This window comes from Calonectris borealis, chromosome 10 (genome assembly GCF_964195595.1).
Source record: "Calonectris borealis chromosome 10, bCalBor7.hap1.2, whole genome shotgun sequence".
NCBI classification, from domain to species: Eukaryota; Metazoa; Chordata; class Aves; order Procellariiformes; family Procellariidae; genus Calonectris; species Calonectris borealis.
Genome location: NC_134321.1, coordinates 24,615,497 through 24,686,208, shown reverse-complemented (window position 1 = coordinate 24,686,208; position 70,712 = coordinate 24,615,497). Strand labels below are relative to the sequence as shown.

At 46.5% G+C, this 70,712-nt stretch overlaps 2 protein-coding genes across 9 annotated transcripts in view; both read left to right on the top strand.

The window, feature by feature from the left end:
• Positions 1 to 23,534: 23,534 nt before the first annotated feature.
• Positions 23,535 to 58,337, top strand: SUSD3 (sushi domain containing 3). 5 transcript variants are annotated; one of them, XM_075159484.1, is made up of 5 exons: positions 23,535 to 23,670; positions 41,573 to 41,761; positions 43,260 to 43,407; positions 46,373 to 46,540; positions 47,045 to 47,416. In XM_075159484.1, the coding sequence occupies exons 1-5, from the start codon at positions 23,586 to 23,588 to the stop codon at positions 47,286 to 47,288; spliced, it is 834 nt and encodes a 277-aa protein (XP_075015585.1). In that variant the 5' UTR covers positions 23,535 to 23,585; the 3' UTR covers positions 47,289 to 47,416. The 5 variants fall into 5 exon arrangements, with proteins under 5 accessions (XP_075015585.1, XP_075015589.1, XP_075015590.1 ...); XM_075159488.1 differs by lacking the exon at positions 47,045 to 47,416 and adding an exon at positions 49,402 to 49,664 and having other exon boundaries at positions 23,538 to 23,670; XM_075159489.1 differs by lacking the exon at positions 47,045 to 47,416 and adding an exon at positions 48,618 to 49,367 and having other exon boundaries at positions 23,539 to 23,670.
• A 6,745-nt stretch (positions 58,338 to 65,082) lies between these two features.
• The window catches only part of CARD19 (caspase recruitment domain family member 19), a 64,938-nt gene continuing 59,308 nt past the window's right edge, over positions 65,083 to 70,712 (top strand). Inside the window, exon 1 of one of the 4 annotated variants that reach the window (XM_075159482.1) lies at positions 65,083 to 65,221. In XM_075159482.1, the coding sequence (XP_075015583.1) occupies positions 65,203 to 65,221 (19 nt within the window). In that variant the 5' untranslated portion in view covers positions 65,083 to 65,202. Of the gene's footprint in view, positions 65,222 to 68,557; positions 68,659 to 70,712 lie in introns of those variants that run through there. The other 3 variants (XM_075159483.1, XM_075159479.1, XM_075159481.1) reach the window with 3 other exon arrangements.

Sequence of the window (70,712 nt, the reverse complement as noted above, 5' to 3'; positions counted from 1 at the left end):
CTCTCCTACAGCAAAGCTTACGAGGCTTTATAATTTCAGATATTTTTTGCCCCTGAAAGCAAATGTAAACTTTCTGCCGGGGGAGGCTGAGGGTGAGCTGGTACGAGCAGCTCAGAGCAGGGACCCTGGCTGGGGACCGTCATTGCTGGAGTCAATATGCACGCGTGGTTTGAAGCCGCAGTTTCTCCCCTCCTGTGCAAGCTCTGAGTTAGACAGCCGCGTTTCCACGCACCGCTGCAGTCGTGCTGTGGGCTGTGGCTCAGTACCCCCAAACCCTGTGCGCTGGTCTTTGGTTTGCCGTGGCTTCCAGCAGCACAGAGAGCCGGCGAACTGGCTCCGTGGTGGGCAGGGCAGGCAGTGGCTTACTGCTGAGATCAGCCTTGGCATGGGCTAAGGAGAACGGGGGGTGGGACGCACTGTCTGGGTTCATCTTCTCAGCCCCCAGGATAAGCTCCTAGTCTTTGAAGAAAAAAAAATACACGTCTATGTTGCCAAATGCCGTTCCCAACATTGAAGACTTCCAAGCTGTGGAAGTCAAAAATTTGTCCTTGTTTTTTTATTCATAAGTAGCTGTGAAGTGATTGCCTGTGCTGGCAGCTGCACTGCCTGCAGGATCAGAGCGAGCCGCGCTCGGGGGTGCTGGGGGTCTGCTGCTCCCGCAGCCCCTCTGTCGGCCACGGCAGGATGGGAGGCTGAGCCTGCCCACAGCTGGTGTGGAAAATCAGAGAAGGGAATCTTCAGAAAGAAAAAAACCCCTATGTAATCTAATAGAAATTGCTAGCTGATGTGATAGATAATTTTGCATAATTTAATCTATATGGATGTTGGTTTTATCTTGCTCAAACTCATGTCAGTTGGTCTGCCAAATTATCGTAAGGCAAGGCAATATTGCATTACATACCCTATACAGTGAAATCGTGGCTGTTCGCTCTTCCCTTCTTGTGTTGAGTGTAATGGCGTGCTAAGTAAAGCTGTGGGTAGAAGTGATAGTACCTCGATATGAATAAAAATATATTTGAAAAAGTTGTTACTTCATTAAACGTTTTTTTCCCAAAGGTTAGTGATTGATTTGTGGTATGTGTGGCATTCATATCAGAAAGATGTAGTTAAAAAAGAAATGATGCTCTGGTTGTCAGGTCATTAGATACTGGTAAAGGCTCGAGAGAGCTGCCTTGCTGTGGCTGGGTGTGAACGTGAATTAAACTATTCGCTGCATGTGCAGCCCAGGAAGGTGGCAAAAAATGTTGCCCGGAAAAAAGGTATTTTAGTTCAAGTTGGCACTTGGGACAGGAAAAGTCATTATTTCTTTTCAGTTAAGTTTGAGGACTCCCAGAATGAGAAACTGAGGCAGGGTCAGGGTCAGTCACCAATTTCAGATAAAAGTGCGTTAGGGACGTGGCTACCCACAGGAGGAGGAATTCAGCCAGCTGACCGAGACCTTGGAAGTGCAGCTTTTGGGACTAAACTGAGCTGAAGTCAAGCGGAGCTTAAACAGTGCCGCAATGTGCTTGTAGGGGCTGAGTGAATTTCACAGCTGCAGCAACAAAAAAAGCCAGCCTTGTGATGGAATTGTTCTTCGTCTTCTCAAAGAGAGCTCTAGTTTTTAAATTGGGAATAATAACTGAAAACAAAACGTACTTGTGGGTTCGACCAAGCCCATGGGGTTTTCATCGGGTGGAGGCAAGGGGTCACTTCAGGTGCGTCTCACTCTCCCAACGGGAGAAGGCGGGCGGGAGCTGGACATGGAGGTGCCCCCCTGGGCAGGAGCCGCGTCCCCCCTCTTCCCGTCCTCCTCGGCACGGGGGTGGCTTCCAGCAGCCGCAGCTGCCCCTCAGGAAGGGGGATGCCCGCTCCCCACGGAGTCATTTGGAGACCAGGTCTCATCGGATTTCCATTGGTCTTTGCCTGCCGATAGCTCTTGAGTTAATTTTCTCCCTCTTTAGCGAATTAGCACAGAGACAACCAGACACTACAGTATTATTGCAATAGCCGCTGGTTTTTTTGCCTGAGAGATCATTTTTTGTGTCAAATCTGTGGCATATTAGCACTTCTCCCCTGATTTCCAAAGTAAGCGCCAGGCTTAGGATAATAATGCATTACTATAGGTCTGTAATGGAGTCATCACTTAAAACCAGTACACTAATGCTTGACTATATTTCTTAGAGATTACTTCCTGTTGCTGTTTTGAAGGGATAAAGCAAATCCAGTGCGCATCTCGTGAAAGTTTCTAAAGCAGGCGCTGGTATCACATGGGTTCAATCCTCTTCCGAGTTACGCAGATCGAAATCCCCAGGACTCATTTGACCTAGGGACTTGGCAGCTGCATGTGTGCCAGCTTCGTTACACAAACGTTACCCCGGCGCCGGGGTTTGGGACAGGCTTCTCCAGAGGTGAAGCAGGTTCCACTAAGTGAATGGCATTTCTTTGAAATCAGGGCGACTGACTTGATAATTGGAGCAAGTTGCTCATGTGTCACCTTTGGCTCCCCTAAAACCCTCCCCAAAACAGAGCAACATCTGTAAAAAATTAATGATTCTTACATAAAAGAAAAGAGGTAAAAAAATCTGGTTTCTCTATCCTAACATTGGAACACTTTGGTTAGGAATTTCTGAGAAAATTAAGATTTGTTTTCACCTGGGGGAGAAACTTGAGCCAGACACTAGAGCTGGACAAGTTTTAGGTAGATAAAACCCCAACCTGATAAAAGCAAGTGTCAGGGCCAGTAGCCTTTGCCTGTGAGAACCAGAACATTGACTCAGGTGGTAAATGCCACGGCTCTGGTGGCTCTTCCAAAGTAAGATGCTCTAAAGTTTTTTCCAGAAGTATGAACAAGCTATGGTGACCCTTGGAGTCTTTCACTGACCCAGGCCAAGCATGAGCTTAGGGGGAGCGAAGTGGAAATGTCAGCATGTGGAGGCAATATGGCCCTGTCATAAATTTAGCTTTTTTTTTCTTACGGACAATCCATCAAGTTCTTATTTGTAGAAACTCAGGCTGGACGCAAAATTTTAAGTGTTTTGGTCCAAGAGACCAGATAGCTGATCTATTCTAAAAATATAAATATAATAACAAAAAAAATTGACTTTTCTTCTCAGCCAGTGTCAGAATGGTTTATAAAGCGATGGACCACGGCTCTTGAGATGACAAGATGACAGCTTTCCTATATATTACCATTATAAAAGCGCTCTGCAACTGAATTTCAGCGGAAGACTGAGGTTGCTTGAGGTTATCTGCATTTGCTTTAGAAATATAGTATCATTTTAAAGGGTGCCTGCATTAATATGAAGAACTGCACTTATGGAGGAGAATATCGTCACCTCGCTGTTAAGGGTTCCTCATTCCTTTTTCAAAGCAACATGAAAAGCTATTTTTTATTTGAGTAGCAAACATGTATGAAAACTGACATTAATGCTTTTAAAGTGCTACTCAAAACCCATAGAAATTGGAATCTAGGAAAGCAAACAATGAATAATACGGTTTAGCAAGGAACAAGCGACTTATGTCATGGCACTGCAGGACCATAGCGGCAGGCAACCGTAAATATCTCAGTCGGGGTATGAGCACCCCAGCCCAGTTATCGCAGGGCAGGATCGATATTCCCAATAAAGTGCTGTGCAAGAGAGAGAGCGATTATTTTAGCGGTAAAACTGTAACACATGGGTAACAATTTGTGTAAGGATTCTCCGGGACTACATTTAAAACCGCCGCCAGAATGTCATTTACATGGAGTGTTTGAAATAAGGAAATGCAGAAGCATGGTCTCGCAGTTTTGTAATGCTGGAAGGGAGTATTCCCGTCATCCGCCTAGGCAGAGACTAGCATCACTGGGCTTAGTTAATTTATTTTAGGGAAACATCCGCTCCTGATGCAAAGATTGCCAGGGGTTGCAAATTCACAGCCACGTTTGGCAGATTCTCACTCGGTGGTGCCCACCACCGAGGACACGTGTGCAGGCTTTCTAACGTCCCTCCGTGGGAGCTCAGCTTGGGCCATGCTGTGATGTAGTGCGTTAGGCCAATAACCCAAATCAATGTTTTGTCCCTGACCTTAGTGTTTATAACTGTCCATGAAGTAATTCCCTTACTCTTCCCTCCAGCAAATCTATGAGATCTTATTTTTTTCTGGTATTTCTGCCGCACTTCCCCGAGTCCTTTCCAAACTAGCCATCTGCCTCTCACGTCGACGCCAGCACTAGGCACGGTACTTCAGAAGCTGACAAACTTGTGCCAGCTACAGAAATAATAGGCTTTCCCAGCTGTTTCTCAGTATTTCTGTCTCTCCAGTCACCGGCGGTGTTCATCCTTCTGGCCCCACGAGTGCTGGGAATGCAAGGTCAGCGTTCTTCTGCTTGGACGCCCCAGCTGCCTTCAGCCACGGCTTCCTGAAGTCCCCATCCTGCGATGGAGCTGACACTCCATGTTTTGCCGTTTTAAAATGCATGTTGTTGGCCTACATCTGATTTACCGGATGAACTGGATTTCTCTGCGCCAGTTACCTGTTTTCTTCTATCTTTGTGCCATTAGCAAACTTCATCCATGATGACTTTATATTTTGCCATCAGTAAGAATATTAAATGGTTCTGAGCCTGGCACGGTGGGAATGCACTGGGAATAGTGACGTGACGCCGACGATCCCCCAGTTGCAGTTGCGTTTTGAAGGCTGTCAGTCTGCCAGTCGTTAATCCGTGTTAATCCTCCTGAGAGGAGGATTGCGAGTCAGGAGTACGGCTCGCTGTAAGGGAGGGGGCACGTGGGAATTCAGTGTGCTTTAACTTCCGCACGCTAACTTCGTGCCTTTAATGGGTTTGTCTTCATTTTCCGAGTGTCCCTACAGAAGTAGACTCCTCCGTGAGTGTCGTGGTTTAACCCTGCAGGCAGCCAAACCCCATGCAGCCGCTCGCTCACCCCCTCCTCAGTGGACAGGGAGAGAATCAGAAGGGTAGGAGTGAGAAAAACTCGTGGGTTGAGACAAAGACAGTTTAATAGAACAGAAAAGGGGAAAAAAAAAAAATTATAGAATACACAAAGTGAGTGATGCACAATGCAATTGCTCACCACCTGCGCTGACCGATAACCAAGTAGTGATCGCTACTTCCTGGAACACACCTACCATTCATATACTGAGCATGACGTCACATGGTATGGAATACCCCATTGGCCAGCTGGGCCAGCTGTCCCGGCTATGCTCCCTCCCAGCCTCTTCCAGAGCATGGAAGCTGAATGTCCTTGACTAGCCCTGCTAGCCAGGGTACTTAGCAACAACTGAAAACATCAGTGTGTTATCAACGTTCTTCTCACACTGAATCCAAAACACAGCACTAGGAAGAAATTTAACCCTATCCCAGCTGAAACCAGGACCAAGACAGTGAGATATCCTCTTTCTGGGTGGGCTGTGATAGACTGTGTCTAAGAGGAGCTAAGCCTCGGGGGGGGAGGAATGAAGCTGAACAGGAGAAGGGTGTTTGGAAAAACTTTTGCTTTTGTCTTTGTTTCTGTTTAACTAGTGAAGCACTGGATTAACTCTAAAGGATTAATTTTCCAGAAAAATTAAGCTTTAAAAAAAGTAACCATACTTTCCAGAAGTACGCTTACTCCTCACAGATGGAGGGGTGTAAAGCTCAAATATTCAATCCCAGATTTGTGGAGGTGTTTACATATGTAGCTCCTGTGTAATAAGTATTAGATACTTAAATAGGAATAAGGCATCCAAATACCTTTGTAGAGCTAAGCTAAAATTCTCACCCTTGACTAGAGAAGGAAGACTTTAGAATGATAAAAAGTGAAACCTGTCTGTTCCCATATCCCGAGCTGTTATCCCGATCATTTGATCTATGCTATGGACGCTTCAGGATCAAACTATTCATTACTATATACATACATACTATTACATACATACTATACATACATGCTATTACATTACTATATATGCATACTATTACAGGTATGAGACACTGTCACATTGACTTACAACAAGAGCCCAAAGAGTTTAAAACTAAAAACTAAAAAAAAAGAAGAAAATCTATAATCAACAAATCTTTCTTTGCTTAAAAATGAACCCTAGAACTGCATCCCGTAGCAAATTAGAAAAGAGCAAGGAGTGGATGTCTCTTTTTTTTTTTGACTTAATATTGGTTTTTACATAATCTCGAACTCCAGGAAGCATGACGTGTTTGTGTTGACTTCAGTGGAGTTCAGGAGCTGCTCAGTTCTTTGTCATGGGGTACCAGCTGTAGCACGGCACACTTCTTTGACTTCTAACTTCTTCACTTGACCAGAAATCTAAGTTTTGAGGTGAAACTTTAATATTTAGACCATATACCCACCCTTGAGTGCTTCTGTGGGACTCACCAGATGCATCTCAAACATTGTCCTGAAAGGCCTCTGACTCGGTGAAATGTTTGGTACGTGTTATTGATGTTGTCCACTGCCCACTCATTTGCCCCCATTAACTGAAATAATTGTTTCAGCCTGCACCAAAAGTATTGCCTTCTCACAAGGGGAAAAAAAATAGTGCATTTGTATGTCTGTACATATATATAAAAAAAATATATATAGACATAAATATCTTTATAAATAAAAATATATATACATATATATGTATGTATCTGGTGCTCTGTGTGTGCATGTATATAATATATATTACATATAATGTGTATGTATTATATGTATGTATAATATATATAAAATATATATGCACAAACACACAGAGCACCAGATAGAGCTGATGTGCTGAAGTGTTTTTGAAAGATCAGCAAGCTCCTGAGCACGGTGCTGTAATGTCCAATATAAATCAACCCTGTGCCGAGCAGATGCAGCCATCTAGAAAAAAAAGGGAGTTAAATTGTTCAGTGTCTGTTGGGAGGGAAGGGAACCTGAAAGGTTCCGGTTCTTATCTGAATCCCTTATGTTCTTCACGTGCAAGGAGGATGGGGATTTGTAAAATGGAAAATGGTTTTAAAATGCATCACGAGGTGGTTCTGCTCTTTTATGAGCCCTTTTCTGAATTCCTGTGTTAAAACACAAACGCAAAAGTCAGCAGCCCCCAGGGTGACCTGTTGTATAATACACACGTATCAGGGAAACATCTACAGGCGTGAGTTAGGGTCCCATTGTGTTACGCACTGTGTGGGAGTGAAGACCCTATGCCTGGAAGGTTTGTATTCTCCACAGACAAGACAGATAGCAAATGAGAAGGCAAGTGGGGACAAAAGGAGGCACCTTAGTCGTCGTCTCTGCCTTTTCCAATATTATCATGTTATTTAGGACTAGAAGCCCGAGAAGCAATTGGAGCATCTGTAGCTCCGTGTGACTGTACTTTACCAAGCGATGCTGCTGCTTGCAGCTCTGAGGGTCACGCGCTTCTCCGGGTTAGAGAGGGGCCTCTGGCTCAGTCGGAGGCGTCTCGAGAACATTCTTCTTCTACCCCAGGTAAAAACCTGGAGTTCGAGGCAAGTGAAAATGCAAATCACAACAGCACATTCATACATACTACGACTATATAAACACTGAAATTTTTCTCTTTTTTTAAGAAAAAAAAATTTTTGTAAAGAAAAAATGAATTTTTTTATTTTTTAAAAGAAAACTCCCCACATGAAGCTTTGTTTGAGATGCGTTCAGGCTGGTCCTTAGCTGAATGATCTCTTTGCTCCGGCGTTGCCTTATCACTTGTGTTTGGTGCAGACTGCGCCCGTATCTGAAAGCGTTGCACATTATGTGCTCTATCAGAGACGATAAGATAAGCTGCACCCGAGCACTTCTTCTCTAATATTCAATCTATTAATGGAAGAGTGGACTTGGTAACTCCTGCTATTAAAAGCCAACCATCTGGGGCCCAGGGAAGGTGCCCAGTTTCCAAGCTCCATCACAAGGACCCTGAAGCACGTCTGGGGTGGGAGGGGGATCCAGAGCGGCGTCCCTGCGGGAGCCCCTGTGAGGTTCCCCCGGGTTCCTGCTCTGCCATGGGGGGCACAGGAAAGCCAGAGCCATCCCTGAGGAGAACAGAGGGGGTGGATCAGAGGAGATGGTGACGGGACACCTTTATTTATAGTTTAACCAAAGCAGTGAGAAGGAGCTGTTTGGTGTGTGAAAGGGGAGTGAAATCGCACGCCCCCGCCTCAGCCCCTTCGTGCAGAGCAGCTGTAGCTCAGGGCTGGCTCTGCAGAGGCTACCCGTCGCCCTCACTGCTCCTGGTCGCCTTAGGAGACCGTTCCTACAATTCTTCCAAGGAAAGCACACAGCCAAGCCCCGTGCCTGGCTTCGAAAGTGCAATTTGCTCCTTCAGCCTGCTACTTGTACGATTTATTTTTTTTTATTCTCATCCTCACCCTGCCTGCCAATTGTGTTTTATTGCAGCGATTTGGAAATGGACTCCTTAATCTTTCACATTGTTAAGAGAATGACGGTAACTTCACTTCCCACTTCACAGAGAGCGAGGGGAAAATTATTACTGCACTATAATGTGATACTTGCCAAAAAGGGACCAGATCAAACCCCTGTCAGCTAGAATTTCTCCTCTTGAGCTGAGCGGGTTAGGGAGACGGAGGCTTCCTTAGCTGCTTTGTTACTTTCTGGTAAGATTGCTAATATCTAAAACTATCACTGGTAAAACGCTCAGAGTAAAATCCATAGATCACAATTGATATTCATAAGGTGACACGGTATTCAGAACAACCAGTGCTTCGCTAGGCATAAAGAAAACCTGTATATGCCGGTGGACTATGCAGAGCTCCTGAAGAAAAGTGGCGTGAAATTTAAATAATTGGATCCACTGTAATTCAGATATATCAGCTGCTGGAGTGATGACATATCCAGTTGTACGGAAAGGTAGTGATTTTATAAGATACAAGAAAAATGCCCTCATTTACTTCTTTTCTCCACCTCCAACTTAATCTACTGCCAATTGAGATTCCTGACCTGGAATTATAGATAGGTTCCCAGATGTCATTAGTGTCTTCATCCCATGTAGCTGGAAGTAGCTGAGTGCATCTTGATGCTCTCGGGGATATTATTCTCTTTGGGAGGCGGTCAAATGCTTGCCTTCATCATCAGTGATTTCCTTTGTTGTTTTCGCAGGGATCTGCTGGAGCACATAAGCACTTCCATAGCGTGTTTTCAGATTCATTAGCAGAATTAAAACAAGGCTGCCTTTTAAGGCAGAGATGAGGTGCATGACTGTGTGAGACCAGGAAAAGAGCAGGACTGTTTACACCAGTTGTGAGCGCTCTGGCTGTGGGATATATTGGTTAAATGATATTGGGTTTTAGTAGCTGTAGTACCTGATATTTAAGGTTTGGATTGGTTACATTTCTCCTGCCTTCTGTATGTGCTTGCACTTTTCTTAGTGCTCTGTAGCACTTCATCCAAGTTTGGATGGAGGGGTATAAGGGAGATGCTGACGCACTGGAGCAAGGCCGTTGGAGGACAACAAGATGGTAAGGAAATTGGAAGAGGCAGCCAAGGGATCTGGACTTGCTTAGAGGGGACCTGGTATCCACTTTCTGGCACCGAAGAGGAAGAGCCAGGCTCTTTACTGAGGTGCCCAGCATAAGAATAACAGACAGTGAACATAAATTGAAGCAAAGGACCAGAGATAAGGAAAAATATTTTTCATTTAGAGGATAATTAATCACAGGAACAGAAGCCCACAGCACTCCAAAGTCATCACTGACCTTGGAAGTCTTCAGCTCCCGTCTGGGTAAAGCGCTGAGGAACACGCTCTGAAATCAATGTTCACCCTGCTCTGAAAGCAGGAGGACTGGAGGTCTCGCAAGGCTCCTTGCAAGCTGAAAGAGTTGCTGGTTCTGCGATGGTTTATATTTAAGCTTGGCTCTGTTCAGCATCCCTCAGGTTTAATTAGGACTGGGGTCAGAGTTAGAGCAGAAGGGAAGGCAGAATAATGAATGCTGCTTCTTGCTGGGTCTCCTAGGGCTTGGACTGTTAGGTATAGGCTGGTTTTTGATGCTAATATTATGTGTCTGCCAAAATAAGACAACTTAGGCCACTTTGCTTTGAAAACCTTCTGTGGGAGAGTGCCTAGCTGAGGTTCCCACATCAGAATCGTTGTCTTTGTTTTGCTAATGGGCAACTGAAATGGCAGGATGGAAATGTCGTTACCGACTGTGCAAGCAAAGTTGTCTTGTTTTTAGAATAATAATGCAAATGAAAACCTATATATAAAATTCAAAATCAAGGTAACACACTGTGGGAGGAGCAGGGTCAGTCCAGCGAGTTGCCTTGGTAGAATTTATCTGAATCTCTCAATGGGAGTAAAGAAGCTGGCAAAGTTTCCCTGCAGCAGTTTGGACAGAAGACCTACTCCTGACCTTGCAACCGTTTTGCTAAGAGGCTTGGGTTATCCCCGCAGAGCCACACTGAAAGCATCAGGACCTGCAACGTGCAGAAACCAGCTGTAGTCTGGGACTTCATCTTTTATTTCCTATCATCTTCTCCAAGGGTCAGAGTCTCTCTCCCATGAACTCAGGGGAACAGACATACAAGAGTCATCTTCAAGGAAGAAACCTACCGGGAAGTAAGTTTCCCTTCTCATTGATTTAAATAAGGAATAAGAAGCAGAAGGTCCTGTACGTAGCTAGAGCTCAGGTCTCTTCTGTTGCACACTGTATAACAAACCTCATTAATATTACTATGTGAAAGTTTGATGCTAAAAGATCAGACCTAGAAGAGATTTTATGACCATGAAAGCTGGAGGTGACTGTAGTCAACAGAGAAACTTGTGTTTATGGTACCTAAATACTGCTGGAAAATTCTCAAACTTTGGGACATGGCAGGGAATGTTTCCTGCAGGACTGAATCCGTATCTGTGTAGAACACAGTGCTACAAGTCCCAAGCGAATTCTCTGCAAAAAGCACTCTAGAGCAACATCATATGGAGTCTCCTTTAAATCCCATTTCTTTTAATTGTTCAAGTAAATACAGTAAACAAGCGCTGCGGAGCTGCGTTGGTGTGTGCAGAGGGCCTGCAGTGCTCTTCCCTCCCGTGAGCAAGAAAAATGATTCTAAATATCCTGTTTTGTTCTTGCATCTTCCAGATGTGCTATCCTGCCATTCCCGGGATCCGGAGAAACTCTGCCAGATACAAAAACCTCCCACAGAACTCACTTTAACGTACTTCTCCTTTGTTTTACTGTAGTGGATTAGTTAAAATCAAGAGAGGTCTTCTGGGGGAAATACTCATTTTATGTTCAACTTGGTTTTAAAATAAAATGTGAAATCATCTCTTAGTTCTCTCCAGTTTATTGTTTCTTACAGGTATAGAACAGCATCTGACAGAACATTCATGCCAAAGTGAGAGGGAGTTTGCTTTTATGCTATTTAAAAACCTATCAAGCACAAACTGCCACCACACTTACGCACTTAATCTAGATGTGAGGTTTGTATATGATGATCGGTGAATATATATTCATATCCATGTGTGTGCATCTATCTTTATAGAAAATTAATACTTATCCATTTAAAATTGTAGTATTTCAAGCATATAGGAGTGAAACTGATATAAAAGCTCAAACTAAAAACGAAACTGTCTGCTTAGATTTGGGATATAGATTGAACCTCCTGGTCTAGAGAGACTTTGCTGACCCGGGCTCCGATTTTGCTGTTATGGAAGCAACACGCTTTCTAGCCCAGGCTGACGGTCTGGTACAGCCAGCAAAGACTCTCTGTTTCTGTCTATAAGGAGAACACTAAGGTTTGTAATTTGGACATTTTTGCTGCACTAAATTTTATGCCCAATATTGAACACAGAGGTTAAAACTACTGCAGAAACTCCTAGGGACAGCATTATTGTCAGACACAAGAAGACAGACCAGCTGCAGGCTGGTTCTGTCGAAATGTTTGCGAAGTCAAGCTCCTGCTTGCCCTCAGTACTCAAGCGTTCGCAGATGGTGGTGAAGCTGTATCATCTTGAAGGTTAAATGCTTCATCAGTCAATAAAACATCAATATTTCCAGAGTTCATTTACATTCATTGATCGTTTGTATAATCGTCTCAGACATTAAGATCCTTGGGTGGCAGCAATGGGTGACAAATGCACCTGTACAGTATAAGAAACTGGATCTACCCTTGTGTCTTCTTGGGAATACCGTCACTCCCTTGTTTTAGCTATGATTAGCTACAAAGGCAGAGCACTCTGACTTCTGATTTGCACCAGTCAGGGTCCATTTTTTCTCAGCTGTCTGTGGGTGTTGTGCTCCCCAGCGCTGCCAGCTCTGACCCCCGGCGGTGAGGAGCTGAGGGCTTTGGCGACGGCTCTGCTCAAACCACGGCTGTTAAGGGCTGCGTACATTGAGGTGGCCGAAGTTTACTTCTGTTACAGCTGAAAGGGGTCTTTCAGAGAAAGCAATGACAACAAAAAAGAAGTATTTGCCCAAGGGATAAATGAATAAAGGTTTCCTCCATCAGTTTTTCAATACAAGAAGGAAAGATGCTCTGGAAATCCTCTGTGGACTTTCTCATTCGGTGAAACGTTCCTTTCCTTGAATTTTTTATTTGATCATATGTGCCCTTTCTATTTTTAGTTATGTTTTGCTTTCATTACTCTACAGATTCCTGTCTTGTCTTTTCCTAAGTTGGAAGGATAATTTAAAAGCATAAGACATCATTAAACTCCATTAGGTCTAGAATTCTGGTCAAGTAATTTTGGATTTGTAGGAAATTATGTTTTTAGCTTTAACTTTCTAAGTTCAATGGCAGCAAGAAGTCAAATACTTCTCACAACTCTTTTCAGATTATGTTTATTCCCTTTTATGCAGTTATTTTAAAGATAAGCTAATTTAGGAGGTAAGGATCTCAGCCTGTGATCATAATCCATCCCAAGATGAAGCCACTGTGCCAGTCAGTAGTTCTTTCCCTTCCAATTTCTGTTGGCCAACACCTGAGGAGACAACACATGGGAGCATTAGGTACCGTCTATTTGTTGGCTAAAGAATACAGGGTATTTTTTCTATGTCCAGCAGCTAGAACAGAGTTTTCCTTCCAGCTGCATTGATCATGTAATAGTCCATTGTGGTACTCGTGGTGATGGTGTTATGATGGGACACCACGGTGAACTAACTCCTACACAGATCACTGCGCATGGGGGTAATTTTTAGCAGAACACAACCCACAGTACAACGCAACTTAGTAAACAGATGCAGAAATAAGAAAGTGGGCTTTGGATTCTCAAAGTTTTGTGATCTTGGCATCAGCAATTTTAGACAGTATTTTTTGGATTTGTGTTCTCATTCTCTGCTAATTTGGAGTCAGGTTTCTGAATTCTGGCAAGCTTGATTATTTATATTTTTTTTTCCACCTTATTGCTTGCTAGATTCCTGATTTAGGAGAATCATGATTTATGGTCCACTGTGTGAACCCAAATGATTAATTTGTAGGAAAGTATGAACACGTACGGTCTTTCCACATACTGCACTGCTGTAATGGCTCAGTCTATAGACAACAAGTACTCGGTGAGAAGAAACTCTGGCTACGATGGGAATTGTGCCATTGCCTTTACTGAGTGCAGGATCTCAGTACATAAAACTTCAGCTTTGTCATTCATGTGTCTGCAGAACGAAGGAAAGATGAATGTGCTGCTTCAACTGTACATGGCTTTTAAATGGAAAGTTTATCATTTTGACTGGGTAGCCTGAAATGTGTCCAGTCTGTGGTATTTTTAGGACATATTCACTTACCGCTCGGCTGTGAACACGGTCTCCAAAGATGTGACACAGTTGTATTGCTTTTTCGCTTAATGCTGGATATTAATACTAAAGCAAAACAGACAACCAAGAAATGATGTGGTCTAGTAACCAGCTAGCTGACTGTGCTTAGAAAGCTCTCTTGCAATTTTAATATATCATAGAGTAAAAGCAATCTGCAATTAATTTAAACTGATGTAACCAATTTCCATTAAAGATCACAAATTGGGCGTGTTTCTCTTCCTTTCTCATCATTTTCTCCCTCATTTCAATAGTTACTAGAGCCAGTCTCGTTATTAGTTGCTAATAAGATACCTTTTTTGCCAGGGAAGCTGCAATGACTGTTAATGGCATACTCTGGATTACAATTTTCACTGGAAAAGCTTTTGTACAACTTCAGGAACACTGCACATATTTAGGGGTACCTTCACAAAGCTCTGCTGTCTGGGGAAGCCCTCGCCAGCAGGGGTAGGAGCATTCTGCACGTTTCGATCACCTGAACTCTCTGCTCTTCACATTCAGCAAAATATTTTTATATTTGTTTGTGTACTTTGCTACTCAGCCAGCTCCGGCTGGCATTGACCTCTATAGTAGAGTGTGGTTGGCCTGAACACCAGCGTAGGAAACGAAACGGCAAACCATGCATAATTTCACATCTTCATTCCTCCTTTTCTCTCTCTTTGTGGCCAAGCGACTGGGATCCTCCAGTCTACGGGGCTGGAGCAGTTTTACGCATCTGTGTACTCGATAGCTGTGTTGTCTGTTGTCCTTAATTAGTGTGGAGCACTGTGCTGAGCAACTTGCACATTGACACTCGTTTTCTTCATTACTGGTGTTGTCTGAAATTTAACTTTTCCTCTTTCCTGCCAATTCTGTCATTTTGACAACAGCAGCGTTATTTCTTAACCATTTCGGGCCTTGAGAGACGCCCAGCAGGAATTAGTTGTTTATTCTGGCTAACCAGTTTAACAGGGTGGCCTGGCTGCCTTTTGTGGAAAAAAAAGTTCAGCAAATGAGTTCAGTTTTCATCTATTATTTGATTTTCTTAACTTACTTTTTATGTATTATCTAATTCTGTTCACTCTTTTCTCTCTCATGCGCTGCTGTCCTTTCAGTGTTTAGGTTGGAAGCATCTGAGATCCTGTGGGTGGCTGGCAGGGGACTGCAGTCAAGAAGACCACAGCGGATAAAGGTGAGTCTTCTAACACTGCTTCCCTTGAAACTCGAGAACAATCTCCTGGAGGCTATGGCAAGTTTTTCCAGAGACCTTTTTTGCCTCTTTCAGCTTTTAATATTTCATTCATGCCTGTGATATCACTTGCAGATCCACTCTTTGTATTGCTCTGGTATTAGCACATTCCTGTTTGACTTTTGGGGTAGCAGGGATCGGCTTCGTCAGCCGTGATCGGAGGGCAAGAGAAACTGGCTGACCACGCACAAGGGGTCTTCTAGTGCTGCTAACGAGTGAATAACTTGGGTTTTCTCCTGACAAACAGGTTAGATCCCCTGGCAGTGCCTCCGCACATTTATTTGAGAATGTTGGAGGGCTGTAGCCAAAGCCCAGCAATTCTCAATAAGCTCAAGTAAGCTAAGATATCACTTGTAGAATGAAATATTTTCTGTAAACTGCACACCTGGCAGACCTGGGCCAGAAAGTCTGCTGTTCTTCTTGTCTTTTTTGTTAGAGGTAAGTTATTTCTTGCTTGAATCAGATGGACTTGAGACCATTGCACTTAACAGCCCTTGTTAATATAATTCAATATACAGGTAATTCTAACAACAATGCACACCAGTAATAGCACAGGTTTTTGCTTCAGGCCAAATATTTAAGCTGTAGTTATTCTGTTCATGCTATTACAGGGCAGGCTCTAACAAATGGTTATTACAGAAAACTGCCTGCATAAAGCTGCCTGCATAAAGCGTAACTGTATTTTATACAAAGTAATAAACAGAGAGCAAACAGATCCACTTGACTTACTCCAGCCACCAGCAATGTATAGCTTGCACTTTCAGAAGTTGCTGATGTCTGTCTTCATAACTCTTGTCAGGAATATATTTTCTTCATTGCTGTACTCATTAAAAATAAGCACCTGAGGTTTCGCGGAGACTCAAGGTACAAAGGCGGAGTGGATACAATGAAGTAAAAGGTACTAATTATGGGAGGGAAGTCAGCGGGGTTTGGAGTGCTGCCAGATCACACGATGTGTTTTGGATGACTGTAACTGCAGGGGTTAGTTTGTGGTGGGAAAATAAAATTAACGTAAATATCCTAATAATTACTTTCCTTGTCTGTGAAATCAGGTTGACAAGTCCTGTGGGGGGAAGTAACTCCTTTAAGGAGCCTTTGCAAAGGTGATGACCGCTGTGCTATAAATTTGAACTTTCAGCAGTACATTGTGTCTGTCCTGGCTACTTTTTGTTTTCAAGGGAAAAAACAGGACATAGAAGCGTGCATTTATTTTCAGTTTAAGCAAAATAAGTACATTCAGGAACACATTTCATGCCTTTGCTCAGAATCCATCTTAGTGGAAAATGTCATGCATGGGTAAGATGTACAGGCTCAAACTCAACTGCAGTTGGAACCCAAGATCTTGCTGGCTTCAATATTTTTTCACTAATATGTAATAGGAATGAACTTTGCCCATCTTCTTGGGGATAATTTAAAAATTATCACTTGAACCTTGAGTTTGTTTGTGAACCTGTCAGCATTCTCCTCTTTATATGCTTTAGAACAGGCCATCTCACTACCGCTGATAACATTATGAACCTATATAAATCCTGTCTGTGGCATCGGAATCAATATCCTGTCAGCCTTGCATATTGTGTCCCGTAACTTCTCCATCTTAAACTCTCTACGTTTGCAGCTCTGAGGAAAAAGCGCCCTGGTGATGGGCGCTGGAATGCAGAAACCCAAGCTCAATTCTGCATATTGAGTACAAGGTGTCATTGAGCACGGTCATTGTGATTTCTTCTGCCCCTTTTTTGGTAGTCCACAAGGAGGGAAGGGGTCATCCTCTCTGAGAAATGAATGCCCCCCCCGCCAGTGAATTCTGCTACTTGTTGATAACGCTGGGAGATGTGCTTCTGCAGAAAGCTCCTCCTCTCTAAAACCAGCAGCGCTGTGATTTTCACAGCAGATCTGCTTTCCAAGAGCCTCTAGAGAGGAAAATTCCCCTACTTACTCACATTTTTATTCCGCCATACAATTCCTATACTTAATGCCTCACAGCACCTTTTCTTTGAAAGTGGCTCCTCATTTTTGGAACTATTTTCACATTCAGATCTTAATTATACGAGTAAAAAAAAGAAAAAGAGAAAAAAATCTTATTTGTTAGAGCAAGTCTCAGTCTGAACAGTACCCCAATATCTGAGTGTCCCATATTTTGGTGTATTCATATCAAGGACACTTAATGTGAGTCTAGCTCAGTTCCAAATCCTGTGGGAATGCAAACAGTTTTCTGCTTTGAAACGTCCATCTTCCAGGGTATGGGATGAGGGAACCTGAAATTTATCCTTTTCTTCTTCAAGTTCTCTCTGCAGGATCCCCCCTGCCCTTGGTGTCCATGGGGGCTCCTGTCTATTCTCCAGGTATTGTGCTCCTCGGCTTTGTGGTTTAGCTCTCCCTCAGGTAACGGCCATCAGCTCCCAACAGGCGAAACCCACTGCTTGTGAGCCTTTGCTGTTTTCTTATCCCTCGCTGAGGCACCAGCGCGTCCCCTGCAACCTGCTGTCAGACACGTTTTCATGGGCTTTCTGACTTCTCTGTCCTGCTGGAAGCCTGGATGTGTCACACATGCACACTTTTTAGTTTTAAGGGTTTTTTTAATGAGCCACTTGCTTTCTGTCTCTCCCAGTTCCTCCCATCATGCTTTATTTCCTGTTCCTTTATGTGTATTAATTCTGATACTGTGCCTCTTAAAAACATCTCTACCAGCTCAAAAGCTGCTATTTGAGCTTAAACGGGGATTGCGAAAGCTCAGCAAACCCGAGGCTGCTTTGCAGGACCCTCTCGCACATTTGCAGCAGGGCCCAGGGCTGCCAAACCCCACAGTGCGATGCAGCGTGCATGTTTGTAATGTAGGGATTTGCATGTTTTTACCATTTACTTTGTTTTCTTATTCCTATAATCAGCGCAAACAATTTAAATGGGGAAATAGAATTATCATTATTTGCTTTCCATTATAATGCTAAGAAATCAAGCTAGAGAAGAAAGTGTGACATACGCCAGATTACCACAGGCACCAAATCCCAAACCAAACATGAATTTGTAAGGCCATGTCTGCTTAACTGTAACCGTGCTGATTAGTTCCAAACAATGCTGGAGGAGATAGTTTGCGTGCAAGTGTACACAGCAACATTTTATCTTGTATTGAAGACATAAATGGTTGTTCTCAGAATGTTTGTTTTTCCAAGCTACTGGCAAAACGGCATGTATATTGATGCCACTTGGCCTGTTGCACTGTATTTATTCATTTCTATTACAGAGGGAACAAAAATGTTCGCTCTTCAAATTAGCTTAACATTTTCAGACTCTGACGGGATAAACATAGCTGCGTGTTCCTGTATTTTTCTATACTGCGGCACTGCACTATACTTAATAGTAGTACTAGAAAATAGTTCCTGAGCTATGGCCCCATGCTGAACCCACCACCTCCCCAACATCTGGCTACATCTCTCGGGGGAAAAACTATAGGGTCACTAGACAAAAGGAAAATACATTGGGTTTTTTGCAGCACGTGGGCGGGTCGTTGTTATCGGCCACCAGCTGTCACTGCGCGAGCACAGCGGAGCTCTGCGCCGTTGATAGCCCAGGAGAGTCGGTGGAGGAGCCGAAATACAGTTTGGCATGGGCATGCAGCTTGCCCCTGGCAGAAATGACTCTCCAGGTCCCTGTGTGCAGTATTCCTCACTGCAAAACCAGATTGGTTTCCCCCGCCCTGAGGAGTTCCCATCATCGCTCCTCCCTGCTGGGAAAAGCAGCCCTTGATTCCCACCTTTAATCACTTCTTTTATTTGTGCGAGGTCCTTTCCTGTTGTGCCATAGCTGTTCGAGGTCCTTTGAGAAGAGATTTTGCTGAAAGCCCTTTTATGAAAACCCACGTAGAAAATATCAACTAGATTTTCCCTTATCTTCTGGCCTGTTGACTCCCTTAAACATCTCCAGAGGATTTTTGAGATATAACTTACTTCTGTTCATAAAACCCATGTTGACTTTTCCCCAGTATATTCAATGTATGAATGTGTTCACTGATCTTATTTGCTAAAACATTTTCTATTATTGTGGCTGGCACAGATTTCAGGCTTACCAACCAGTAGTTTCTGAGGTCTCATCTGAAAGAAGTCCGTTCAAAAAAAGCTGGTGTCACATTTCCTGTATTTCAGACCTTGGGTAATCAAGAAGATTTTAAATGAGAGGTTATACACCATCGTTAAAAATTAATTTGGTTACTTCATCTTGAGTTTCTTTCGCGCTCTTGCTGAATGCCACCCGCTCTTGTTCTTTGTCTGCATGTTCCACAGCATCATCCACCAACACACAGACCATCTTGTGCCTCCCCTCAAAGAGGGGCTCTGGCTTTCTTCCCTATTTTCCTCCAGGGTAAGCGAAGAATTAATTCAGCCTTTCTGCTATGACCTCATCTTCTCTAAGTGCTTCTTTCAGATCCCGATCAAGGATCCCACCGGTTCTCTGACAGACAGACTTCCTGCTTGTAGGGCATCCAAAGGCAAATTAATGATTCACTTTGATGCTTTTTGCAAATTGTTCTTCCACTCTTTGGCCTGCTTCTTGTGCCTTTCATGTTTAATCTGCCAGATTTTCTACTTTCCTCATTTGGGCGCATCTTCAGATTTTCAAAAGGATACCTACTTGCTTCTAACAACCTTTCTTCTCTGCTGCTCGGTTCTGCCAGCTTTTCCGTTCCGATCCATCTCAAGTCCTTGCTGATAAGCAGGCGTGTCCTGCGCCACCAGCCCTTGGCCACCAACAGCCTCTGGTCTGTCTGGGAGGATTTGACTCTCTCGGCTCTTCCTCAGGGGCCATTTTCTAACAAGGTCTTTTACCTGGTTCCCCTTTTTGAGGTCGGTACAATGGTGGTGAATTGTCCGGCTCCTGTTACCCTTGCAAAGCCATTGGATCTCGAGTAGGTTGCGGTCTAACAGAGGCTCAAAGGAGGCAGCCTGAGGTAGGTGTGCTCTGGTGCCTTAAACAGCTGCTCCGTGCAGCAGCCCTTGATTGCATCTGAAAGTGCAGTCTCCCAGGCAGACCCTGAGCCACACAGGGGTGGCCGAAGCCATCAGTAGCTGTTGTAGCTGAAAGAAAAGGTGACGGCTTCAGGTTCCCGTTTCGCAAAGCCTGGGTTGGGGTAACAGCCCCCGGCCAAGGCAAGAGGAAAGAGGCCGCTTTCCCCCTCTGGTTTTGCTGAGTTAGCAGGTTTAGCTGGCACACCTTGCTGTCAGAGCCAGCAGAAGGGCAGGGGTGAAACCTATACTGGGAGGAGGAAGAGGAGAAGCTGGGGGGCAGAGTGAAATCACCTCCTTTGGGCAGCAGCACACAATTGATTCAGAAGTACGCTGGGGACGGCAACAGTTCTTACAACCCAACAGATTATTTCACTGTCACTTCTAAGGGTCTAGTTTTTCTTTCAGGAATCTAATTGCTGAGCCCGAGGAGGACTTTTAGCAATAACACCTATGCATGTGTTATCTGATTAAACAGAAACCTGTGGCTGAGAGCTGCTATCCTTCTTTTCGAGCGTTATTGAATAAGCAACGCGACCCGCTCCAGGCGCCTGAGCAATGTAGGCAAAACCAAGTTTCATTGCCTTGGGGCTGCGGGGCTGATGCTCAGCTGGAGCCAGACAGCTCCTGCAGCTCAAAGGGAGAAGGAGGAGAAGGAGGAGGTGGCAGCGGGGCTGGCTGTAGGGAGGGAGCGAGCCAGAGATCAGCTTGCTGCTGCTGGAGGGCTGGAAGGCTGCCACTGCGGGCTGGGGAGCGTGTCCCTGCCCTGCAGCTAGCCAGGCTCTGCAGCCGCCGGCCAAGCAGGCAGCGAGGCGGTAGGGACAGTCGCCTCAGCAGCCTCGTGCCCTTGGCATGCCTTGAGCCAGCCCTAATAACTGGGATTAGAAGAAAGACCGTGCATTAGGGCAGCTTAGTGAAATCCAGCAGTTAAACAATCCCTACGCAGAGGCAACAAGCGTCTAGTTGGGGTTGCCCAGCCTCCCCTGGCGCTGAAGGTGAAATAAGGGGTCCAGCAGGGAAAAACTGGCTGCAGCATGGGAACTTTCATCATTTTTAAGATGCACTCTCTGTTCTCTTCCTTCTTTCTCACCTTTTTTTCTTGTGTTTGTTCCCACTATACTGATGAGATTTTTTTACTAAATTCAAAGCATATTTGCATAGGAAGGGTGGCTTTAAAAGTGAAATCATATCGCCGTTGTTGATGATGGCAGATGACTGCACCTTACTTGGGCAAAATTCCCTTTTATTACAGCTGGATTTTAAGTAAGGATTGTAGACGTTGGGTCAATGCAACTGGCCACCTTCTCCATTAACATCATCAGCAAGACTTCCACTGATGGCAAGCACTAAGACCCCCAGCTTCCCCACAGAAGCACTCGCCCTGAAGCCAGGGAGATGAGTTACCTCCCGGGAGGTTACTGCCGGAGCCAGGGCTGCTCTTTGCCTGTGGTGCTCCAGGGCACGCTAAGCAAAACCCGTGGGGTTATGATTTCCATCACAAAGAAAAACTAAATGTTGACATGAGGTGAGTGGGATTCAGCTGCTGCTTCTGAACTTGCTTCTGGAAGTGCCTGTAAGAAAAGATTTGACTTGCAACACAGTTGTGTTCAACTTTAATTGCATAATAGCAGTTGCAGTAACAATGGCTTAAGGAAAAAATCACTTATCTGTCTTTGGTATTCCTCTGGCTTCACAGACATGAAGGACTTGATTGCAGGAGCTATAGTTCCTTGTTGACTTAAATTAGATTTATGAGTATTTGGCATTACTGGAAATGCAGACCTAATTTGTAAGCTGCAGCATTTTCAAAAACCTTGTTCTTTTGCTATAATGTGACCAAGTATTACTTTAAAAATGTGTTTTAGTTGTAGAGATGGAAATAGCAGTCCTTTATAACTGCAATATTTCTATGGACTCCCTGCCAAATAAGCTCACAGGAAAGAGTGCTCTGTCCAGTAGCACAGAGTAGCTGTGTCACCACTACCCACGGGTACGATCCCGCTCCATTTGATGCCTCCAGAAGAGCCTTAGGAGATTTTTCTCAGCCTGTTTGGGTTTGGTGCATCTTGGAATTTCATCTCTCCAATCTGCTTCTGCAGACTTTTTTTCTTCTAATTCCATGTGAAAAAAAATAATGAGAGGGTAAAACGAGCGGAGTGAGTGTTAATAGCCGCAGTGTTTAGTGTGGGCCCCAGCCCATATGCTCACCACCATCAAGCAGAGCTCCTTCAGAAGAGCCTGCTGTTCCTCCTCGTGCTTTTCCTGGACACACAGTGCAAACCTCAGAAGTATTTTTCTGAATCTACTGCCAGCGTCAGCAAATCGATGATCTCAGTGAACACTGCTGAGACCCAAACTCACTCGTTTGAGGCAATGCTGCGAGGGTAATAAGTGACCATGGGCGATAGGCACAATATTACACACGAAGGGAGCGCAAGGTGCTTGGGTTTCGCTGAGTAGCCTGAGCCTGTTGGCATGCGCCGTCCAGCTCCCAGGTAGGAAGATGATGGATCTTGGCACTATCCAGTGAGTTTAGTTTCAGATCCCAGTGAAAATAAACACAACTTTGAGGACCGTAAGCTGCATGTACGCGCGGGTGCACCTCCCAGCATAAGCAGTAGGCAGCATCTTTGGAATGGGAAGACCAGACCCATGAGACCAGCCCACCGCACCTGAGGCTCTCGGGGCTGCGAGCACCGTCCCGGCCGCACTGGGGGCCGAGGGCAGGCAGGGCAGGCAGGACAGGCGGGGGGGGGGCAGGCAGGGCAGGCGGGGGGGGCAGGTAGCGGGGGAGGCAGGCAGCGGGGGGCAGGCAGGGCAGGCAGGGCAGGCAGCAGGGGAGGCAGGCAGCAGGGGGCAGGTAGGGCAGGCAGGGCAGGCAGTGGGGGGGCAGGCAGAGGGGGCAGGCAGGGCAGGCAGCGGGGGAGGCAGGCGGGGGGGGCAGGCAGCGGGAGGGCAGGCAGAAGGGGGCAGGCAGGGCAGGCAGCGGGAGGGCAGGCAGCGGGGAGCAGGCAGGGCGGGCAGCGGGAGGGCAGGCAGCGGGGGCAGGCAGGGCAGGCACCGGAGGGCAGGCAGGGCAGGCAGCGGGGGGTCAGGCAGGGCAGACAGGGCAGGCAACGGGGGGGCAGGCAGGGCAGACAGGGCAGACAGCGGGGGGCAGGCAGGGCAGGGCAGGCAGCGGGGGGGCAGGCCGCGGGGGGGCAGGCAGGGCAGGCAGCGGGGGGGCAGGCAGCCCCCTGCCCGGCGCCGCGGGGCGGTGCCGCATCCCCGCCAGGCCGCTCCGGGGGAGCCGTGCGGGTCGGGAGAGGACGGGCCGAGCCCCGGGTGCCGGGGGGTGTCACGGCACGCCGCTCCCCGCTGCCCCGGGGCCGCAGCGGGCTGGGGATCCGCTCCGGCGGCGCCCGGGCTCCCGCCGGCCCCCAGCAGCCGCCGCCTCCCGCCTTCCCCCTCCTCCCCCTCCTCCTCCCGCTCCGCGGGTGCCGGCGAAGGGGCCGCGGGGCGGGCGCCCGGCGCGGGCTGGCGGGGCCGCGGCGGCGGCGGCTCCCGCGGGACGGCGGCCCCCCCCGGCCCGGCCCCGGCGCAGGGCGGGCGGAGGCGGGCGCGGGCTGCACCTGCCGGGGAAGCGCGGGGCGGCGCGGCTGGGCTCGGCGGAGCCATGCCGGCAGCCACGGCGCCGGGGCTGGATGTGCCGCGGACCGCCGCGCCCGGGCGGGACAGCGGCGGCCCCCGCGGATACACAGGTACGAGCGCGGCCCCGGCCCCGGCCCGCGGGGTCCCGCACGGTTCCGCGCACAAGTTCCCTCCTGCGCCGCACCGGGGGGGGTGCCAGCGGCGACAGCGCCGGGCGGCGGGCAGGGTGCGGGGTATCCGGGGCGGGGTGCGGGACCCCCTGGACAGAGGTGTGTGTCCCCCGGGAAGGGGCGCGGGACCCCCCGGCCTTCAGCTCCGGACTCCCTCCCCCTCCCCGTCATCCTCTGTGCCGGCGGCGGGGGGGCGGGGGGCACCTCGCCCTCACCCCGAGCCCCTCGGGGGCACAGCGCCTCGGGGCGGGTGTCCCGGAGCCGCCCCGGGCACGGGAGGAGGCTCGGCGGGCTCCCGGCGGCCCTGAAGCGGCTCTGCCGGGGCTGCGTTCCGGGTGGCGAGCGGGGAACGGCGGCTCCTGCGGGGCGAGGCTGCGGTGCCAGCCCCGGGGTGCGGGGTCCGGCAGGGTGAGGGCCGCCCCGGGCACCCGCGGGGATGGGTGTCCGAGCAGGGCTTCACACAGCAGCCCCCTCCCCAGAGCCACCCCGGCGGGTCACCCCGGGTAGCTCCGGAGGTGGCTGCGGGAGCCCCGGTAGCAGCCTGAGGAAACAGCCCCGCGTGGGGTGTCCGGCGCTGGGGGCCTGGGCCCCCGCTATGGTCTGACTGCTCTTGAATAGGAAGCATTTAATTATGGGGTTAATTCATGGGAGTTTGGAGTCGGCTGACTTGGGTGAACGTGGGGTGCTGCGGTGGCGGGCGACTCGCGGCTATGCGGGCTGGGCAAACGTGAAATCAAGTGACTTTTGACGAGGGAAGGGGCACAGCAGGTCTCTTTCGTGCGGGTCCTCAAAGAGGAATCATCTCTGGGCAAATGTAAATTGACTGGGTAGAAAATGAAGATATCGGTGTTTTAATGGGATAGGATGATACGCTGAGGAGTGGAATGAGAAACCAATCAAAGCTTTTTTGCTTCCTTTTCTCTCTCTTCCCCCTCGGTTTTGTTATTCAATTTGATGGCATAGATCATAACATCCCTTCAAAACCTCTTTGACTCGAACGGGTCCGATTAACTTGACGACAATGGGAGCTGACGGAGGGTCTGGCCCTGGCACGGCTGGGATACGCACGCTGCGGGGGCCGTAGCCCCGGCGAGCTTCTGGGTGCGGGCGGGAGGCTGGGGCTCGGGCAGGGGCCGCCTGGGCTCTGGGCCTGGGAGCAGGGTGGGATGGAAGGAGCCCGCAGGAGCTCGGTGCGGCTGCGGGCGAGCTGCTTTCGGCGTAGCGCTGCTCGCCCAGGTTTCTCCCTGCCGTACTGCAGATCGCAGGGCAGACAGGTTTTTCCCTGGCTTCAGTGCAAGCAGTGCTGAGCGCTCCTGAAATTCAGGGACCTCCTCCTCTTCCGCAGCCTGTCCCCACATATCCCTGCGATTTAATTTGCTCGTTCTAACAGACTTTATCAATGACCTGATTTTGTTGTGCTGATAGAAATGAGCAAATGTGTTTAGGCTAACAGTGTAGCAATGCTTTAAACTGCATCCACTGAATGTGCTTAACTGTGCATTTAATTTGAATTTAATAGAGCAGTTCATTTTAAAAATATGAAACAAGTTCTGGGAAACCTACTTAGAGAGTTAACAATTCAAACACAAGTGTAGACCCTGTTGCTCTAGTTTGATGCTACTGTTACTAATTATTGACTTTTTTCTTTGGTAAAATCATGTATATTTGGCTGCTTTTATTTGTTGTGTCAAATTGTCTCCTGGGGCTAGATTTTTCCACAGTTAAGGTGAGGTTTGGAAGTGGCATGTCCCACGTTACACTCAGCCTTTCTGTTCCTGCCTAAGCTAATCTTGCCCTACATAGATCTGTGGCAAAATGTGGGATCCACCAAAAAAAATTTGGCATTCAGACTAGAATTCCACCCTCAGTTAATCCCTCAGATATCTACAAACCTGGCTTCTCTCAGCCATGTCTCCAACCAGAACAAACACCATTTTTTCCAAACCAACTACCCCAAAACTGTGGAGCCGGAGTTCTTAGTAAGGTGCTAAACTGGAGTAAAAAGGGAGTGCGCAGGATCAGGCACGGCTATGCCTGCACGTAGCTGCTGCATCTGTTGTAGGACCAGCGGAGATGCTTGCGGCACACGGGGCTTTGCCGGGCCTTTGCTGGGTGTCGTGCTCCCCTGTCCCCTCTCCTCTCATCGCCCTGCTACTTTTCGGAGGTTTGTCTTGGCCTTCGCCATCTGTGCAGATTTCACCTTCGTTGAATATCCATTTGTTACTACGAAGGTATTGAGTTAAGTGGACGTGCTGCTGTTAAATCTGAGTGGCTTAGCTAAAATTATGACTACTTGTGTAATTTTAAATTAAACTCTTGTTCAGGATGCTTAATTTAAAATGCGACCGTGTTATTTATGCAGCAGTATTTGCTGGAGAAGTGACCTCTAGAGAAAGCTGATGACAACTGTTATACAGTATTATTCATTGTATCATGTTATTATTGGTGATCATTTTTCATGCTGCTTTGATTGAATGCCCCCCTTTGTAAAATTTCAGGCCATGAGCAATAGGGTGATAACAAAGATTTGCACGGACAAACTCCCTCATGCGTTCCTTTTGCAGAGGATGAAAAAAAATGTGACAAGATTTCCATTTGAATTAATGCGTGAATGAGAGAGAAGTTAAAGTTCCTCAGCACAGCCTGATCCTGTAGCACTTGGAGGGTCTTACAGCTTCCTGCAACACAGCTGTGAAATGCAAACAGCCTCTGCTTTTCCTGGTCTTGCCTACTTTTTGAGGACTGTTTTCTCCCCCTGACAGTCTCACCTTGAGCAGGGAGAACGATACCACCCTGTGCTTGAGGAGGTTCAGCTGCGCGCTTGCAAAAGGAGCTGTGGGAGCCTGACTTGCACCTTGGGAAGGTCAGCGTGTTGCTCATATATTCTGCGTATCAGAAGGGCAAATGTGCAGAGCGGGAGCAGGGGGTGGGGGAAGAGTGCAGCAAATGTCTCAAAGCTGAGAAGAAGCCTTCTTCAATTCAGCCTCTTACATTTTTAAATGATACAGATGCTTTTATGTGTTCCATATCGTACTGTGGTTGTTTTGCTGTCACAGCAGCATTACAAGTAGTATTGCCTTTCTGCGGTAGTTTTCTATGGACAGATACTCATCGACCGTCTCTTGCCAGGATCGTTATATTATCTGGAAAAGCCTCTGAAATTCTGAAATGCTCATGTAAGCCGTGACCTGAGCGCTTTCCTGCCCTGCGGGAATTGCCATGAAGCGGGGGTGCTGTCGTCAGCCCAGCCACTGCGTTGCCACTGGGTTGGTGATGCCTCTGAAGCTGCTCAGATTATACTGGGGGCTCTTTGGGTGAAATAGGAAAAAGAGGAAGGAGTAATGAAGATGTATCATTACTTTTAGTCTCCTTGTTGCTGAAGCTGGGGGCTCTGGCCCTCTGCTTTTCCAGGGTGCTACCTTGGTTTTTGCTGTGATTCCTCCATCACTCCTCAAAGCAATCCTGTAGCTCCTTCAGACTGGGGCAGCACATACTTCTATAAACATATAGGTACATCTGCAAACACATCGGTGCAGCCGCAGGCAGAGGGAGTGTGGGAAAGAAATACAGAACACGACAAACAATCGTTACGCCAGGTGATAAATCAGTGAGTCTCTTGCTGCTGGGTGGTTGTCTATAGTTGTGGTTCTGCTTCGTCCCTCTGCCTTCCCAAACCAGGGAAGAGGAGAGGCTGCCTAAGGTAAGGTGGAACGTGCTGCAGGAGGCTGAGAATGCCACCTCCAGACCAAGTCATGGAAGAAATTATCTAGCAGACACCACGTAAGGGAAGAGACGTGATCTCTGGCTTAGGACAGACACAAGCTGCGGTTTGCTGCAGGGTGCAAGAGGTATCACCCCGTATTTGCTTGGTTATACTCTGGGTGACTGTTGGTGGCCATGGTGGGATCCAGGAACCAGGCTGGATGTATCTTTGGCGTGACTCGAGGTGTCTGGTCTTTTGTTATGGGCAACTTTTTTTTCTGAAGTGGGTTTTCCTTGCCAGTGCAGCAACTGAAATCATGTCACTGAGAACTCACAGTTGCTCTTCCAGGAAAGCAAAAGCAAAGTTGTTCTTCAAAGCCAAGCACTACTGCTCTGCAGAATGGCTGCAAGGAGGTTTCTCGGCTTGTTCCTGCGATCCTGAGGCTGGGGAAGAAAACATTGATCCCGAATTTCCATTTCCACAGGGCAAAACGTGACACAACTTGGAATATATGGGCTTGTAATTTCTTCAGGGTTATTTCTCCTTCCTTTTTCTCTCATGAGATCGAAGTGAAACCTTTTATTAAATAAGGTAAAAGAAGTGACAGTTGCAGAATTTCAGCTAATTGGTTTTATCTCCTGTACTGCAAGATGCTAATCTTAGCGGTTAGGCATTTGCACCAGGCATTGTTACTGCTTTGAGGGAATGATTTTTGTGCTTGTCATAAAAACTTTAGAGCGGTACAAAATAGAGAAGGAAAAGCGTTATTGGGTCTTCTGGCACAGTCCTCCATGGTGCAAAATTGTTCCCTATGGTATTCTCCAATACTTTGTCCTAGCCACTCTTAAATTACCTAGGTTATAGAGATGAATTATGTCTAGACTTCTGAATTTCAGCTAGGGAATGAAGTGAGCTGAATGTTTTGGACCCAGAACATTGATATTTCAAAAATCAGAAATCAGCCTCAAAGGAAGAAACAAAACCACCCAAATGACATCAGATAATCCAGCACTTTCTGGGTTCGTTGTGATGAGGAATGCGGTCCCTTTTAAAGGGCCAAAACACTGCCGGTTTGGCTGTTCCACCGAGGTCTTTGGCCTCCTGTGAGAAAGCGGAGCCTCCCAATGCAAGTCTGCAACTCTACAACAAAGAGAATTTTAACTGTGCCGAAATTAGCACTACTTAGTTTATTTAGTCACGATTGCCACGGACGTTTTATGTGCCTGGCACTACGGAATCTTGCCTTGAGTAATTTGACATGGGGACAAGCCAACATGTTGGACAGTTGCTAGTTTTCACTTAGGCATTTTATTGACTCGCTATCTTTCAGATGCCGTGACAGATAAGCAAGCGTGTTATTCTGAGGAGCAGTTTTGACTAGCTCAGTGGATCAGAAGGTTGACAGAGAGATGATTTTGCAGTCTTGATGGAAGTCTGCCTCTCCCGCGTTTTGTTTGTTTTAAGATGACAGTGAGAAATGCAGAAGTTGCAGAACGAGCAGCCGCTCACCAAAATAAATCAATTCCTGTATCCGTTGAGGGTCTCGGAGACGGGGTTGAGCTGATGCCTGGTTCACCTACAAGCGTTTGCCAGCAGAGCAGAGCCTCCGCGGCAGGAGCAGAGGTGCCGGCCCAAGAGCCCCAGCCTGCTCGGGAAGGCAGCGCTCGCAGCTGCCTCAGCTAAGCCGGAGCAGCGGCGGCTGGTGGAAACACCCGTAGGGGAAGAGGATGGGTCAACTGCTTGCTTTTCCTCCAACGGAGTTGGAAGTGATTATTAAGTTGTTACTTCTGGGATGAAATAAGGCCAAACACAATGCTGCTCACGTGTACGAGTCTCCGAAGCAGAGCGTCTTTGATTGCGAATTATTTTGAGGAGGGGTGAAAATGGGGACAGGAGCTGGGTTAGGTGAAGGGAGGAGGTGGTGTACAAAAACCCGAGTGCACGTGTGGGCTGGGAAACAGTGTTCGGGAAGACGTTTTGGGCTGGCGTGGCCAAAGGAGGTGCAAGGGGGGAGTTTTGTTGTTTGATTCCTCCCGTTCAGGAGAGCAGAAATTTGTGCCTTCATGTAAAAGAGCAGAATTATACCCGGGAGAGTTTCTCCTCAGAGCTGCAGTAATCTCCAAGACTATGACCTTTGCTGGGTGGTTGCGTCAAAAGAGACATCTGGACTGGGCGCAGAGGTTTCGTTTTGCTCTAAAAGGAGTGCCCCACAAAGCCAGCGGCAGTTTTGCACAGGCAAGGGAGGGCTCTGATGTTTGGCCCGTTATCGTTAAGAAACACAGAAATATAGATTGGGACTCAGTTTTTCACTCCTTTTAAATATGAATCAGAGACTATCCTTGCCCCGTATGCTGGCCATCCAAAAGCTGCCAGTGATGTAGCTGAATTATCTGATGCAGATCTTATGTCTTAGACACATGCAGTACAAGAAAGGGAAGGGCATGGGGCTGCTGTCCTTTGATCTACTGGCTTAAGCTACTTGTCATTCTGTGTATAACTCACCCATAATCATTGACTTTTTTAATGGGGAAAAGTAAACACAATGGACTGGTTCCCTGTCCTTATACTGGCATCCCCGTCAATCTTCGTGCCATCTTTCACTAATTCCTATGGCCAGGGAGGCTGAAAGCAGATGTGCTTATTGACTCGTACTGTTAATCATTGCCATGCTTGAATGCGTTCTGGCAGGATGCTGCGTGGCTTTCACACGTCGCAGTTTTGCAGGTTGCTTTTGTGTCCGTGGCCAAGCTCCTGGCTGCGTGCCCCTCTGCTGTCAGGATGAAGCCTAGGAACAGGAAAGCCGAACCCAGCAGCAAAAAAAAAAAGAGAGAGAAGAAAAATAAAAAGTGGTAAAACCGCAGAGAAGGTTTTTAAATCTGACTGTTAGTTTCTCAGCTCATGAATGATTTCTATCACCATAATAAATTGCATGCTATTGCTAACTCTTTCAGCCTGGTGTCTAAAAAAATCAATTATTCACAGAAATTCTTGCTGACAGTTGCGAATGCCGGGTCACAGCTCTGTGGTGCGCATTTAGCAGCTTAACACAGCAAACCAAGTACAGGAACAGCTTCAGTTTGCTATCGGGAAGGAAAAAGGACTTGCAGAAGCCAGAACAGGCCAGCCAGGGGGAGCAAATGCAGACAAGGTCTCTAGCATTCAGGCTGGTTTTGCTTAACAGGATGGTTGGAAATTCCCCTGGAAAACTAACAAACCTATAGTCAATAGTCCGTTTTAAAACAAGAAAGTAGTTTCAAAGAGAAAAGGTTGAAAAGTTCCTATGTTTTGAGGCTTTTTGACCAAAAATGAGCATGTAACCATCGAGTAGCAAGCATTTCTGGTCCACCTAAAATTTCATGTTGGGGGTGAATTTTCTAATGCCTGAAGTGGTTTTTGGCCAGCTCTGGACCTTTCCCACTTGAGCATTTTTCAGTCAAGGCAGCATCGGTGCAGCGCTCGCCTCGTGTCCACCCCACCGGCAGGGATTTCTGCCGTCCACGGAGGTTGTGCCCAGTCTGGCAAACGTCACCCAGAAGCAAGAGGCCACCGGCTGCATCGCTGGGGGACATCTGCTCTTATTGGCGACGTTCATTACCCCGAGCGTGCTTGCACCCCTCTGTACCCAAACCAGACCAGGCAGTTGCTGCAGGCAGATAACCGGAGCCGTCGCTGGCTGTACAGGGGCCGAACACACAGCCGGGCTGAGCTCTGTTCCTCCGTAGTGCCCAGGTGAGTGGTGAGGAGTGGGAGCGTGTCAGGGTGCGGGCGACAGAGGCGCAGGGATGCTGCCCTCCTTCCGGGGGACATCGCGGGAGGGCTCCCCAAAGGGCGGCCGGGCGGGCGGCAGCCTCTGCCCCGTCGAGTTGTCCGGGAGGGCATCCTTCATCCCTCATCCGACTATGGGTCCTAACAGACACGTGCGTTCCTTGTGAAAATAGGTTTCTTTTGGCTTCTTCGGTGGATAGCTTTTCAATGAAACGCTGAATTTCTATCCTATCTATTGCAAATCAAATATACTGTTGAAAACCATGTTAAAAGCAGGAGGTGTCTGATCTTGCCAGGACATCGTATTCGGACTCATTTTTCCATCACGTGTGTTCAGATAATCATTTTCTATCCTGTACCCTTTAATTCCTGAGATTCTTAGCTTACCTCTGCCCAGCTCTCCTGCTTGTCCGTGCAATCCACTGGGGGGTCACCAGAAGCACCAGTGATTTATATATTGAATCTGTAGATCCGCAGCTTAATGGACAACATTGCTGCTGGTTTCTCTCTATTTTAGTTTCCTCATCTGCAAGAAGCAGTAAAATCTGAATCTTGCTCAGTTTGCCAAATGAAATGTTTAATTTTGGTGACAAAACTTTGATAATTATTAAGGGAAGCCAGAAAATGTTGGATTTGTAACCAGCTAGCTTTCAGGTTAAATATAAAATTGATCCACTTAGGCATTAAAAAAAATTTGTCTGCTCTACAGAGAAAAAGCCGAAGGGTTTTGCAGGGATCCTTAGAGGTGCTAAACCATTTTGTAGGTGAAAAGCCACAGAGCTGAAGCTTTTCTGACAGCGAGCCCTTTTCTTGGGCCCATTGATAGGATGAGTGCTGATAAGGCATCTGTATTAGAACTGGCCGGACACGGTGGTTTCGACATTTTTCTTCTTTCTGCTTTTAGAGGGAACAAAAGCAAAAGAGCGGATTCTGTCAGAGCATCCCCTTTCAGACAAAAGGGTCAGGTTTTCCAATTCAGGTTCCTACAAGCGAGTGCCGGCAGCCTTCTCCAGCCCCCAGAAATGCCCATCATCATGTCTGTGCGAAGGGAGGCTGCTGGAGTAGTTTTGCTCTCATAAGCGGTTGCCGGTTCTCTCTCATGTCAGGCCCCCGGCACGAGCCTGGAGAAGGGCTCGCCAGAGACTGACTGCTGGTAGAACTTGTCTGTTTTCCTCTTGGTGCTGATCCCTGTTAGCAAGGTGCTAAATATTGAGTTGGATGCTGAAATTTGGATTTCCCAAAATCATTGGCCTTCTGTTGCATACTCGTTTAACTTTTATTTCATTTGTGGTGATTGTTTTCTTGCAGGTATTGCGATGATGAAAAATGCTTTGAGCATTGGTCCAAGATAATCTCTTATCTTGACTATGGACAAGGGAGAATTTTAACATTTCTGGTCTTCATAGTTTCCACTGGAAAATATACAGGCTCTGGTTAATGGAGCCCACATCTCGCTTTGCACCGTCCGCAGAAACGTTACAGTCAGCTGCACAGGTTTAACGAATGAGAGGTTATTCATGAGCACTGGGGGAAAATAATGATGAAAGTTGAAAATAAAAACCTACAGTCTTCACCGGCCTGATGTTTCATGAAGGACACTTCCACCAGCAAGGATGTGCCTCTCAGAACCTGGCAGCAGAGGGAAGGTGTGGGGATGATCCCAGTCTTTGTTATTCCCTGGAGAGAAGGAAAATGATATAGAAACAGATTCCTGGCCTGCAAATTTCAAATTCAGAGTTGAGCTGATGGATTCATTTGTCTTGCTTTATGTTTCTCACATCCCTGATTCCGTTTGGCTTTCCCTAAAGATGGGGTGACAGATCCTGGGGTGACATTCGCATCTTGCTTTGGATTTGAACCTCTCCAGAGACTGCGGATGTAGAGATGCACGGGGGAGGCTGAGGACCATCTGTAGAAGGCTGTGGTATTGTGTAACCAGTTACTTCTGTTCTCCTTCTTGTAAATACGCTTATTATGCAAGAAGCAGTGCTAACAGACTTTGGAGGCAAGCACAGCAAGGGCTGGACCCCTCGCTGCCTGGTGGGGACGGCGTCCTGGGACTCAGCTCTCTGGAGCGGGGGATTTTGGTTGCATCCTGGTGAGACCACCGGCCCATCGGGTCTGTCTGCCCCAGGACATGTGGTACATTCAGGTCTCGGCTGAAGTGCAGGTGAAAAGCTCATTTCAAGTTATTCCTCATAATTCTAATCTCTGAGCTTTGTTTTAGAATCTAGGCCACAAACTGCATGTGCAAATATGTAATTTATTTATTATCTGCTTTAGAATGATGAAGAGGGGAGACCTTACTGCGGCCTTTCAGTACTTAAAGGGGGCTTATAAGAAAGATGGGGACAGACTTTTTAGCAGACCTGTTGCGATAGGACAAGGGGGAATGGTTTTAAACTAAAAGAGGGTAGATTCAGATTAGATAAAAGGAAGACACTTTTTACGATGAGGGTGGTGAAACCCTGGCACAGGTTGCCCAGAGAGGTGGTCGATGCCCGATCCCTGGAAACATTCAAGGTCAGGTTGGACGGGGCTCTGAGCAACCTGATCTGGTTGAAGATGTCCCTGCCCACGGCAGGGGGGTTGGACTAGATGACCTTTAAAGGTCCCTGCCAACCCAAACCACTCTCTGATTCTATGAATATTAGCTCCATTCACTAAACAGTCAGTCACGAAAGCAACTGTTGGCATCACTTCCATGGGTAATTTTTAATTGGGAACAGCGCATAATTCTGGTGTGCTCCATAGTGGAGAGATATATATAGATACAGACATAAAATTACTTTTTTTTTTCTAATATGGAAGTAATGGTGAAGAGATAAATAGATGAACACTTCTAATTTGCTTTAGGTTTAATGGATCCTTCCTGTTCTCGAAAGTTGCACTATTATTAACTTTTCAGAAGTGTCATAACCTATTTTTTCAATTCTGTTGGTAAACAGACTAATAAAGCACAGAAAACCCATCTGTGGGTTGCATGAAAGCATCTGTTCTTGCTTTACTGGGGACTTCATCAAATACTTCATTTTTCATTTAGTTATTTTTTCTGATTTAATTGCTCCCATAAGAAGAGAAATATTCAGTATTGCCCTCGTTGCTAGATCCAAGAGTAAAATCTGCAGATGAGAATAACCTGACTTTGATGTAAATTGGCAAAAAACATCAACCATGGAGATGGCAGTTCGGTGACTGGAACAAATCCTCTCTTAAGAGAGTAACATAAAAGACATGAATAAGAATGATTGTACACCAATCCTACACGTTGTTTATGTTTGAAATAGGAGCGGATCGCACATGTTGTCATGAAACCCTAATCTAGCACTTGGGTGATATGTAGCTTGGATTTTACAGGGATTAAAATTGCTTGCAGCCCTCTACTATGTCAGTGTAGGGTTGGGAAGTGTTTAGTGCTGACTCCTAAATCTTGCTCTGTCTTGTTCACTACACTGAGCAGCTCAAAAGCCGGATGAAAAATGCTGGGAGAGGGAAAAGAAAAAGGCTCAGTATCGTAGGGAGAGATGAACCGAATTTGTCTGCTTCAGATCTGGATGTAAGATTTTGCAGCAGCGTAGCGCAAGCGTTTCTTTCGGAGATGGAAGTCAAGAATTTGCTGCTATCTGATAATTTTTGCTACCTTAGCAGGCATGAAAAGACCTTGAAGTAGGCTTTACCATCCTTCATCCACCAAAGGGCACCCTGAGTTGTCAAGGACCGCACAGTGGTCAATACATTACTGTGTATTTTCCCATCTGGATGTAGGGATCGCTGCTCCGTGGAGAGAGCAACCGGCAGCGCCGCACGAAGTGGGTGCAGCCATCCAGCACCTCTGGATTGCTCAGGGGACAGCACCAGTGCCTGTTCCACCTCCGTGTTGGCCGTGTTGACGGGGTGATCTAATGCCTTGCCCACGACTTCTCTCCTCGCCGGCTTCACACCAGCTTTGTCCGGTCGGAGGATGAGGCTCAGGAGGATCCCATTCCCACTGAAGTGTCCCCAGCATCCAGCAGTGCTTGGCTCTGCGCTTCTGCTCTCTTGTCTGAAAAGGTCGTGTTGGTGAGCGCTCCGGCCCCTCTTGTGTTTCAGAGCTGCTTGGCGTTCGACACTGTGCTGTTTCTTTCTTTTCTCTGGATGCGTTTGCTTCTCTCTTCTTCCGGACGTGCACCCTTCCCTGCTCCACGCCAGGAAGGACCCTGCTCTGCCCGATAGCAGCTGCTGCCCGAAGGCTGCCATGGCTGAACTGAAACCGCCGGAGCGCTGCTGACAGAAACTGGCCGTAGGCGAGGACGCATGCGGGATGCGAGATGTGCTCACTTGTCCTGGGGGCCCCCGCCGCACCGGCGGCCCGGAACGTGGTGAGAAGGAAAGCGACGCTGCCCAAAACGCGACTGATGAGACTCAGCCTGGCGGGGGAGTCCCAGCACCCCTTCACGCTGCAGAACGATTGCATGTTGTTAAGTAGGTTGCAAACAGCGTGTTGAAAAATCAGTTTTACCTACAAAACAACAACAGAAAAAAAATGAGGGAAGTTGGTAGGAGCGAGCCGAAGGTACCTGCTATAACACAGGTGTGAGCAGAGGGCTCACTTGGGTATGGGTGTGTGAACACAAAAAGAAACTCGCTTCAAATACCTTTTTTCTCTCCTTCCCTCCTTCTCTCTTAATTGTTCCTTATCAATGGGAGAACGAGCTTTTTTGAAAAAGCATTTCCACGAGTGTTTAATGGTGGCCTGTGAGAATGATTAGATAATTGGGTTCCCTCTTTCACAATTTTAAAATTAATTTTTCAATAGAAACCCAGAGTGTTTTGTAGGGAGCGTTTTCGTTTGGAAATGCTGAAATCAGGCAGATGCGAGAACCACATATCGTTAACAAGCTGTGTTTCTTTTTTCAGACTGTGGGCTCTGAGAGATGTCTTCTGTAGGTACCTTCAAGTTTCACTGTCCGCAGATGTCCAGACGGTTCCTCCATGGGACTGGCCCCGGGGAACAGCCGCCTGCGTGGCTGCTTGCAGTTCTTGCAGGTCTCCATCAGGGTCCGGAGCGAGAAGCTCCCCTGGGCAGCGGTGGCCGAGCCGAAGGTGGTCCTTACAGTCGTGGGTGCAGAGGGCTGTGTTTTGGTGCATGTGGTTTGTGCCATACCTGGGCCTCGGAAACCTCCCCCAGGGGAATAACTTCGTAGGGCCATGCCCGCGTGTTGGAAGGCAGACAGGTCTGTAACAGCTTTCCAGCGTCTCGGCTTTCTAGTGACTCTCGGAAACCAGTGAAATAGGTAGGAAAGGTCAAGTCATGCCATTGCTGACGTGTGCTTTTGTTGGAAAAGGTTGAAGCCGGTCACTACCTGGTGCCACCAAGCAGTAGGAGGTCCCGTAGCACGCTTCCCGCTGGCTGCGGCGCAGCTGGGGACCTTGTTCAAGCTCTGCAGCTTCAAGAGCCTGGACCTCCCTCCGCCTCTTTTACTGCTGTGTTGGTGTCATGTTTAACACTAATATCGTAAAAAGCCGTGCCAGCGTCTGAATTTTCTAGTGGGAGGATAAGCTCCTCCTGGTAGCCGTTTGCTGTTGCAGCACGTCGTGCAGTTAAGAGCCCAGCCCTGGCAGGATTCATGGCCAGCTCTGAGGGGGAGCGAGGGCATGGTTGCAAGGGGACCGGTGCCGGGGCGAGGCGGTTTCACTCACACAAGATGCTTTACTACATCTGCTTTATTTCATATTTCACTTCTAGCTGCTTTTCTTTTGCTTTTTGACACAGCGAGCTCTTCCAAGAGCTCTTCTGTGAGGCTGCTGCGGATGTTCAACATTATGCCTGTGACTTCAGGGACACTAATTTCTAAGGAATTTCTGTAGGAAAATAGACTTGCAGAAATAATATCGGCATGTTTATTTTCTGCAGGGTTTATAGAACCTAATGTTCTGTCTCCTTCTGGCATCTGGTCATTCCAGCATGTTTTAGTTGCATTAAATAGTCAGCAATAAGCAATGCAAAGGCTTGAGTTACGTGTGTATGGGAATAACGAGGCAAAGGCATGGATTGCTCCCTTTCTGCACAAACAGCGAGTGGCAATCTTGATGACATGCTTTCAGGTAATTATTGCTGTGTTTTAGATCATTTTGGTATATACTTACGCGAGGTATTTGATTTTAAGTCGCTATGTTTCGCTATGGAAGGAGCACAGGAAATGTTTAATGGGCAAGCGTGCCTAGGTTGCTCTCTCATTTCTGTTTTCTTATCAGCAAAACATAAATCCGCAGCTCGCTGACAATGAAACCATATGGTAACTCTTTCTGAAAATCGATTTTGCTATACAGATAATCCTGGCTGTGCATGAGAAGAGAGATTTTGGATTATTTTGTCTTAATTCTTGCATTACTGTTTATTTTTCAGTGCCTGGAAATTACGTATGTGGCTATTTCTGAACACAGTGGTTTGGGTGAATTAAAAATTTATGGAGTACGCTACACTTTAGTGTCTTTACTTTGAGGACAGTTATTTGTCATATGAAATAATCTGTTTATTTGCTGTAGCCAATGCCCTTCTTCTGTGTTGGCAGACAGTAGCAGCAGATTCAGCTACTTTTTGAACACTGGACATCTTCTTAGTGTGAAGCCAAGCTAAGAAATGCATTTGTGTAGATCATCTCTTGCTTACAAGAAGCTGCAGAAGTAGCTGCAGGAACTTGAAGGTGTTCAGCTCGTTGTGCCCTGAAGGGAATTGGCTAGCTGATGGCTGATGGTCATCCCAGTTCACCAGAGCTGATGCTGTACGGTGGCATGGTACGCAGAGTGGACAAGGCAGTTTGTTAATCCTTTTCAATGAGTCAAATGAACAAGCGAGAGTCCAACGACTTCTGTTGGACTTAAAAAGAAATAAGAAAAAATGTTTCCAGCCTTTGCTTCATAAGGTTGTATCAGCAAGTGAGTTTTCTTCTTGAGCTTGGAAGTAGTAGCCAGTATCTGGATGTGTAAGCAGAGCACGAGCCTGGGAGCGGAGAACAACAGCGAGGAGGAATGGGAACTAGGCACCGGAGACACGTATCAAGTCTAGAAACGATGCCATGAACTAATCAAAACTAAACAACACATCATGAATTTTCCTGTTTGCTATAAGCTCGTAGAAGTGGCTGATAGGCTGGTAATTCCTCGGGCGCTCCTCCTAGCTTTCGGTGCAGGCATGAATCTGTGGAGTTTGAGATGCAGCTATTGCAAAAGCTACATGAGCAATAGAGGTTTTATTCAATTTTACATTTCTGGGTGCTAACAGTTACTGCAACCCGAGACCTGAACCTATATATTTAGAAAAGAAATATAAATCATGATGTAAATCTGGTCAGCACAAATGTTTATGCAGTATTTGTGTTTTACTTCTGGAGGCAATGCAGCCTCAAACACTAGCCTTAGCTGAAAACAAAAAATATAAATATATTATATTTAAAAAAAAAAACAACCTAAAATTCTTGATTCTAGTAGATTTAGTCAGATAAACATGCCTGAAGAGTATTCAAAGGATAACTTTATATGGAACATCTGCTTATATAAATAGGAGGACGGACGCTTACCTAAGCCATGATTTTCTGGAGATGGAAGGGGAAAATTAACCTAGCAGGACAGTGAATGCAGCAAGTAACCGAAAAACATTATAGGTAGTTAATAGCTAGAGCTTACAGGAGATATTTTACAAATGAGTTATTAGAAGACCATTGCTGATGAAAATTAGGGCAAATTTTATCCAGAGATACTAAATCCAAACTTGGATAAAATTCACAAAGTCATACCGGCAAAAATCCATCTATGCATTTCAATACAAGCATTTGTAAAAAGCAAAAAGTAGTGACACATTTGATATTTTGACTTTGGTGGGAAGAAATTGTGTTGAAAAGCTCTTGGAAGGAGAAGAAGAAATGGTATTTCTACTCTGGCCAAATGCAGGTACATGAAATGCAGTTGATGAACTTCCAGCTCAGCACCTGTGTAGAGCCGGGTATAGAAGCTTTCAAAAGTTTGGCTCTCATTAGCTGTCGTTAAGATGAGCCTCTGGGGTTGCCCCAAGTACATTCATACAGGAATGAGCCGCTGGGGATGACACAACGCTGTTACAGCCCTGGCCAAAGCGAGGAAATATCCACGGCTTCGTGGGACATTGGCTGTTAGAAATCTTTGTAGTGCTCAAGTGAAGAAAAATATTTTAAAATCCACGGCTGAGGAATAATGCTGACAAGGTCACTGACATTCAGAGGTTTTAATCGCTCGGCATGTACCATCATGGGCAAGGTCAGTGCAGGAAAGGGTCAAGAGCACCTGAACCAGGTGCACGTATTACTCAGGATGGTCAATGCTGGGTTAAATGAAGTATGTCTTGAAAGAAGGGATCCAGTGCCAAATGATCTGTTCTTTGGAGAGCAGAGGCTGAATAACGAGTCCAGGTAAACTGGCAAGTCTGCTGAAAGCATCTAATGAGGGCTGCTGTGGTGGCTAGGCAGACGTACTTGGAATGAAATTTGGCTCTGAATTACTTTCTGCATCTTGTGCAGCTGGAATTGTCACTGACGTTAACTCTAAGTATGTGATGCGGTGTGTAAAAATAGCCTTGAAAGTGTAAAATGCAAAAAGGTGGGTATTTTGCAGCTTAGGACAACGGTTTTTCATGGTAAGGCTCTGAGTGATTAAGGTAAAACGAAAAGCCCAAACTCGTAATGCTCATCTGAAGCGAGGAGGAAGGTTGTCCAGTGCACATACCCCATGTGTTCCAGCAACGGGATGTTGGAGGGAAGGACAAGAGATGAAGGGAAATGATGCTCTAGAAAATATTTGCTCTCGTTGAGGCAAATTGCTGCCATAGTAAGAGACTGAAAGAAGTGGCAAAACAAACAGAAATAATCTGCATGGAATTAGAACAGGCACGTTTTTAAAAGCTAGTCCTCAGTACATATTTACTTAGTAGATTAGACTGGTGATTGTCACTGTGGCTTTTGTTTGGTCTTTTGCTGAGATTTCTTTGGGTTTGTTTTCCAGGGAGCTGGGGTTTTTAAGAGCATAAATTGAAGACAGGTAGTAAGCCTGTCTGCTGCGGTTTGATCGCAGAAGCTTAACATTAATTAGTGATCAAGGGGCCGTTTTAGTATTAAAAATAAAATAGATTTGCTATCGACATGTGATTCTGTCAAGATGTTCTCAAGGAGGCTATTAAAACTCTACACCTCTTTTTGCTTGTAGGTGTGGGAAGCATGTTTTCCCCCTTCTAATTTTTTTGTGCCTCGTCATAGTGCTTGCAACTCTGGTCTTGCAACGGCGACCCAGTTGCCTCTGAGTCTGCTGAAGTCATTTGGAAGTCCAGCGACAGATAGGGAACTTGGGCTCCGGTGCAGAAGCAGTGCTGGTATTTAATAAATTAAAAAAAAAAAAGGATTATGTAAAACAGTGTCCAGATTCTGTCAGTGCACATGTGCAAAACCAGAAAGTGTATTTATTGTTGTTATCTTTGAAGTATATCTGGATATCATAAGTTGTCTTAATGACCGATCATTAAAATTTGTGTTTAAAATGAGGGTGAAATAAGAAGCGTTGTGACAGTAAAACCCAATCTGTAAAGTTAGTGGCTGACGTTAGGTGGCCGAGAGGCGAACAGCTCCATGACTCAGAAAACAGCTGTATGAACGACAAAGAAATAGAGGGAGAAAAGCTGAATGAAGAAAAATGTACTAAAACAAATGATATACTATAAAGCAGAGTTTGTCACTTGAAAATGGAGATACGTGGAATGTAGCTGTGCTGTATGTGTATGTCTCTCCCGGTCCCCTCCCTGTACAGTGGCTCTTGAACCCGCTGGCTCATTTCAGCCAAGACTAACGGAGGTGCAGTGCTCTTGAAAGATAGGAAGTTTCTGTAGGGTCATGACAAGATGCTACCAAGTAGACTGCAATGCTGAAATATGTGATCAATCCGTTAGATCTTGGAAGGTTTGCATAGGGGAAGATATGCTATGAATACTCCCAGCATGGAAGATGCCAGCCTGAGTACTTAACTGAACACACAGACCAACAAGACAGGAATCCGTAGGAGACCACGCCACTCACAGAATGACTTTTTTTTTTTTTCCTAAATGTTTAATATGTGCCAGTCTAAGTAGATAATGTTGCAACACGAGTAAAACCTCCCTTTGCGCCGGGGGTCAGGGCAGTGGAGCTGTTGAATGGCACCGAAGGGGGTTTGGCCGTGGGCTGGTACTTGGCAGAGCAGTCAGCATCGCCCACCCCGAGGTCTGTTATTTGTTTTGACCATTAGCTTGGACTGATTTACAATCCGATTGCAATAAAACTTAAGTGGACCTTTGCTTTTGGCTCTGGCGCAGCATTGTCTCGCTTTGTTTTTGTTCTGCAGGGCAGTGCAGCCGCGTCTTCCCTCCCCAGCTTGGCACACTACAGATCATTCACGGCAACGGCACGGCCGTGGGGACGGTGATAACGTTCCAGTGCTCTGCCGAGCACCAGCTGGAGGGACCAGGCGTCATCACCTGCATTTGGAAAGGGAACGGTACCCAGTGGACAGCCGGAGTGCCCTCCTGCAAGCGTAAGGTTCTTTCCAAACCATGCCCAGTCCCTTTTGGCTGCATTGAGTTTATTTTGTCCTGCCCGTCTCCTACAACGTTCAGATTAATTCTAGACATCTGTGCAAGGAAAAAGACAAACTCAATTTCCTTCAAAGTTGCCCCCACTGAATGTAACTGCACTCCATATGTGTTCTGACATCGTTCATTATCATGACACAGAAAAGACTGGGTTGGATTTATGCCTGATCTCACATCACCAACTCCGGTAGTGTTGCACCCGGAATAACTGTGGCTCTGTAGCTACAAGCTGTACCCTTCTTTAGAAAATGCATAGATATGACCAACTAATGTGCAAGCATATTTGCAAACCCTCTAATCTTCTGGCATTCTTTTCTGAAGATATTTTTGCTGTAAAAGAAACTGAGCGGTATTTTTTTAACAATTTTAGGTTGCTGCCTGTGGGCAGCCGCATGGGAAAGTTGCCATATTGACAAATAACGTTTGAATGGCAACAACATTAACTACCTTTCACGCTGTGTTCCTTCTTATTTATTATAAGGTTGTTAGTAATTTGACTAGAAGTAGGCCCAAGCAAAACGTGGTACCTCTGAGCTTTGAGAATCCCAGTCTGTGTCTCAGACCTTGTATAATTTTAAATCATTGGTAGACGGACTTAGACACTTACTGCTCTCTCATGAACTCAGCTATTCTTATCTCTCATTTGAGAGATTCCATTAAAGAAAAACGGGAAAAATCCTCCCCTCCAGAGGCTGCAGAACTGTAAAGCTTTGTGTGGAGCTCAGCTGAACCATTTCTGATGCTGGTCATCACGGCGTTGGAAGAACTAGATGAGTTTTGAAGCAAGACATGCTTAGTGCTCCAGATGAGTTGGCAGAGATCTGCGTTAGCTGTGCCACACCACATTCCCACTCCTCCTTTTGTCTGGATAATTCACTTCCAACATCAGCCCTGTGAACACTCAGCCCTGCAGATACCGTCCCTTCCATCCTGCGTCCTTCCCCAAACAGAGGAAGACCCCTTGTTCCCTGCCTGCCAAATAAGGTGTAATTATATGGAAGTCTCCTTGCTCTAAAGGGCTTCTTTAAGCCCATTTACCCCTGTCAGTGTTTGTTTTTGCAGCTCCAGTCCTTGTTAACAATTGCTTATAAGAGTCTGCTAGCTCATCTGCATTTGATATGCCGACAAAGTTGCGCTTTTTAGCTACTGCAGCGCTAAAGGCATTGTGTTTAATTAGTTGCAGTGGTGAAATACTTGTGAACAATTCATTAGTAGCTTATAAACAGGAGATTTTTAAATAGCCCAAGTTGAGGCTTGCGTCGCTCTAAGCTGAAGCCAAGATACTCTGGTATCTTCACACATACTAATGTGAAAGTCCTTACTGAGCTATTGTTAGCAGAACTGTGAATCAGGTAGGTTTCAACATAGTTTAATGAAAATGTGAAAGATAAATTCATGGGTTGACCTTAGAAACGTGCTTCTGTGTTTGCTTTGCTGCAGCCATATCAAAATATGAGACTTTTGGATTTAAGGTCGCAGTGATTGCCTCCATCGTGAGCTGTGCCATCATTCTGCTGATGTCCATGGCTTTTTTAACTTGTTGTCTTATCAAGTGTGTGAAGAAAAGTGAAAGGAGGAGGACTCAAAGGTATGTCAAGAAAAGATTTTTAAAACCGGTGTAAGGCTGTACATCATATTGACTCCAGTGCTGTGATAGCAGAGAGCTTCAAAGGACTTGGTGCTCACACCACCACAATGGTGTTAATTACTGAAAATCCTTAATTTGTAGGTTAGGCTTTAGGCATAGAAAGGTTTGGAATTCAAGACTATTTAGGCACCTAATGTCTGTTAATATCTTCTGTGGGCCTGGACAGATCTAGGTTTACCCAGGATTATGCAGAAGCTGAACATACAAGTCTTATTTGCTGGCCCAGTCTTTCTCTCCTTGAATTATTTAAGATTGGCTGCGTTTTCCCTTCTTCTCTCCCTCTTTCATTTTTTCCTTTGCTCTCCCTGAACACTGCTGGGAAAATTAATCTACCTATGTCAAAACCGTCAAAGCCCTCACCGCCTGCAAAGCATACTTAAAGCTGTTGCAGCGCTGTGCTGGAAGGACGTAGGATTTTGTCTTCTGGCTTGAAGTGCAAGACAGCGGGCAGGATTATAAACAGGCATGGGAAGAAGTAAAATTTACCAATCCAGTCCATTAGAAAAACGCGGTGTGAAGGGTGGCTGCGTGACCACATCTGGCTGCACGCTCAAGCCGAGCCACTGTTGTTCGTGAGAGCATCCATCCAAAGTCACCTGCTGCAGAAGGCTTTCCGTGGGCACCTCTTCTTCGTTTCCCTCCCGCTTTTCCTGCTCGTTGTTCCCACCATTGCTCGTACCTCAGCGGGGTGGCTGCACCCTGTCCCGCTGACGCCTCTCTGCAGACAGTAAGCTGCACTTCTGGTCGATTTTAAGCCTCTTCTTGCTTCAGAGAAGCTTTGGAGTGAGGTGGGGTGGCGGTGGAGTAGAGGGAGACGGGAGGGCACGAGTGAAGGTTTCTCTGCTCCAAGCTGTGTTTTATCTAAAGCTGCGTGGGAACGAGCTTAGGGGGGAAATTCTGTCATTTTGAAATCTGATTGTAACCAAAATACAGATTTTCTATTTCCCTTGACAGGATTTTGTGAGGCAAAAAAGAAAGTCTTTGGTGTCATTCATAAAATTAGGTTTTCACTGATAGCATGAAATAATTTTTGAAATGAAAGGGTTGATTGGCGTTTTTGGAATCGCCGCTTTTCTTTTTGGTAAGACTATTCATATCAAAGTCCTCGTTTTTCATTTATTTTTAAACGGAGTTTTGTCCAAATTAGCTGTTCACATGACTTTGGTGACTTGGTATTTTTCTCTTATGAAAGAAAAGACGTTTCACACCAGACGTTTTGACCTGGTTCTGTCATCAGGACATAAAACGATTCCCTTTGTTGGGAGCTGCTCAGTTCCCTGCTGCCCTCTGTCCGCCCTTCGCTGCCTCCCGAAGGAGCTGCTCCAGCCTGGCCCATCCGCGACTGAGCCCGCTCCTGGGGGGCCTGGGGGCACTGCAGATTGTGTGGCTTGGCCCCGCTGTCAGGAGGCAACTGAGACGATGGAGAAACGGTCCATGTCACGTGAGAGAGGGTGACGCATCCCTGTACGAAACTTGCTCGACCCGCAGCCCGTGCTGCGGAGTGCCGGACGTGGTGGGAGCTGCTGCAGGCAGGGGCGCAAGCGCGTGGGGGTCTGCGTGTAGAGAGGATCCCTTCTGTGATCAGTTGGTGCGGTTGGAAGACGTGGATTGACTTTTGGGTGCGCAGGGCATTAATCTGAAGAGAAGCTGCCGGCTTGATAGCAATACAAAGTGAGAATACTTGGTAGGGGATTGGTTAAATAAGTGTCTCTTAGGCCACCTCTGAAAGAAAAGGTGGTCTGTACCCTGGGGTGGGGAGGATGTCCTCGTCTTGCCTTTGGCTTTGAAGTCTGCCTGTCTGCTTTCTTTGGCTCTTTTAGTTGGTCTACTAGAAGAGACCACCTCTGCCTACAAACCTGTCTTGCAAGGTATCTGTTTGATGATCTTGGAAGTGCCATCTTGTGTTTTACCCGTGCGCTTGGAGAGAAAAAGGACAAAGGCTGCTGAAAATCCTCACATAATTTAGCCTCCTCCCAGGCTTTGTCCCACTGCGTGAGCTGCCATTTTCTTCGGTAGGAGCAGGATCGCATCCTGAGAGGACAGAAACGACACCAAAATCGGCATCGCCAGCCCCCACGATTTCACCTTGCCCCGTCAGCTAGTGTGAATGCCTGTGATTATGTGAATCTTAGACTTCTTCTAAAAACAAGAACAGAAATTGTGATTTTTTTTTGCCCGAGAGTTGTAGAAAGCAGCATGAAAAGCGCCTTGAGCGTTTCCGAAAGGAAATCCTGAAGACAACCGAATGAGCCCTGCTCTTAACAGAGGCACCATTACCTGTCTCCGCCATTTTTAAGTCAATTCATCTTTTCAACCTGCCTGGTGATTTTTGAACCCTTAGGAATGGCAGTGCTGCAAAAATTCACAGAAAATACTTTATTTTCTGAAATAATTTATTCCGTAAAATGGGGATGGTCTGTAGTCTTTTCATGTACCACAGGATCTGGCCTGACGTGTGTCACAGTGAAGGTCCGTGAGAACATTGACACAACATTACACCTTAAGTGACTTTCCCTATTACCTGTAGTCTTAAAATCCACTGAATCAAGTTGACATAATTATTGGGGTTTTGTTCCTTTGAACTATCCACAGTTGCTCATCAGAAAATTGCTCTTATTTTTTGTTCATTTGCTTGTTTTTTAAGGAGTGTTGGATAATACTTAAAATAACACTATTTACAGAATAATATTTATGCTATTTAAGAACGCCCCACCTTAAGGTATTTAAGGAGGTATTTAAGTCTCTGGAAATTGGGCTTACACTTGAAGTTCAGCCTATGTTTAAATGCTTCAGTAAACCTGGATTTAGATTTAAACTCTAGTGAGTCAGGGCTGCGGTCAGATAAAAGCTCAGATATACAGCCGTTTATCACAGTAATGTATTCTGCCCCTTGCTCTATTCACAGAGATATGCAGCTGTGGTACCAGCTCAGAACTGAAGAACTGGAGCACATGCAAGCTGCTTACTTTGGCTTTAAGGGAAGAAACAATAACAACAACAATAAGAAACTCAGGAGTAAATCCGTATTTGATGATGTGACTAACATGGCATATGATAACCAAGGCTTCTACAGGTAAGGCTATTAAAACATAGTGGGTTTGAGTGAGTTGGTTGAACAAATTTTAGAAAGAGGATTCCTTGCAAATGCATTTTAAAGGGATGCCCCTGCAGAGGACATGATGCCAGTGGATTGTCAGGGCTTGTCCTTGAACTTACCCGTCTTGGGGGGAACTGATGTTGCCAAAAGCTGAGACAGCAGAGCAGCTGAGCGTGAGCTCGTCCTTACAGCTTCTTTCGTCTGTCCCCAGTAGTGCTTGGTTAAGCCTGGTCTGCAGGGGAGGTTGCACCAGATTAACTGGAGAGAGGTTTTTAATTGGCTTTGTTAAATTGATGCTAAACTGCAGCAGGAAAGTCAACTGCTGCAGGTATCGAGGTGCCAGCTTGCCTAAGAGCCTTAGCGGGGGAGCCAGCCAGGGACACCTGGGGCTGCAGTGCGGCTCAAGGTGAGCATCGAGAATTACCGTTTATCCCTCGGTGACCGCAAAAGCTCTCTTGAGCAATACCGTTTCGTTATCAGGGTGTGCAGGGCAAACACAACGGGACCCTCATCCGCGAGGCAGCGTGAATGCCCGCAGTGTGGGAACCCTGACCCTGGGGGAGTCCGAACAAGTGTCCACGCTGAAACAAAGTGCATCACGTACTGTGGACGCGTGGATGGTGGACATAGGTATTTTTTGTGTCCGTTCAAAATGACTTCTGAAAGTGTCCAGATGTGTTACTCTGGCTGTGTTTTTGCCAACAAAAGAAAAACAGAAAAATGAATACATGTTAAATTCTAATTGCTGTTTTGCTATTACCATTCATATAAACACACGTCATTGTGTCTTTCATATCCTTTGGGTTCTGCTTCATCGTCATGTATGATAATACATAGCACAATCCTTGTTTGCTTTTAATTCACTGCTCACTTGTACAGGTTTTATGTACAGCAGTATCTGTGATTTGTAATGGTTACCTGCAGAAAACCATTTTATGCAGGTTATAAACCTACTTGATGTCACAGTGCAGCTGGAAATTATATTCAAATGGAGCACTTGCACAAAAGTCTGATGGCTGCTTAATCAATTCCTAGCTTTGGGTGATTTCAGAAAGATGTATAAAGCTAATTAAATGCTGATTATAACCTAAACAGCTTTTAGAAGACTCAGGATGCAATTTTTAATTTTGGGCAACTTCAATCTGCTACGATGTTAATGTTTTGTATGAGTGTAATCTGCTTTTAAAATAATATGCATAAACTTATAAAGGGCTGTAAACAGGTTAGTGCTCTGCTGGAGCCTCGAGCTCCTTCTGGGTCCTTATCTGCACCACTCACGGAGCAGAAGCTGCTGTATTATGTTTACCAAATTCTGTACACTTTTTCTTAACTGAAAATAGCAGGGAATATACAATTCTTCTGTATAAGCTTCTCTGGGGCCAGAAATCAACAAGTTTATTATTTCTTTAGAAAATTGGAGAATGTATAAACTTCACTGGGGAATTGAAGAGGGCAGGAGGAGGAAAGCCTGTGAGCTCTTCTTTTCCTACGTAGAACAATACACATGCTGTGTTAAATACAGGTGCACGTACCCACCTCCTGACGCATGAGGTCCGCTATTAATCAAGGTCTACTTTATTTCCAGCATGCAGAGGTGATGTGCTCCTGGCTAATCACTAGCCAGAGCAAAACTCAGCCAGGAGAGCAGGAGTATGAGTCTGTGCACCCCACAGCCAAAGGTCTGGCTGTTTCTCCTGTGGGGAATGGGCGCCGCCTCTAATCAGAGGTGGAAATGGCATTGAAGCTGCTACAGCCCCTGCGTAAAACTCTCTTGGAAGTGCTCTAGGAACAGGTGTGACCCTGTATCAATTTGTACCTTGTTCCCTTTCTTCACTCAAATAAGATGTATTTAATCAAGGTTAGTAAAAGATGCTAGTTTCTACTGGCTGATTCTGTTAAATGGATATATGCGCAGGATGAGATGTGGGGATTCTGCTAACGTGTTTCATGCCGGCTCTTGAAGACAACAAATGATCTGTCAGCTTTGCGTTTCACTTGCAAGACTTATTTTTTGTGTGTAGCGAATTAGGCTAAGTTTCATCATCCTGTGCAGATCCAGCTTACTGGGAACAGCAGGGCAGTGCAGGCAAATCCCTGGGGAGGTGCAAACGTGAAGCTGGCTTATGCTGGGAAGACCGGTGTGAAAGGACGTGTTTACTACCTGGGTTACTTCTGTGGTACCTTTCTCCGTTTACCGTGAAGTGGACATGTTGGCAGCCTGTGCTTCGAGAAAATCTCTAACCGTGTGGGTGTTGCTGTAGTGGTGGAGCTGTTGATTGTCCGAGGAAATAAATAAAGGTGGTTGGAAAAAAGCAGCAAAACTGAGGGCAAGCAAGCCCGAAAGAAAGCTTCTGTATATTGCTGCGTGCATGTGAACCAAAGCGTGCGTCCGTGGTCGTGAACAAGCCAAAAGATAATTTAACCAAGGCTCCTCAAAGAAGGTTCAGACTTGACATTAGGAAGCATTTCTTTACCGAGATGGTCATTAAACACTGGAACAGGCTTCCTGGTTGATGCCCCAAGCCTCTCAGTGTTCAAGAGGTAATGCCCTTAATAATATGCTTTAATTTTTGGTCAGCCCCGAATTGGTCAAGCAGTTGGACTAGGTGATCGATGTAGATCTCTTCCAACTGAAATACTCTGTTCTATTCTGTTCTGTTCTGTCCTATCCTATCCTATCCTATCCTATTCTTGTGTTAATGTTTCAGACATTTGGAGGAATTTGTGCGATGCATCGCTAGACCTCTGAGCAAATCAGAAATCCTACTTGGTTTTTCTAATAAGGAACTCTCCTAAGCAGCACGGAAGGCTGATCGTTTTCTCCCTGCCTTTTTCAGGGCTGCAGTACGCCTGGTTCTCTGTGATACGGCCCTGGGAAGTGGCTCTGCAACCCACTTCGAAGGGGAAGGCTGAGAGATGAGTGGTGCCCTTGTCTGAGAAAGGAGTGGGTGGAGGCTTGGCAATTTTTGTGGTTTTTACGATAGCATTTCCTTTTCTTAAAGAAAACTGTTCTGCTGCTTCTTCATGTAACATATGAAGTATCTGCAAGAGTGAGAACTCCTCCACCCTTGAAGAAGACCCTCTTAAGTATACCTTAGCCTATTTTTGACTAGAAAAGGATGTAGATCATGCTGAGACAATTTTGGCTGTAACGAGGTGACATAATGTGGATGCAGAATGCTGATGTATAGAAGTTATAAATAATGTAGAAGCCCAGCTGTTGGACAGTAGAGGCTCCAGTGTGCTGTTCTGGACCTGCCTGCCACAAAATGAGATCTTTTTCCCCCCGTGTTTGAAGCATGGAACAAATGTGATGAATATATAGTTTTGCAGGGAAATGTTGAATTTTAGTGGCAACTACTCTAATTAGAATGAGCCTCATTCTGGCTTCTTGGCTGCTTGAACAAATTGCTTTAAAATGCTGAGAAATATGTCTACAAATACCTGGGATCATTAACTACAGAGTGCAGTCAGTGTTGATGCCACCTCTTTCATTTGGATGTAAAGAATCATAATGAGGATACAAATACCAATTTTTAGCAGAAAGTCTTACATGCAGCATTTACAGCATATTTGCTCTTTTATAATATTTGAAGCTAATATTGAGCAGGGAAGGCCAAGTTACAAGGCATGGGGCCCCTGGGAGGGACGTGTTTTCCCCAGCGTTGTTTCTCAGAAGTTCAGAGCATAGAGCAGAGATAGCAGGTTGCTGCGCGATGCAGAGGTTTGAGACAGATTAGCTGAAGAAAAGGCTCTGTCATCTATGGGAGGGAGATTAGCTGCAGCTCTGGGCCGTGTAGTTAGAGGAGAACAATGTGCATGAACCTCCAAAACAGCCCCCCGGGAGGATTGCTAGGCAGAGGCAGGGCTTGTCAACACAGGGATATATTGGGAATCGCTCTCACAGCCTGACTGCAGTGTGTAATAGGAGAAAAGCCTAAGATCAGTAACTTCTATTCTGCTGTCTTTAACATATTAAGATTTAAAAGTCTTCCCAATTCTCCATGAGAATGAAACCAGAACTGTTTGCATCGTTCATCCAAAGTGAGAGACCTTCCTCCAAGCAGCAGAGAGCACCACGCCTGCTTGGGCTTGGGCAGACGCCGTGCCTCTCGCTGGGGAGAGTCCCGGCCATCAGGGACGAATGGTATTGCAGAGGAACCAGCCTTGAAACGCCGTGCTGGGTTTAAGAGGTTTTTGAAACGGGTATGTTCCTGAGCAGGATATGTTATTTTTGAGTCAGTTATTTTCTGGTGAAGAATAATACCTGGCCCTGCAGTGATCCTTCTCTGGAAAAATTGCTTGGGCAACCACCACCCGAGATGAACGGTCCTCTTCCATCCCCAGCAAACAGCCATGTGGGAGAGCCTGGACTTAGTCGGCTGCTTGAGCAGGCAGGTTGTCCTCTGCCCCGTGACAGGCACAGGGTCAAATACCAGTAAAGAGGAGCTTAATGACAGCTGTCCTTCCTCTGTGCCAGCTGCGGGTAATGTTTGAGAGATGGAGGTGAACGTCAGTAAGAGATGATTAAAGAAACTGGTGTCGAAAAGAAGAGTGGGGTCACCCTTACGTGGGCGCGGGGGTACGCTCCCCCACTGCCGTGGGTCAGCTGTAGCTGTTCCCCAGGTGAATGGTTGGTAGAGGGGGGTTGAGGCAAGTTTGGCCTTGGAATCCCCTGCCTGGAGTAAGGCGGAGGAACTCCAGTGTCTTGCTTGTGACTCCCAAACTGAAATAGCAGCCTCCTCTTTTCCGTTAAGTAGTCCTAGCCATGCCTCCAGGAGAAATCATAAAAATATGCACAATCTAGCATAACCATTGTGAGAATAAACAGCAAACCCTTTTTGGCGTGCAAAGATGTTAAAGATCTGGGCACTCCTCCGTTTGAGCCATAGCATATTTATACATCAGCATGCGCAGAAAGATAGCTGTCCCAGGAGACATACAGATTGCTAGTAATAAGAAAAAGCTGAGAGAGCTCGTTTCAGTTTGCATCAACATCCTAATTATGGTAAGAAATAGCCACACCTAGGGAAGCCTCTGATTTTCTTTGCTTTTTCAGCATAACAGTCCTGTAACCTGTCCCTTGACTTAGGGATGTGCTGTTATTTTGCAAGGGAGAATTGATGGTCCAGTATTTTCCACACTCAGGGATAACTGAATTTAGCTGTAGACTAACTCCTTTTCATCCTCTGTCAGCCGAGATGACAACCAGAAAGAAACTAGTCTAGCTCAAAAATACATCTAAAGAGCAGCAAAGAAGTTTGGTGATTTTTTTCCCCTGGTGTGGAAGCATTTGGAAAAAGTTGTGCATTCCAAATTTGGACTGTTTTGAGGTGAATTATTTTACACAGCTCTAGGCCAAGTTATAAAACATTCTCTATGAAGTAGCTGATCTGACTGCAGGACTGAGTCAAATGGAAAAGCCCAGGTCTCAGTAGGTTTGAAGTCCTCCTTTCAGATATCCACTACAGCTGGAGCATATTATCAAGAAGAAAAAATCTCTTCTGTAGAGAAATAGGCTAGTATATTCTCCCACAGAAGATATTTTTAGTACCTGAAGTTTTTGTACCGGAGCCCTTTCTGACTACAAGATGTAGTCAGTGTACCTGGCAAAAAGCAAATAAGGACAATCCAACAACAAAGATGTCCAAGTGAAAAGGTTTTGCAAAAAAACCAAAGCCAGCATGCTCTTAGGAGACGCAGCTCGGCATTTTCAGTCGGTCCAAGAAGTCATATGCAAGGTTGGTGAAATTAGCTCATAGCCTTGGCCTTCACAGTAAAATAAAATGTGTTTTCTTTTTCTCTTTGATTCAGTGGCTATAATGGTTGAAGTTTTCCTCTACCTTGTGTAAGGGGTTGCAAGGAAGGTGCAAATCAGAAACTCATGTTGCTCTAAAAAATGTTCATGTCTGCCCAGGCTTGTTGAGGAGCATGGCAGTAAGCCAAAGGACCTTCTAGAGGTATGGACAAGATAGGATGGGACACTTGGCCACATTCCTACCTTGCCCTCTGCCCCCTTGAGGGCACTTCCCCAGCTGCTTTTCCCCTCTGAACACCTAAGTAGAAGAGATTAAAAAGCTGAAGGATCTGATGCCCTTCTACTAGCGGGGTAGCGTGGTGTAGATTTACCACAGTGAAAGGGGACAACACTTGAAGAAATACCCCTGCTGAGAGACAAGCTGCTGCAAAGCTCGATGGAAAACCTAAGTATAACAAGAAAAACCCACCAGGACACCTAGAATGACTGCCAGGAGATGCATCAGTGGGAGAATTAAGGGGGCAAAACATCTTCTACAACAGTGGCTTAGTGCAAGACTGCTAGAGGTCCCGGGGAAACTGATTTATCTGGGTGCTTTTGAAGGTCAGCAGCCTCACCACAGAGCTGGACCCTTCGTTCCCTCCAAAAGATCCATGCGTTTTCTTTTATGATTGGCCTCGCTATCAGAAATTGCTCGTTTGTCTGAACGCCCGGGCACGCAGAGCTCAGCGCCGCTGGCTCCTGCCGCCCAAGGCTGTGGTAGCTCTGCGGGATCCTTTGCACGGCGCGCTTGAACGTCTGCGCGGGTGTGAACGTGGCTCAGCCGCAAGGCTTAAATTGCAGAGGGCCACCAGTGAGCTGCTCCCAGGGCTGCAGTAAGAGACGTAGGGCCGATCGTCACCATGGTGTTTAATATTTTGCTACATAAAGCATCCAGTGAAATGACTGCAAAGAGTCAATGTTTGATACAATTGTGCGTAATTAATACAGTTCCCTGCACATGCGATGTTTGATGTGTGGCACTTAGGAGCGGAGGGGAGGAGACCCAGCGCAGGAGAGGGGCAGATTTCCTTTTCAAGCTTTTAGATAGATTGTCCCCCCTGCCAGCTGTCCCACCTTGAGCTTCTCTATTCATGGAGGCTTTTCTTTTCCTCTAGTTTGTTATTACTGTGCTCTGTGTTCCACGCCACCACCTTTCAGAGACTAAAATCTTCCAGTACCTTTTGACACGCATATTTCAAAGAAAGACCAGGCAGGGGAAGTGAGCTGTGGTTTCATCTTGGGGCCCTGTCTCAAAGGGTAGGATAGCTGGCTGCTAAATTATACCGATTTCTGAATTTCAGTCTTAATTGTCATCGCAACGAGCGTGGAGGGTGTGTGCACAGCAACATGTGCTTTCAATAAAGCTGCTATTATTGTTTTCATAATGCTTCCATGATTACCCCAGGGTCTTGTACAAAGTCACCAGACATACAGCAACAAGAAAATCCCCTCCCATCCTCCAGTATAAAAATCTCTTTTCAGAGCCAGTGCCAGCAGCGGGCAGCATCGCGGCAGCCCCACTGCTCTGAGTTCTCACACTCCTCGGATGTCCCGTTAACAACGTTTTCCCCTCCAGCTAGGAACAGCTCTCAAGTCACACAAAGCAAAATTCTTGTGAATCCTCTAAAATCCATTGACAAATGCTATGGTGGCTGTTCTTCTCCCCAGATAGGAGCTCTGACTTTAGCTGTCACATAAAGTCTGTCCTCGTCAAATGGATCGTGCATCTAGCTAGGCTGTTCAGCCCCTCGCATCCTTGGGTGGGTTTGCATTTCCAGATAAGAGTACAGGGAGGTCTTCTGATCCTCTTCCCGTGACGTTTTGAAGTAGCCCAGCTGGAAACTGGAGTTAAGGAAAGTTGAAGCACTTGAAAAAAGGTCATACTTATTCTGGATAAGGTACAGAGCTCCCGAGGATGAAAGTGCAGACCGAAAGCTGCACCTGACTGATAGCCACGCGTGCAGAGGAGAGCCCTCTGCGTGCGCATTTATCTGTCCCTTGTCGACACTGCAACCCTCTTAATAGCTCTTCTCAGCCTCTGCTGCGGTGGAACTTCCCTGACTTCACTGTCCCTCTGACGTCCACAGGGTTCGATCTACTGCAGTGAATGGAGGGTGCCTACTGTCACCTCATACTAGACTTATTTCAGCTTAATAGTTCCCGAAATGGGAGGAAGAGGCTGCTAAGCCAGGAGTATACTTGTCCTCCAAGTACGGTCTTAGCCAGTTTGGCTTTCTGAGTTGGTGGTGGGTAGTTGGCAGTTGGGCTGTGGGTAACTGCAGCGTTTCACAACGCAGCGCTCTATAGGAGGAAACATCAGAATGGAATGAATTCTGCCCAGGTAAACTATATTTATGCAAAATAACCAGAATACCTAGATTTGAACTATAATCCTGGCAGCGCTATTTGCAAAGGCTGTGGCTACCCCATGCAAAACTTTATCCCGCTGCCACGCTCTTTTGATTTGATTTTTATTGGGTAACTATTGACTACCACCTGAAGAAGACGGAACTGAGTTCCTTGTACTGTAAAAAAATTTAAAAAAGCACAGCAGCGAGTATCTCAGGAGATTTGCTTTCAGCAGTAGGATCTGCAGCATTACTCTGTGTAGCTTCTGTTCACTGGCGGCAAGCCACGGGGGTGCTCAGGTAGGTGGTCTGGTGTCAAAGACAAAGATACTTGAGGAGTTGTTGATGCACCAAGATTAAAAGGCACAGCTGAAACAGTACAAGTCAATACAAAGTGGGTAAAGTTACCAGGCTGTTTTTTTGAGAAATAGATGAGTTTGTTGTTGTCCAAATTACAGGTGGCTAAATTCTGCTTATCTGAGCACCTCCTTGATGAGTGCATTGTGACTACGCTGATACAGTGCCTTCTCACGTCAGAAGCAGAGGGGGTTTAAGATGCCTTTACACTACCTGACTATAGCTCGTGCCCCGAATAGTTTTGTAATACAGCTTTCCAGGGGAGAGCAAGGTTTATTCTCCTTTACAAGAAAGATGTATCTACAGTATACCTACTCTGCACCAGAACAGCAAGACCTCGGTTATTTGGTTTTATTTTCTGTTATTCCCCTGTGATTCCTATATGTACGCACGTTTCGTGCATGAGCATTTCTGCTGGCTTTCTGCAACTGTTAGTTGCAGAATGCAGCTTCTCTTCCCTGAACAGCTTTTCATGTACGAAAGGGTAAGACCGCACCGTCGTGGGTGTGGGTGTGCGGGCTGCTGCGTTCAGTGGCCGACACCGACGGCGTCAGAGGAAGCTAGAGGGGCCACGCGAGCTGCTTACCTGCAGCGAATGTGGGGCAAGCGACCTCAGCATCTGCCTGCGTGCAAACAGCTGCCGTGGAATAACTGATGTTTTACAAAAGCCCACACGCTCAGACTGCAGTAATTTGGCACAAACCCAAAAGGGCTGTGTCTCACCTGCTTCTGCTTCACAGAGCTGTGTGCTTAAAGCCAGCTGCATCCATCATGCCTCTTGCAGCAGAGTTCAAGAACAAGCTGATCCCATCCCCCCGTTTTCCGGAACCAGTTGTGTGTAGTTTACTGAGCATCTTTTCAGCAGCTCTGCCATCTCCGTCTGCCACTGCTGCTGCTCTGCCCACACCATCCACTGCTGGGTTATTTGCTGTCCGGGTCAGTAGCCTCTGCTGGCTCACCCCGCAGCTGGGCAAGCCCTCCTCGCCCGGTGTGGAAAGGTGGGGTGCAGGATGGATCGGCGACCGCCAGTGCTGCATACACACGCAGCTTGGCAAATACGGAGTCCCAGCCCGCAGTCCCTTCTGGGAGGGCCAGGCGGGAGCCAGGTCGGGCAGTCAAGGGCTAGCACAAGCCACGATGCGACAGCACTGCATAGGCATCGCTGGCAGTTCTGCAAATAACACCTCAAATCCCACCGAGCACAACTGGCTCTTGTGCTCCCAACAGTGCTCTGCTAACCAAGCAAAGACTTTTTTCTGCACCAGTCTCAGCATTCAAGTGTTCTTAGTAATATTCTCTAGATAGTGTAGCATTAAATTGAAGCTGGGGACTCGTTTGATGGAAAACAAACAAATAACATCTGCCCCAACCCCAGATAAAACCGACCTCACAAGTCTTTTCAAGGTCTGCATCAGCTTTTAGAGAGACACAATTATTTGCCCCACTGCTGCCAACTGGTTTTAATGCTAGGAGAAGTGAGTCCATATGTTGCAGCACAAGTTGTTTGCAAAATGCCTGATGTGCAAATAAAATGGATCGGAAAGTTCTGTATCCTCACCAGAGCAAATGAAACAGAAATAACTTTTTCCTTCATGCTCACAGGTTCCAGGAGGAGTGGACTCGGGACATCATAGCTCCTGGGTGTCGCAAAGACAACGATCGTCTGCCTAAATTAACCAAGAGCCGTAGCGTACCTGTGAGACAAGCCCTGCCAGGACGCAACACTGCGGTACAGACAGTGGATTCAATAGTACATGTCGTTGAAGTCTATGGACATAAGGATAGTTACAACAAACCGAGCTGTCAGATACCTGGATAGCTGGTGTCTGAAATACAACTGCTCCTCTGGACCAAAATGAAATTTGCATCGAAATATGTGCCTTAAAGATAACATAGAAAGTTAGTTATTCATATGAATTTGAAAGTTTTCTATATTCCAAGATGGTTATTTAACAGAAATGCTTCAAGGTCTGATACAAATAAAAAAAGGAATGTTGAGGCTGGCAGTCCGTAGCCATTCTCTACAGTGTGCTATCTATTGTGACCGTGGCAAAAGCATAGTATCGTTCTTCTGTACTTCTAGAGAGAAATGGTAGCCAGTTTGTATATTTGCCTCATACAAAATCACTGATGATAATCACACATTAGTAAGATTGCAACCTTCTTTTAACCAGTGTTTTTTGTAAGCATTTCAGAATGAAAAATCCCACATATTTTTACACAGTAGTATGATAGAACTACAATAAAATTTTGTTTTTAATTAAAAGCCCCCGTTGTTTTATATCAGGAAGGCCTTTTTGTTTAGTTCATCTGCTCCGCATTTAGAGACCGTGCGAGACTGGGTGCAGCAGAGGCACATCTCCAGATCCACCAGCCTGTCGGAGAGGGGAGAGCGTATGGAGGGATGTGCTGCCTTGCTATGGCACGCTTTGCCCCGCGAGGGAGCGTACCATTGACCTCCTATAGCTGGCGTACGTCACAGAGCCAGAGGGCAGCCGGTGCGCGGGCCTGCGGGTGGGGAAGGCGGTGGTGCCTTCCTGGAGCAGCGTGGCTCAGTCGGTCACTGCAGCGTCCCCGTGAGAGCACTCTAAATAAAGGGGCGATGTAGTTTTTTGGAAACCTGCCGCCTTTTCCTATTATTAATCTGTTCTCTGTGTGAGGAAACGAGGTATTTTTTTCTTGTTTTGTCCATTTTGAATAGTTAACTGATATGGCTCTTATTCTGCTGTTTATATGCATACACATATATATCTTATAGTTACAGTATAGTTATTTTTGTTCAAGTTGAAGCTTTACTTATTCTCCTGTCATCAGCTGTCTAATGGGTATTGTCACATTCCTGTCATGATGGAAATACGATCCTATAGCAAGCCCCAGTAATTGTTTTATTGTATGTCCCACTTGTTATGAATCAGATATCCTCTTAAGACCTTCAGTTCTGAAGTTTCAGTTTGGAAATTCAAATTATTGTAGCTTGCTGCAGGCCTAGAAATGCCCTGTTCCATCCTGGCCATACTTGGCAGAGATCAAAACCACGTGCTTGAACTCCAGCTATGTGGAGGTCGCAGCAAAGGAGCTTTGGTTTTGTTCCTGATAAGCTCAGTTCTTCGATACATTAAGCTCAGTTCTTCGATACATTACAACAGTCTGCACCTCTGCAATGCACTTCTTAATATGTGCTGCGAAAAGGATAATGGATATACTTCTCAACACTGGTTCCAGTTAAGTTCTCAATTCATTAAATTAATACTAGCCAATGTTTATCAGGCCATATTTGTGCTGTGAACCATTTTGTCTGCAGTTTCTCGGTACCCTGCCAGACCCAGCCAGCTTCTGTACGCAGATGCACTCTTGCATCCCATGTGCAGCGTTAGCTCCTGGCTGCGCGCGGGGCTGGCACCGGCTCCGTTCCCTGTCCCATCGGCTGCAGGCACCGCCAGCCCGGCCGCAGCCGCGCCTGGCAGCTCGCAGGGTCGCTGGCGATGTTTGGGAGGATGCAAAGGGGTCAGAAAGTTTTTGAGAAGATGCGTCATAAAGTCTCGGCGCAAGGCAGCCCCTAAGAGGGGCCAGCTGAGGCCCGAGCAGGGTGCCCTCAAGTGGAAAATCAGATGCAAGGATGTGAAATCTCTGCACAAAGCCGTGCGCTCCAGCTGTCGCAGCGGCAGCTCCTCCTCGCTGCTGGCGCGGGGCGTTCTGGCGGGACGGCTGGGAATGGCTGGGCTCCACGCGCCAGAGGAAAGCGCTCCTGGGTCCTGTGGAGAGTGAAGGCTGGAATGGCACGAGTGGTGGAAGTCTGCAGGTGGATGAAAATAAAACCAAAACGCGTGAAAGGAGCACGGAGAGGAACAAAGGCTGGGAAAACCGGCCAAACATCTGAGATGCTCCTATGGCTAGTACATTAGAATGGAATGCAAAAAGAAATAAAAGACTTTCCACATTATAAAAGATACAATTTAATAAGAATTACAAGTGCTTGTGGGACAAATGATAGGGCTAGGATCTTGGCATGGTAAATGATAGCTTGTTCCAGGTAGGACAGGTGAGAAAAAAAGATCTATACATTCTCTGAAGTTCAGGATGAGGTGAAATACTCGTTAATTAATGTCTGTGGTTGGAGAACGAAGGGCGAAGGAGCGTGGAGCATGGGCTGCTGGGCGTTCAGCACTGACTCTGCAGTTAGGAGGAGGAGCTAGCACAAGTTTACTTGGAGAAATAACAGAACCATCTTCAATATTAGGTGACTTTGTCTAATTCTCTGCTGGAAAAGTGTACAACCATCAGGAGTTTGAACATATGTCTTGGTGACTGCTTTATTTCCAAAGGCGGTGGGAAGTGGGGTGGCAATTGCTTCTGACTATAGCAGGGAAAAACTTGTTAAAAATCAAAAGTGACATTTGGGTGAATGTGAAAATAAGTGACATCACATTTTTAAGAAAAGGAGGAAGAGCAGCAGAATACAGAAAATGGACTTCAAAAAGGCAAATTTTGATGTACTGAAATAACAAGTACAAAGGATCTATGAAGAAACAATCTGATAGATGGGGCGCAGGAGAGCTGGCAGTCACTAGCAGAGACTGTTTAAAGGCATGCCAGACAACCCTGATGCACAGGACAGCAAAAATCTGATACGGCTGCCTCAGGAACTCTGAGGACATGAAAATCAGAGAGGAAAAACTCAAAAAATGGAAATGTGGCAGATAACTGAGGAGCAGCACAAAAAGAGGTGAGTGGAGCCGTTCAGAAAGGTAAGAGGCAATGTGAGTTACAGCAAGCAAGGGAAATGAAAGAGAAAAATACAGTGGAAGAAACAGAGAGTAAAACTACAGGTAAGGCATTTCTTGGGAAAAGCAAAAATGGACTCAGAGATGACAACCACTTAATGTCTACTTTGGATCAGGCATCATTGAAAAGTTCACTGGTTAATGCAATGAATTTTAACACGAGACTAGGGTTGCAGCCTAGAATAAAGCAAGAAAAAATCACAAATATTAATATAAATTTGATTCCATGATGAAATTCATCCTAAAGCACTAAGTAATTAGTTAAGCAATACTTGAACCATCATTGATACAGCTTCAGGAAACTGTAAAGGGACAAGGGAGGTCTTAGAAGACGGGAAAGGGCAAATCTAATAAGGGGAGAGTAGAGACCCTCAAGAAGTACCAGAATGAAGTTGCTTCTCTGATAGCCAAGAAGAGTGTAGGACAAACGATTAAACAATCACTTTGCAAAAAAGGCACATCTCAACCTAGGATTAAACAGAGCTGTAGGCATGGGAGGGAACTGTTGTGTTCTACCAGCAATATCATGCCTGACTTTTTAAAAGCAGATAAGCTACAGGTGTGAAGGGGGCCCAGTTGTGCTTGATCCTGCCTCTCCGCAGCTCTTTTGAATTTCCTTCCTGTTCTACATCTTTGTGACTATGTTAATTGGATTTCATGATTTAGCTCCCTGGCATTTTAATTTTATCATGTGACTTTAAATGCTATAATATGGTTGCAAGTCACTGAGTGAAATAAATTCATGTGTTGGGATGTCTGGGTCAACACACTGCGTGAGAAGGGATCCCAGTTACGTTGTGCTACAGATGAGACCGATCTGAGTGATGTTTGACGGGAGAAAGTAAAACCTTGAGATGACAAGGACGTTGATAGCCATGGGAAGCAACAGAGAAGGTTGGTAAATTTAGTGTCTCTGTGCCAGAGCATTGGATTACTCTCATGGATTTGGACATCTAACACAAGAGGCAGCGAAGTTACAACAAGGTTATGAAACAACACCCATACTGTTTTTATAAGATTTGTTGGCTCTGTTCCCTCTGGGATTGTGCTCAGTTTATGACGGCTGCACCCCCTGGGGTTAGCTTTATTGCTCATGTAAACATTATTTATTGTCAGAAGGAAAAGAAGTGCTGTGCAGGAAGGAGATGAAAGCAGCTGAGAATCTAAAATGGACATGTAAAACTTCATATTTATTGAGTTAACCCTTAAATGTTTGCCAGCCAGTGATTTCAAATGGATTCAGGCTCCCATTTCTGCTACAGAAGACTTGCATTTCCTTCTGTATTTTATGGAACTGGTGGCTTGCACTTAAAGAACAAGTTAAAATGCTACAAACTACATAAGCACAAGACAGCCCCCTCCCTGCAGGGATGCTTATAATTTAATTGATGTATGTTACAGCATGATGGGATAATTCTTCACAGATTAAAAAACTGGCAACAGTGTTGATCAGAGCAATTGCTTATTTGCATTCCCTCACCTGTTTCGCTAGAGCGGGCAACTCTGCTGAGGCTGTTGCACTGGTCTGTTGTTAAGCTTCGACTGCTTGCAGAAAACCAAAAGACAGTCTTTAAGATCTTATGCTAAACAGGGAATGGTTTTTAAGCCAGCTGACGTCGTATTTGCTGTAGGAGGGTATCTGATCCTTCCTTCCTTCTACATGAAAATTCATTCTTTGAAACAAATGAAAGAATGCATTTGCCATGCCAGACACACGAGTGCCTGAGCCTGGGAAGCGCTGAGCGCCCTACGTGGGAACCCAGTGAACCCCGTACCTGCAGCAGTAAGTCCTTGCAGAAATCTCTCCTCTGCGGAACACCTGCTTTTATTTGTGGGATATCACAGAGTGTAGTGTTGCCGGATCCTGTGATTTTTGTCACAAGTCTTGTGATATTTCCTATTTTATTAAGCCACAAATGGTAGAGTTGGATGAGTATGTGAAAATCGCAGTTTCTATTTAAAAATAAATAGGGGTCTCACACTTGTATTTGAAGGGAAAAGTTTCAGTCCTGACGTGTCAAACAACAGAAAAAACACAGAAGTTTCTTAAGTTTCTTTGGTGGTAATGACATGATTTGGGGGAGGCCTGACTCATGATTCATGAATACTTGAAGCTGTCAAATGTATGTATGACCTTGACACGTCTTCTATGGTTGAAGGAAAGGGAAAGACTACATTTTGATCTGGATGGAGCAATGAAGCTTGGGATGGACACCAGAGTATCTACCGTAGAGTTAACACTGCTTTCATGGAGCTTTCCACGCGGATTTTTGGCCATGCAGGCTTTCTCCTGGACACCTGCCCCTTGGGTATTATCCTGGAAGCCTCTAAAGATGCTGTTTTCCTCAGCACGCTCTGCTGCTATCAGTCTAACTTTTGGTTATGGGCTAGGATTGTTTCCGTGAGAAGTTCAGGACCCAGAAAAGAAGCAGGACTGTGAAAGTGATGGAATGTGACAATCTGCAGGAGGTGGCCGATACCACCGGTCTGGGACGGCATGGCACGGGAAAGCAGGAGCCCTCTGGTTACACCAGACACCGGCTGTAAGAGCAGGATATAAATGATTGATGGTTTGGGGTGGAGAGGAGGCAGAGATCTCTAACAATTTTGCTTCCAAAACATCCCAGTCATCAGTGATATCTTGGAAGCAGAGCAACTAAATGAATCTGTTATAACTTATTGTCAGATGTAAATGGCTTTTGCAACTATTTTTTTTTTTTTTTACAATGTCACGCAGCACAACTTTTTAATAATTTTAATTAAATGGTAGATGTAATTGAATCTTCTGCTTGGAAGGATCAAGAAGAAAATTTGGCAGCATGCAAGCTGGTAGCTTTAGAGATGACTTACAGTTGCATCCTTTCATAACGTTGATAGCTCAGCAAGAAGCTGTTAAACTGTGATACATATTTTATTTTGTTTAGGGATTTCTTAAGTGCTCTGTGGAAGTTTCAGGGAAGATCCACATAAATGCTACCTGATGACATCTGATGTGGTTTACAAGTTATCTGCCGAGTTTACACCATATTTAAATATTATAGTGCAATAGTTCTTGTGTCCAGAAAAAACACCTGAGGAAAGAGTAGAAAGCAACGTCACAACGAGCACCTTGCAGGTGAAGGACCTCCAGCCAGAGCTGAGACCTGCATGCTCCAGAAAGGTGGCTACACTTGACTGCGTCTATAGGACTGCTTCATCTTCAGCACATTTAGTAACTGTTGAGAAGTTTAAGAATTTTTTTTGGTTTGGGAGTAAGGTAGAGTAACTAATGGATGAGAAAAGTCCAGAAAAGCTAGTGATATATGTTTGAAATATCCTCGGGACTTGTTTCACCTCATCTTGGGCTCATTTCCCCACAAGAAACAGCTTGACAAGTCAGCCCACAGGCAAGAGCCGGATAACGACCTGCACCAGGCGTAAAGCGAGGTTCCTCTATGACATTTTAATAAACCCTTGCTGTGGGGTGGAGCAGTACCTTTCAGATTTAGGGTGGTATTTTGAGTTACACCTCATAACGCATGACTCTATGTAAACTCTGATCAAATGCCGTTCCCCTGAAAGTGCTACAATGAGCCTCATTTATTTCTTCCTTCAGTAACACGAGGAGGTGATATTTTCTACATATTTTTTAAGGACTGTTATGAAGAGAGAGCTAATTGACAGAGCCAGCGTTGAAAGGTTCTTGCGTAATTATTCCCCAACCAATAGCCATTTCTATTGTCACTGCACCCAGAACGTTATCAGCTGGTGGAACACTGTATGGTCCCCAGCACCCTGCACGTCAAGATGCTTCAAAAGCCAGTCTCCATTCCTGGTAGCTAATGCTAATGCAGTGGTGGAAACACGGAGCTCCTCTGGCACAGCAGCAAGCGAGGCAGTGAGAGTTCATCTGGTGTAAAGCAGAGCAGAAGCAGCTTGTTCCCTGGATCCCTGATGCTACCCTGAAGCGTGTGTGTGTTCAGACTGCTCATGTGTTTCAAGGTCAAGGTTATATGGAAATGCTCACAGTAGTCTTTCCCACAGGAGGTATGTTGCATCTATGAGCTGGAGTCTGCAGTGGCTTCTAATCCATGCCCAGATGCTGGCCTTTATTTCATAAAGCCCGTGGGTTGCACGCTGGCTGCACACCATCCTTTCTGTCCTTCCTGGCCCGTGGTGGTCAGGTGAGGCACTGAGCTGGCGGGGTGATGACCTCCATGTGAGGACACTATAGACAAAGTGGCTTTGTTCTCTCCTTGGAGCTCTGCTCAATCATCTCAGTTGGCCAAATCTGTCAGCTGTTTATTTATACACCTATTTTAAGGGGAGGATGCTCAAATGGCTTTATTTGCTTTCTGTCTTCAAAGAATTTCAATGTTTTGGGTTTTTCTAGGAAAAAATATAATTACTTGAGTATTTTTTCTCGCATGTATAATTTGATTTGTACTTTACAAGGGATTGTACTTTACAAGCTATGTGCGGTTTTGAACATGTATGTGAAACAGGCTGTTCATTATCCCACATACAACCTACCAGCCAACACAGTAACTTCGGCAATATTTATCAAGATGATTTATGATCAGTATACAAGGGCTTATTCTATACACTGACTTTTCCATTGTGCCAGGAACAAGAGGTACTCAACTTTTCCATTATCTGCATCATCTTCTTGTTTTACTAACGCCGTCAAAATTTCCAAGGATAGGGTGTCATGCAGCAGAATCGGGGTGCATGTAATTCACTCATATAATGAACACAAGAAGTTAAAACTGACCAGGGATTTCCAGACCTGTGGATGCTCCAGGCTATGTTTTTACCCAAGTCAGTTCTGTTCACATCTAATCGTTCGGCTTAGCTGGTTGAGAAGAAAGAGCTGAGAACTTGCAGCACAGCTGCTGCTTTTGTGTTTGGAGCCAGGGAATTGTTTTTCTTCATCTCCTTTTAACCAATGAAGAAATAAAAGGTGATTATACCAATAATAATACTATGACTATACAAATAAGGCTAGAAAATTCTATATGCAAAGCAATCTTAGAAATTATTAGGGAAAAAAAAAAAATCCCCTAACTTTGAGTAAACAAACATCTCGGTTTTCAGAGCTGATGACTCGTCCCTTAGAATCAGCAGCAAACTGCCGCTGGCTCCCCGGAGCGAGGGAGCAGCCCGGCATTCGCACCGCCGGGCCTGTGCTCCCGGCAGCCGCGACCCGCGCAGCCGGAGGCCTCAGCCGCTGTGCGCAGCCGGACCCGCTCCCTCCCGGTTTACTTTCGCTTCTCTGACTCGCCAGTGACCTCTGCTCGCCCGAGGAGGACCGCGCTCCGGCTGCCACGCTGCACGTCTACCGGGCACAGCACAAAGCCGGGAAGCCTATGGATGATGTTCTACAAGACCTGTAAGTGCGTAGTTGTAACGAGGAACTTGGGCAAAATGAGCGGTCTGAAAAGTCCGAAACCGCAGGAAGAAAAGTGCGCAGCCAGGAGGGGCAGCGGCTCTGGCGGGAGTGGCCAGCCAGGGGCTGCCGTCCCATTTTTTTTCCTTCTTAGAGTCTGTTTTTATAAATTATTAGCTAAAACTTGCTGAAGGGAGCTTAGTGTGTAATCTGAGCTTTTAAGAAGTATTTCATTGTATTTTCTTAAACACAAAGAAATACTTTGTTAAAGGAACTGCCTGCACTATCTGGATTTAATTTGTTCCTAAAGAGATCCAGCCCTCTTCAGCTGTGGGAAAATAAGAAACCATATTGTGATTTAACAATTAACAGATAAAACAAGAAAACACTACATGCCGATGCTGCCAGGACAAGAGTAATATTTAGTAAATCAAATAATTCACTCAAATAAACAAATCAGTTGGCTTAGCAGGGGGGGAACAGCAATGGCTTTTGAGATCAGCTAACCAGGAAATCCATCTGCTGTCCCTTAGACAGGGAAATAAAACATTGCAGGGCAGGTCACTTAGCTTAGCCACTAAATTAGGAGATAGAAATCTGAAATGAATCACGGAGTTTCGGAAACGAGTTGGGCTCTATCGAGGCCGTCAGCAGGAAGTGAGGGCTTTGCAGAGTGCCGCTCGGTCTGTGAGCAGTTTGAAAACCAGCATTACTCGCCTCAAAGAGCGTAAGGGTTTCGTAGCGCCGTCTGCATACGGCTCATCGCTGTTACCGGTACCGAGCGTGTGTCCTCCCTCTCCGGCTCTGCTCTTTGAATGTCACGGCTCATGCCGTGGGAGGGGATTTGGTGGCCCAGCTCCTGCCAAGTATGTGCCTCCCCACGGACGAGCCCCATCGTGCGGACGGGTGTCCCCCTCCACTGCCGCAGCCGTGTGGCCCCCCGAGGACCTGCCTTTCCGAGGCAAACCTAACAGCCATAGAGCTGCAGAAGTCTTGCATGCCATGGGCATGAGGAGGAGATATATTTAACCCTTGATTCTTGTATCGTTATCCGAGTCTACAGGGCAAAAATAATCTCCAGGCAATGTGGCACGGTACACCACAGCAGTCCTGAATGATTGACTTTCATTTCCATTTCACTCACAGTGCTCGGAAACACTGTCTGCTAAAAAAGGTTTAAGATTTATATTAGAGATTTCAGTCTATGTCACATTAAGATGACCAGGTTTTCAGTTTTGTGGTTTAGATTCTGGTAGCGATTCCAGGGAAACTTTTTAGCAGAGCACAAAATGCTGTGAATTCACAACAGTATAAAATTTGTCTCCATGTGCAATAACAATAATTTAAAAATCTATTTTCATGCTGTTCAGAAGATCTGGATTCCTGAGGGTAAATGGAATAAACTCAGGATGCTTAAACTCTATTCATCTTCCCAAGGACACGCACCATAAATGTCACAGCGTTTGATAATACTAAAAATATTTCAATTAGATTTTTTTTTCCCATGTTCTTACACTTTCTAGAGATAAGGAAGCTGCTTTCATTTGTAGTACGGCGGTATAGACCAACATTTTCAAGAGTAAATGTGGGGATTTAGGTTTCTTTCTCATTTGTTGATGGAGGTGCATATAATCCCGTGAGTTACAGCAGTTCTGGCTGTGCTCACCAGGAAGGTCTCCGCGATGAGCTCCTCGGAGCACAGAGCGCGCAGGTGTGTGCGATGTGGGGGGGGATGCCGCTCTCTTTGGAGAAACTCCACCCTGGCAGGGAAGGCCAGACACTGAAACAAAGGCGAGAGTATCAGAGAAAGAAATTATCCGGAAGAAAGCTTCAGGACTGTGTGCCAGCTGAAATCCTGCCCCAGGACATGTAGGAACGCCCCACAGGCCCACGCACCATCTCTGGGGCTGTGCTGGCTATGACACTTCCTCCGTGAGACCACCAAGTGGCAGCACTCGCGAACTTCCAGCTAATTCTCTTTTTTCATTTTTTTTTAACTCCCAGGCTAGCTTGAGATGTCTTTTGTAAGGGTCCACAGCGTGTATCCAAGCGCAAAGTCAAGTCCTCACTAAATCCTTTCTTACCTCCTCTTTGGCAACTCGTGCCTACCCCGTAGGCTTCAAAGTCCCGGCCTGTCAGTTGGGACACGCTGACTTCCAGCTTCAGCGCTACACGTTCCCTCAAAGCAAGGGGCTGTACGTTTTATTATCTCTCCGTTTAACCAGTCCCGATATATTGGCATAGCTCTTCCACGCGTTTGGGTTAAGACGGCACGGCGGCAAAACAGGGCAAACCTTTCAGGATCTCGCGGACCAGTGGTCATCCACACCATTAATGGTTTTGTTTCCTGGGTAAGGGTGTGTCTTGGTGCTCGGGGACTTGCCACTTAAGAGAAGCAAACTGTTTTAACAAGAGGAGTGTGTGAGAGGGCAGTCGTGTGGTTGGAGCATTTTATGTACCAGTCCGGAGGCAGCTTTGCCTGCTGTGATTTTAATCCCTCTGGAAGATTGCTGTCCCTCTTCAACATAAACATTTTCTTCAGGGTTTCAGCACAAGTCATAATTGCAAATCACCCTGTGTCTTTGCCATACTAGAAATCCGCCCTTTCCAATAAGTTATAAAAATACCAGATTTTGCAGTAAAAAAAAGTCTGCAGTAATAAATAATGTATCCCTTTCCTTATCACAATTTGCAAAGCTAAGTTCAGCCTTGCTCCTCTGCAGCATTTATACCTAGGAAAGCATATTGTCCTCCGAACCTCGCTGGGTAATTAAATGCTGATGAAATTTTGTGCTAACGGGAGTCTTTAAAATGCACAGATTTCCTTGTACTTCTTCCCTCATGAAGTTAATATATCCCAATTAATTAGATGCTTCACTGAAAGCTTTTCTTTGATTGAAGAGAGGTTGTCCCTGCTCCTCGGACTGGAATAACTGTCAAATTTGCCTCGCACATCGTAGCCGCATTTAAACAAATGTGTACAGCGCTGCGGCACACGAAAAAAATAGAAATTGTGTAGGGATATGATGAAAGTGTAGACATGGTATCCCGAACACTTAAATTACTCGTGGAAAAGTACACCGCGGCATTACTAACGATGCAATTAAGTGCTTCAAACCCGACAGCTGTGCAGGCGTAAATCCGTACTGCCACACGCTCGGCGCGCCGGGTGGCCGGAGAAGCGCGGCCCTTGCCCGTGAACGCCGGTTACCCCTCGAGGCTGCCAAGGCGATGGGGGAGACGGCGCGGGCGCGCCCCGGGCAGCCGCGGGCTCTGCGCCTCCGGCAGCGCCTGCTCCGGGCCCGGGAGGCGCCGCCCCGGCAGGCCGCACCGCCCCGCAGGCCGCACCCGCCCGGCCCCGGCCCGGCCCCGCCGCCGCCCCCAGCAGGAAGGCCCGCAGCCCGCCGGCGGGCCGGGCAGGGCCGGGGCCGCCATGGCCGGTGAGTGCGGGGCGGGGAGAGCCCGGGGGGCGCGCGGGGGCTCCGCCGGCGGGGCCGCCTCAGCTCCGGGGGGCCGCGGCTGGCGCCGCTCGGCTGCTGCCGCGCGTTTCGGTGCCTTCAGCGCTGGGGAGGGCTTGCGTGCGTGAGTCGTGGCTCGCCCGTGGGTCCCCGCGAGGGGGGAGCCGCCCCACGGGTGACGCTGGCGGCTGGCAGCGCGGCGTAACCCCCGGTGCCGGGGAGCGGGCGCCGCCCGGCCCTGCCGCCTCTGGCCTCGGCGCCGGCCCTGGGCAGCGCCGCAGCGGCAGGCCTGAGAGCGGGGCCCAGCGCCGGGGGCCCGGGGCAGGCGGCTGGTTCCGCAGCGGCGGGCGGGAGCCGGCTCGGGGGCTGGCGGCCCGCAGGTGCAGCCCGGCGGGGCGCGGCGGGTCTGCCGCCGGGCCCTCGGCGCTGCGCCGGATTCCGCACCGCGGCGGGCGGGCGGCGCCTGGCGGGGGACAGGGGCCTGCGGCTTGTGCCCAGCCGCCCCCTCCGCCCGCTCGGGTCCTGCCTCTGCCCCGGGGGGCACGCAGGCTTTCCTGGACTCCCGAGGGCCCCCTGGCTGTAGCCTTCGCACGAAGCTTGGAGGACTGGGAGTGTGTGTAAACGAATGTCACACTCGAGTGTCGAGAGCATTTTAATATTTTGCTCACTGTTTTATTATTTTTTCTCTTCTATTTTTAAAAGATATTTCAGATAAAGATGAGTTACTGAACTCTACAACTCCCTGAAAGGAGGTTGTAGCGAGGCGGGGGTCGGTCTCTTCTCCCAAGTAACAAGCGACAGGACAAGAGGAAACGGCCTCAAGTTGCACCAGGGGAGGTTTAGATTGGGTATTAGGAAAAATTTCTTCACCGAAAGGGTTGTCAAGTGTTGGAGCAGGCTGCCCGGGGAAGTGCTTGAGTCACCATCCCTGGAGGCATTTACAAGACCTGTAGATGTGGTGCTTAGGGACATGGTTTAGTGGTGGACTTGGCAGCGTTAGGTTAACGGTTGGACTCGATGATCTGAAAGGTCTTTTCCAACGATTCTATGTTTCTATGACTTGCTGTCAAAGACTCTTGACTTCTGGTTACTTCCTTGCCAGTAAAACCAGCATGTGGCAGTGGGGGAGTGCGGCTGGGGAGGCTGGCACGTCGTCTTTCACCTCTGTATCGCCACTTCCAGCCCAGAGGAGCAGACCAGTTGCTCTTCATCGGAGGTGCATTTGGTGACCAGTGCAATCTGATCATCTCAGACCATTCCTCTGCAGCCAGATTCCTTCTCAAATCCTCAGCATCCCTTTCTTGGGCTCTTGAAGGGGAAGAGCCAAAAACTAAATTAGTGTTAAGCTAGCATTTTGTTGAGGGAGACTTTTCAGCTCTTTCCTGAGATGCTTCAGCAGGGAGTTTGCGTGGACACGTACAAATGGCAGGTCACGTGCCTTCAAGGTTTTGGTTGTCAGCTTGCCTTCATGAAGTTTGTGAAAATCATCCAGGAGTTTTACAGGAAGCTGCAACTTGTGTTTGCATTGCAGAGCAGATACCATTGAGGTTTCTGGAATGGATGTTTGCAAGTTATGTGTGGTGTTACGGAGAATGCCAGAAAGATGTGTTGGGTTTTGTGTCTGTTGTATTTAAATTTATCTGCTTGTGATGATCCTGTCTGTTTGCTTGGTAAATTGAAGGAGGCTTTTAAAGGGAAAACAAACAAAAGATGAAACCATAATAAAGTGTCGTGGTTTAGCCCCAGCCAGCAACTAAGCACCACACAGCCGCTTGCTCAACCCCCATCTCCTTCAGTGGGATGGGGGAGAGAATCGGAAGAGTAAAAGTGAGAACACTTGTGGGTTGAGACAAGAACATTTTAATAATTGAAATAAAATATAATAATAATAATAATAATAATAATAATAATAATAAAAAAATTGTAATGAAAAGGAAAATAACACAGAGAGAGAGAAATAAAACCCAAGAGAGACAAGTGATGCAAATGAAAAACAATTGCTCACCACCAACCGACCGATGCCCAGCCTGTCCCCA

Excerpts from the sequence above, each read along its gene's own strand:
- SUSD3 (XM_075159484.1), top strand. The coding sequence starts at position 23,586 with ATGCCGGCAGCCACGGCGCCGGGGCTGGATGTGCCGCGGACCGCCGCG. Across the intron at positions 23,671-41,572 it reads CGGCCCCCGCGGATACACAG|GGCAGTGCAGCCGCGTCTTC; the intron begins GTACGAGCGCGG and ends TTTGTTCTGCAG. Across the intron at positions 43,408-46,372 it reads GAAAGGAGGAGGACTCAAAG|AGATATGCAGCTGTGGTACC; the intron begins GTATGTCAAGAA and ends CTCTATTCACAG.